We start from the raw sequence: 72,089 nt of genomic DNA on the forward strand, positions 1-72,089 counted from the left end.
TTTATCAAATCTTGTTCAGCATACAACTCCGCTACCCTACAAAATGGCGTTACGCTATTACAAAGGACTATTCTACTGTCCAGGGTTGCTGAAGTTAAGCCACCTATCTGCAAAATCCTCTGGAAGCCGAGTTCGGTTGTTCCGAGCAGATGAAGAATAAGCAGGTCGACGAGATGCTATCCTCGACCCAACGCCTCTTCCCCGAGCCCGAGAAGTCCTAACACCTCGGCGATGAAGAGTCTCTGCAATAAGCATCTGCTGATCTTGCTCGCTCATAGTCACAACTCCTCGGCGAATTTCAGTCCGTCCCCGTCTTGACGATTCCGGTTGCTCCTGAGCCCGTTCTCGTCTTGACGTTTCCGGCTGTTCCGGAGTTCGTTGTTGGCTGGGAGTAGGATTTTGAACAAGGGAACCAGAGGTTTGATCTGGAGTGCGAGCATCTGTTGGCGCGATATGCCGGAGGAATCTCTCAATTGAGGGACGCCGGGCAAGAACAATGTCGTACCGAGAAGCCCAGCGCCGCAATGATTTCACGACTTGTTGGCAAGCCGAGCTCTCCAGCGCATTGTTCCTCCGGAGTACATTATACTCCTCCCACAGTTCGTCAACTCGTTCCTGAACTTCTGATATGGTCATTCCCCCGCGCACACGGATGTAATCCTCATACGCAGTCCTCTCAGCAATGGCCGTATTCAGCTCGGCCTCCAGATCTTTCTTATCGGACTCTAAGTCCTTGATATCGGCCTCCAGCTTCACTAAACGAGCCAGAAGCTCGTCATTCTTCGTCTGATCGGCTATAGCTCTTCTCTCAGCTTCGTCCAAAGCCGAAGAGTACAGCCGTTTCCAGTGAAGTATCTCCATCTCCTTGGGTACAAAGCAGCTATATTAGTTCGGCAGCTATACCGAGCAGATAGTAAAATACAACAGGAATAAAGGCGAGTACGAAAAGCTATACGAAGACAAATGTAGAGAATTTTTCATTCACAAGGAAAATTTTTTACACTAAGGCTTCAAGGCCATTTTACAAGGAAGAAACTAGACTAAGAGAAGGGAGACGAAATCATACTCCGCCAGCTTCGTCTCCGGCTCCTCGGTCTGGTACAGCTTCCTTCTCCTGGGCTACCTCAGCCTCGGCCTCGCCTCCTGCCGGCCTCGCCTCCGCCTCCTGATCGGCCTCCTTCTCCGGATGCCCGGCCCGCTCGACTTCGGCCTCCAGCTCCAGCGGCTCGGCCTCACCCTCTCCGTTGTAAGTCGAAGCGGGTGAAACGGGTCCCACGGAGGCAAAGATAGCCTCCAGGTTCTCGTCCCGATCAGCTCGACAACTCCGGACTCGGTCTGCAGAAAGCAGGACCGAGGATGAAGCGAGCTCCTCAAGGAGCGGCAGATTCTGAAGCCGAGCTGCTATCTCTCGGCTGTACAGAGGCAGCACGACGTCGGCCCCCTGCTCGCCCTTATCGGCAATTAGCCTTACCAGGCTACCGACAAAGGCCGAGAACTGGCTGCTCAAAAAGAGTTTCTCCGTGTAAACACGGAGAGCCTCCCCTTGAGCAACCACAGCAGCAGCATCGCTCCGCTTCGCCTGCTCTCGCTGGATGACGAGCTGGTTTTTGGCAAACTGAGCTTCATCCTGGGCCGAAATCCTAGCAGCTCTGGCCTTCTCAAATTTAGCCTCAGCCTGTTCGGCCCGATGACAAGCAGCCGCCAACTTCCTCTGCATCTCGGCATAGTCATTGGACGCTTTGGAGAGTTCGACGGCGACGAGCTTGGAGAGCATATCGTTCCTCTGAAAATGAATAAAGAAAAAAGTCAACAAAGGGACCACAAAAAATACAGAAAAAAAAAAAAAGCAAGGCCAGAAAATCAAGAAGAGAATTCACCTCGGCGAAGTCCGTGGGCCATAAAAACGGCTCACAGATATGTTCCGAAGGAGGCGCCAAGACCACGTCTTTCTCTGGCGCTCTCGGGGGCTTCTGGGCCTTCCCCCTCCCCTTTGCCGAAGTTGACTCCGGCTTCTTCGGATCCGAAGAGGTTTTTTGCCTTTTCGGAGTCCTCTCGGCATCAGACGCCGAGCTGGCGGTTTTCGGCCTCTCCGGCTCCTTGGACTCCGAAGATTTTCGGGTAGCCTTGTTCAGCATGTACACTGCCAAAAAGCAAGAAAGCAAGGTTAGTTTTCTTCGTTAAAGCAGTAGAACATAAAGGTAAAGAGAAATCCTCACCCTCGGCCTCTTCGTCCGAAGACGAGATGTCGAACACGACGTCGCCCTTGACGAGCTCAGACTCCGTGTATTGTTTCCTAACTATGGGAATCTTGTTGAGCTCGTCATCGAGCTCGGCCAATGGTTCTAACCGAGGGTGAGGAATCACGGACTTCGGCCCTCTCCAGGGGAAGCCCGGAGCCGCTGTCCTATTATAAAAAAAGAAGCGGTTTTGCCATTTCGGCCACTTGGTTTTGCAGAATGCCCTAAAAGGCTGTAAGGGGATCAAGTAAAACCAAGATCCCTTCCTTTTAAATTGGAAAAAATTAAGGATTGCCCGCAGAGACAGATCCTTATCTAACCTACGGAGTTCGGCAGCAAAAGCCGACAAGTGCCTCCAAGAATTCGGAGTCACCTGACCTAAAGGGAGTTGAAAAAAATCAAGAAACTCTACAAAAGGTGGGGGAAGAGGGAAACGAAGCCCGCATTCTAAGCAGGCTTCGTAAACGGTGGCATAACCCTCCGGCGGATCGTTAGCCCTATGATCATCGTCGGGAACCACCGCCTTCCCCCCAGGAAAAGAGTATTTTTCGTAAAGGGATATCACAGTATCCTTACTCAAGATACTGTGAAAATACTCTACGGTCTTCTCCCCGGATTCTTTCCGGCTAGAAGACCCCTTACCCCCTTTTCTACCGCTACCAGACTCAGACGAAGAAGAAGCAGACATGGTTCTTACTCTTTGAAAGTTTGAAGAAATCCTGAGGAAATTTTTGAAAGCGGAAGGAAATTTTTCACGCAAAAGATAGAGAGTGCAGAAGAAGCCAATAGCAAAGGTGTTCAAATGATGAAGAAAGGCGGTATTTATCAGATTTGGAAAAGATTTCAAATCATCGCACCGTTTCATATCCCACCTTTTCAGGATTCGACGGCCAGATTTTACTGTCGCATTTAATGCCGCATTTAATGCAGTCACGCGCAGGGCACGTCCCCCGACTTCAGCCTCCCCCCGTATTCCAGAATGCCGAAGTGACTCGCTTCGCCGAAGTGATTCACTTCGCTTTTCGGGGGGGGGTAGTGATGGGGTGCGTACTAAACAAGCCCAACAGCAATGACGGCCCATCAGCCCAAAGCCCAAGGAAGAGTATGAGTTCGGCATTACCAAAGAGTTCGGCCTCAGCCTACAGCTCGGTAAAAGCCAACCTATCAAGCTCTGCTCTCAGGTCGGCATCAAGCTCTACTCTCAGATCGGCAACCAAAGCAGGAGTATGAGTTCGGCATTACCAAAGAGTTCGGCCTCAGCCTACAGCTCGGTAAAAGCCAACCAATCAAGCTCTGCTCTCAGGTCGGCATCAAGCTCTACTCTCAGATCGGCAACCAAAGCAGTTCGGTCTCAGTATTCGACCGAACAAGGAGTTAGTGGACCCATACAGGATGTCCAACACACCCACTACCACGTGGTGTCAACTCAGGCCACGATCGTAGGCCATGACCTACGCTACATCCACGATCTTAGGCCATGACCTACACGACATCCACGACTTAGGGTGGTGATGCAAGCCACGATCTTAGTCCAAGATATAAATGGAACTTAGATCTGATATGAGAAGGTTAAGCTCTCTAGAGATAAAACACCATATAGCAAATAGCAAGTTTGTATTTGTAAGCTGTAGAAAACAGATCAAGCAATACAATCTTGCCCTCCCTTTTTCCCGTGGACGTAGATTTACTTCAGTAAATCGAACCACGTAAATTCTTTGTGTCTGTATTTTCATTCTCTACCAGCATTTGCTAACATCAAAAATTCGCGGATCCATCAGCAACCACTATATCTTTTGCATATTCTGACTTCCAATTCGCAATTTGCTTATTATTACTTCCTCATTTTCCCTCTGCCATGCACTATCTCAAATTGCTCCAATAAATATTAGTGTAAAATTGATCATTAGTTTAATGTAAATTGATCACTGAAAGATATGCTGACAAATATTTAAAATAACAATATCATAGAGATTTGGCAATATATACTGAAATTTACCCGAAACATCTGTACGAGTGAGTAAGAAATATTTGTATTTCACAAAAACTACTATTCTTACATTTTGATTAATAGAAATTGCTATTTTACATTCCCACCTTTATTGTATTTTCGGTTTGGTCGAGAATTGTAGTGAACCTAGTACTGCGAAAATGGGATATTGCATATGGCATTGTGGTTATAAAAATGCATGTGTCTTCAAAGTGAAAAATAACAGCTCATTTTGGGCTTGCGTTTAGTTACTTTAATGAGATAAAGGCATCGAGCTTCACGCTTTCAAGTTTCACCCATCGTGTCTATAAAAGGCATTACTCCTTATATTTTAGTAGTAACTTTTTTCTCTCTAAAGCCATCCACGATAGGAATAGCTCAGCCATAGCCTAGCCACTGCCACATCATCAGCACTAAAAATCCTCCTGCCACATCATCAAAACAAGCAAATAGCCCATCAATAGCCCAGTCATAGCCTAGCCACATAATATCCACATCACTATTAACAAATATATACAAAATGAAATAATTAACATTCACACAATATACGAAATTTAATTTAAAAAGTACAATAATTTAAAAAAAGTACAATAATTAAAAAAAATTACAATAATTTTTAAAAAGTACAATAATTCACTCCACGTCGCCGTCGTCGTCTCCTCCGTCGCTGTCGCCACCATCGCCTCCGCCTCCGCCTCCGTCGCCGCCGCCACTACTCCCGGCGGCTTCCCTCCGTGCCGCCTCCAAATCCTCTTGCATGCTCAGGAGCAATGTTTGAAGCAAACTCTTCTCCACGGGGTCCACCGCCGCCCGCCATTCGGCCATCGTCTTGACCATCTGAGCGCGCGTTTGTTGACGCGCGAAGAATTTGAGATCCGCTGTGGATTGGCCAAGGGGGGATGCCGACTGGACCTCATGTGAAACCCCGGCGACCCCCCTCGCCTCCCGTTGAGCCCGCCTGTGCCCAACCGGGCGAGTACTGCGAGCAAACGAACGAGGGGTCGGGACCTCCTGGGCCGTCTCAGGGAGGTCGTGGGAACCACCGCTACTGCCGCTGAAATCACCGGAATAGTTCAACCGTTGCTTCTTCGGCCAGCCAGAGTCGACACCTACTCAGAACTTCTCGGAGTCGTTCAGCACAAGATAGCAGTTCCAGTAGGTGAAGTCCTTGTACACCCCCCTCCGCTATCCTCCTGCAGTCGTCCTCCGTTTGCCCACTGTTCATCATGCGGAGGGCGTTGGTGTACAAGCCCGAAAATCGAGAGACCGCAACCCTGATTCGGTCCCACCCCTTCCGGCAATCCTCCCCATTGCGTGGCCTCCCCTCCGGGCAAAACCTCTGGTAGGCTGCTGCTATCTTGCCCCACAAGTTGACGATCCTCTGGTTGTTCGAAACGAGAGGATCGTCGCAAACACTCACCCACGCCTTAGACAGCGCGACGTTCTCTGCGTCCGTCCACCTCCTCCGTACCGAGTTGTCGTCCTCACCCGGCTGCGAGGACTCGCCGACCCTTTTCCCCTTGCCTTTCTTCTTTGGGGCGCCCCGACCCCTCCTTGCGCCCCCCGTTTGAACTGGAGCATCCGGAACACCGGAAAGATCTAACCCAAGTCATCGAAGGAGAAAGTGTCAAACTGGGCCGGAGGCGCAGCCTCCGTTGGCGTCGATGTGTGCGACGAACCAGTCGAGAAATCAAAACTGGGCCGATAGACGTCCCCCGGCGTCCCCTGTGTCGCGGGCGTCCCCTGCGTCGCCAGTACGCCCCCGGGCATCATCTGCATCCCGGGTGCCCACCCCGGCATCTGGACACTGGGTGCCCACCCCGACATCGCCGGAAACGCCCCCGCCGGACTCCCCCCCGCTGGTATCCCGGGCATCATCTGCTGCCACGGGTACATGTTGTAGTATGGGGGAATTTGACTCCATCCACCTCCCACGGGGATCGGGGGAGTTTGAGATCCGCTACTCCCTAAGTAGGCTCGTCGTTGAGATCCATTTACCGTTGTTGATTTTGTACAGAAATTTAGATAGAGAGAGTACTCGTTAATACAAGTGGTGCGAATAAAAATGACAGGCAAGTCGCGTATATATAGTGTTTCGGAAACAAAAAAAAATTAAAAATTCACGCTAGGCGGTGCGCTAGGCGATCCGGACGCTGCAATAGCGCCTAGCGGATCGCCTAGCGCACCGCCTAGCGCCGCGGAACCGCCGAGCGTTAGGCGGTTTTTTTTCGCGAAATCCGCTAGGCGGCTGCAATAGATCGCCTAGCACACCGCCTAGAGCCGGCGCTCGGCTAGGCTGTGCGCTAGGCGCTATTGTGGATGCTCTAATGAAATAGTCTTATTCTCCACTAACATACTCCACTAATTTTTTCTTTTTACCTCTCTCTTACTTTATCAATTATGCATTATTGTAATGTCATCCCAAATATTTCTATTTTTATGGAACAATACATGCTTGCGGAATATGGCATCAAAGGTTAACGTACACCCAAAGTGCTCGCTTTCTTTGCTAAGGCATGGTGCTTGCTATTGAGAGGAAATCGCCGAGCACGCGCAATGCTTACGATATATTTTAGTGAGAAAAATTCGGTCAAAACTTATAGTAAGAGAAAACCACAAGCTTAATCTCATGCTTGCAGTGTTTTTGAGGGATATATTTTAGTGAGAAAAATTCGGTCAAAACTTATAGTAAGAGAAAACCACAAGCTTAATCTCATGCTTGCAGTGTTTTTGAGGGAAAATCTTGTTATATGTTTGCAAATAGGGGGAAATGGCAAACACTTCGCTTGGCTTGCAAGTTGCAAAATTATGAAATTTTCTACTCCCTCGTTTCTATAATAGTGGAGGCATTTTTTTCGGGCACGGCACGGAGATTAAGAAAAAAGTGTGCAGTGTATTCAATAAAAAAATAATAAATTATGAGAGAGTAAAACGTAGACAGAAGAAAGTAAGAAAGAGAGAGAAGTAGTAATGGAGAAAAAATATGTTGACTTTTACAAAAAAGGAAAATGAATCCACTACTATGAAACGTACCAAATAGTAAAATGACTCTACTATTATGGAACGGATGTAGTACTTTGCTATTCGTTGGCTCGCTCTTCAAATACATATAGCTCATTCGTTTTAAGACACCGTTGATTCCAATGGACTGATTAAAGTGCGAAAATTGAAATTAGAACATGTAGGGCTTAAAATTTGGACTGAAATTGTAGATACAAACACAGGGAGATATGTTCTGACTTTTTATTTCTAATAAAATCTAGGGTAAATTGCCGGTAAAGTCATGAACTTTCAAAATAGTTTGGTTTTTCCCGTGAACTTTAAATGTTGCATGAAAAGTCATGATTTTTATCGAATTGTGTAAATTTCTCATCTGACCCGACCCGATAGATTTCCGACACAAATACTTATCCTACGTGGCGTGTCGGAGGCGTGACTTGGCAAAACACCACTAATTCTGATTATTTCTTTTCCATCTTTGCAATTTCTGACCCTAGACTTTTCACAAAAATACAAGTAGAACAAATGAAAACATACAAATCGAATTCGGCATAAAAATCGACATAAATATACAAATCGAATTCCACAAATCAAATTCAACATAAAAGTAGCATTAATTCAACAATTTGAATTGAACCCTAAATTTGTCATTTGCCAAGTCACACCTCCGGCGCGTCACGTAAGATAAGTTTGTATCGAAAATCCACCGGGTCGGGTCAGATGAGAAATTTACACGATTTGGTAAAGTTCATGACTTTCCATGCAACATTGAAAGTTCACGTGAAAAACTAAACTATGTTGAAAGTTCATGACTTTATAGACAATAAACCATAAAATCTAACGTATTAAATTCAAATTAATCTGTAAAGTAAATGTAAGAGTTGGTTAAGAAGGAGTATTCTTTTAAATGAGAAGTACTACGGAGTACTATATAGATTATGTGAGGTGGGCCTGGTAGTCAAATCAGATAGTCCATTTTATGATTTGGGCTGAAACCAACTCTAAATGGAAATGTCTCCAATGCCAAACTTTCGATACCTTGATTTGACAACCATAGATTCGGTAACTATTGGGTCTTCACAACTTCACTTTGTTTCTTCTTTCATTTTTTTTCTGTGAGGAGAATTTGGTGAGGGTATATTATATTTGATCAATTATTGGCGAATTATTCGGTATACTAAGCTTGTTTGACACAATCATAAGTCATACAGTATTTTATTTATTCTATATTATTATAAAATTTATTAAAATTAAATATCACTCATCGTCTCAAAATATTTCTCGAGTTAGTGTGTGGTAAGCTCTCATGTGTAACAAATAGTAACATCTATTGTTAAAATACAAGTAATAACAATAATATTTGTAGAGTAGGAAATACAATCATATTATGTACTAGAAAGATTCACAAGTAATCAGACTTAATAATAATGATAAAATTAACATGTCACAAATTAAAAATAATATACTTTGATACCAAAACTCTGAACACGCCAAAATAACTAAATTATACTATGGAGTTGTGTGATGTGTTTCTTATACTAATAGAGGTGGCATTGGAATCAATTATTATGAATAACAAAAGATACTTCTACTTAAATTGTAATTTATATTTTAAAAGTAATTATTATTTTAAATTATTTATATTCAAAATATATAATAGTAATATAGATAAGAGTAATAAGAGTAATTTTTATTGTGTTGGACTCCACGAATACCAGTTCATGGATAAGAGTAATAAAACAACATCGAAGATATTGAATTTGATATCCTCTCACATAGATTGAATAGTATTAATAATTAAAATCAAAATGACCAATTTATTTGAACAAATCGATTAAAGTAGTTTTTGAGGGGAAAACAAACGGTTGTTGTAGTTGAAATTGAATTTCATACAGATCTAAAATGATACTACTAGTATCTTATATCCATTGAAGTGATAGAAACTAAAATATAGTTAGTCTTCTAGGGTCCCTCCCCATTACACTTTGCAAAATTATTCTACCACAAATTTGTCTGAGTGTCTCATGCACATCAATATATATTCACTTTCAATAATCATAACCTTCGAGACCATGAGACAAGTGTGGGTCGACTTTGCTAATGTTTCAAACTTTCAATTTTGACATATATATACACACACGCATTTGGCACGTCAATTTCCAGCTGCATAATTCAGTTTCTTTTTTTTTATGTGCTCGTCATATTGACGTGTGGTTAATTCTGGTCCTGACAAACTTAAATCTTTTGAGTTGTAAAGTAGTTCCATTTCATTATTAATTAAATAGGTTGTTATTCTAAAACATGCTCAACAAAATTGGGGGAAGGATAATGTATATATAGTATAGTATAGTGTTATATAAAGTGGAAATTCAACTATTCAATTCCACATAGAATATTAGGAATATAATTAAGCTATTAGTTTTGAGCAGAAAATGGCCAGATATTGGGTTTTGTAGGATGCCCCTAAATTTTAGTTTATCACCTACCACAAATGTGATTTATGGTGCTTAGAAATTCAACAAATGAATGATTGAGGAAGGGCAATCTTGTGTCAGATTTGAGTTCATAAATCACAATCCAAGCAAGCTCTGATTAAAGGGTTATGTCTACCACCTTACAACACTAATATATGGTGTCCCAAATGATAATGGTACGAGCTAGTGACACAACATATATACTAGTACTACTAGATAAGATAAATAATATCATGTGATGGACATCAAAATCAAATCCGAATCAAACCCTAGCATTTCAGATGTGAACCCTAGCATTTCAGATGTGAACTCAGACTACTAGAATAGAAGGTTTCTAAAATCATATGGTCTTAAAGATTTAGATGTAGTTAGTAATTAAATCACGAGTTAGCAATTGATCACATCCCATAATGAATATATGTTGTATTGAATATGTTATTTATCGTTTGATTGTTGTCTGATCTATGGTAAGATGTTGTTTAATTGGATTAGTTTAAGGTCATAGTTATTCTCGTTTGATCTTCTGACTATTTTTGCCAATAATAATCATAAAAATGAAAATTGACTCAAATTTAAAGTTTGAAGTTTGGTGTTCAAGTGAAACGACTGAATGCACGCCTCAAAGTTGATTAATAACAAGGATGTGATTTAAGCACCACCCTAATCAATTAAGTGCATTGCCTCTTCCTCTTTTGGGTTGGAGAAAAATTAAGTTTAATACTTGTTGAATTATTGATCTTTTAACATAATTGTCTCTAGCTATGCATAATTACAGTATTTTGTTGAACTATTGAGTATTAACCTTTTAATGGACGTATCACACATTAAACACATGCAGCATAACTATAATTGAATACCCAAACTATCACAGTCCTAAAACTCAAAATTTGCCTAATGAAGGATTAGGTTGCTCATTAGGCAATAAAAAAATAGACATTGTTTTGATGCTAGCTCATATCATATATTCTACGTTATCATTTGACAAACCACAAAATCTTCATGTGACCAGAAATTGAATTTCAGTACATTTTGTAGTTTTGTGATATTTGGGATATATTATTGTAATTATGGATAGTTCAATATATGTTTTCTTGTCAATACTTGATTATTTGATTCTAATTATGTATAGTTATAACATTTTCATAAAAAATCTATAGTTAGATTATTGATACTGTTATAAAAGAAAAGCTCAAGTCCAAAAAGACAAACAAACATAAACACCCACCTAAGAACCTCACAACACAAACAAAGACAAATTCAAAAAAGTCCAAAAGACCCCTTAACGAGCAAGCCAATGTTAAAACAACAAGGATAATTCTAAAGAAAGACTAAAAGTGTCATTTCATTCGTGTCTCTAATAACACTATATATTCTATCGGTGAAGTAACAAGCCTTTGTTACTGATATATTCTATCGGTGAAGTAACAAGCCTTTGTTATGTGAGAAATCGTAGAGCTCTCAATCGCTCATACTCCCTCTTTGCGATAGGTCGGCTATTATAATATTCCTCAATTATCAATAGAATTACCAATTTTTGTTTTTAGATTATAGTATAAGCTAAAGAAAATTGGGAGAAATATCAAATACTACTACTATATAGTGTAGCTCTCCATAACGTTTCCAAGTAACAAACATTATTTGATTGGAAGTAAGCAAGACCAAGGGACATATGTCGCACTCATACAAGAATGGCTTGTCTAAGATATTCCCTCAACCTCTCTCTCGCTCTCTCCTGTGAGATTAGATTCCCTCCTTTCCTCCTAACAACTTGATATTATATTGTCTGTTGGACCATGTATTATGTAGTGGATTTTCTTCCTCTTCCCTTTCAAACTTCATACTACTGCACAATCTTGGTAATGGAGTATTACTTTTAAACAATAGCTTGGTAATCTTAGTCATCTTATCTTTGAATTAGGCGATCTTGACAGGACTAGTTGGATGTTTGTTTGCATTTGTAATTTGCAGATTTCACTTCCACAGTCAAAATCAGATTTCTGCCTTTATTTTCAGACTTTTTGCTATTTTTTTTATGTATATGTAGGACCATTCTAATTGATGTCTGATGAATAAGCAAGCTAAGTGGAGGGCAGAATGGACCATGCCACTTTGTGCTACTATTATTTTTCTTTTTTGTATTGATAGCCTAGTTTTTCCAAATTAATTGTGTGTGTATTTACTTATACGTAATTAAGATTGAAAAGAAAATCCATATAAAGAGTTGAATACTTGATAATTAAGAAGGTATCGTAGTTAGAGTTTTCAATTTCAAAGCTTTAATTAAGAGAATTAAATGGAGCCAAATTAGGACACGACATAAACCTAGAAGCCAAATTGAGGTCGAGAAAATGATGATTTTGCCTTATTATAAAGTCCAAAAGAAATTTGGCATTTATGAATTAGGGTGACACCACCTTCTCAATCCTCACGCGTGCTTAACTTTGTTTACATAAATACACTGTCTAAATCTCTCTCTCATTTTTGTCTTTCCGGAAGAAACGATTTCTTTTGCTTTTATATTATTGTGTAAATAGTAAATACATATGCTCCACAGCGAATTTGTTTAAGAATGATTAGTTGACTGCTTAAAGCGTTTAGAGCATCAGCAGTGGAGCGCCCTAAGGGACGCCCTAAAGCTCGCCCTATGCACCACCACGTCAGCATTTTATCCTCCTATCATTCCACCTGCAGTAGGGCGCCTTATAAGCCGCCATAAAGGCCGCCCTATAGGTTTCACTATTATTTTGTTAATTAATTTAAATATTTTCAAATATGTCAACGCAAAATAATTAAAAAATACCACGATTAATTAAAAACGGCAAATCCTACATTGATTTAAAAAAAGTTTTACACGAGTTAGAAATGAAAAAAAGTTGACTACTCTACAAAAGTCCCAACTTGCGGCGCAGCTCATCGATCATCCCCTGGAGATATTCGGCTTTAGTCGGGTCCTGACATTGCATGAGGGCGTTGTGCGTGTCAAACAACGTCCCCCGGTTGGCGGTCGCTGCCAACTCCGCGTAGGCAAGTGCCGTCGGGGTCGGGGTCGGGATCGGGATCGGCGATGGGGGGCAGTCGCGGCTTGCGAGGAGGATATCACCTTCGCCTTCCCCTTGTTCTTCGCAGCCTTGACACCAGTGTGCCGGAACTCTCCTCCTCCTCGTACATCGTCCGATTGAGGTCCACCGGATATGCGCCGCTTTCGCTGCTTGTGTAAGCACCGGCTTCGGTGGTCCTTGTCCTCTTTGGCGCAGCCGATGGCAGAATCCCGCTCTGGAACTTCTGTTTGTCCTTCAAGAGCGCCCAGATGTTGAAATGTTTGATGTCGCCGTACATTGACTGGTACGACAACAACGCTCTATCGCGCACATCGCTCAAGCTCTCGCCGCTTCCCTGCTCCCTCGAGCACTTCTCGTACTCCACCGAGAACAGGTTGACTTGCTTATTCACCTGATCTCAGTGTTTGCGGAGCTGCTCCCTATGGCGCTTGTACGCGCTCGGCTGCTTCGCCTCATTGTAGCGCTTGGCGATGCGCTCCCAGTACGCAACCTGCTTTTGGTTGTTCGCGAATACCGAGTCCTCCGAAATATCCACCCAACACCTCGTCAAGACGAGAGTTTCATCCGGTTGGTAGTTCGTCCTCCCGGGGGCGTACTCTTCATTCGTTTGCGGAGGTGGCACCTTGTACGCCCGGTGCCGGTTCCGCTTCTTTCTGGCGGCGGCGTGGCGGGAAAGGGCGGCGGTGCGAGTTGGAGACGGCTCCATGTCAGACAGACCGTACGAATCCGTACTGAATTTTGGATCGTACTGCGTGTTGGAGTCGAACGACCGATATTCGTCAGGGTCTTTACCCGGCCAACGTGCACCACCCCCAAACATCGGACTATTCGGACTTGAGTATTCACCGGAATCCATTTTATAGTGTAATTTGAGTGTGGAAAAGTGAATGGAAAGATTACAAATGAAGGTGGGGTAGGGGGTATTTATTTAAATAATTTTTTCTAAATTAAAAATAAAAAATAAAAACGCGTTGCATCGTCCGCGCCATTGTCTGCGTAGCCCACATTGGGCGGACGATGGCGCGGACGATGCCCTATCGTCCGCGGACGATCTATAGGGTGCGGACGATGCATCGGGCATCGTCCGCGGAACCACAGTGGGCGGACGATGACGCGCCCGAGGCATCGGGGGGTATCGTCAGCCCGTTGCGGATGCTCTATCACATTTTGATTTTCATAATTTATAAAAAAAAATGGTATCTCTCTTTCTTGCCTTTTCGTTCGGTTGAAATATTTGCATGCGTATCTTTTCACTTCTAATCATTTTCTTTGTTCAAATGTTGGCTGCACTATTTCCAAGAGGAGCGTTTTAGTTATCACATTATTTTAGGACTTTTAATTACAATAATAGTATAAATTTTATGGAATTACAACATTTTTATTTATTAACAATAAAAATACTACTATCATAATTTAACTTCTCTAAAACCATATAAAAATTATAAATTCGGTTGATGTGCTATTTTCAACAATTTATGTATACTTTTATGGAATTTGGATTCTCCGTCAGTCTATTGTGCTCAAAGTCACAACAAGGTATGATGTTCCAAACCACATAATATATAATTCAAAAATAATAAAATTAATTTTTTTAATTAAATATTATGTGGTGTGGAATAACACTGTTGTGGCTTTGAACATAGCAGGGGATTCAAACCCACTCTTACGAGTTATATCAATTGTGATTATACTTTAATACTGATATATTTGTGACCAAATACAACAAATACTAAGATGAATTGGAACGATCCGGGAAGCAAAATGATATCTTTACCTTTTATTTAATCCTATATATGTTGCGAATAAAATATTTGTATGGTCAAATTTCTTTTTTGTTTAAACTCAGTAAAATGTATACACCTCTCCTTTGAGCATCTACAACTGTGCTCTTGCCAGCGGCACGGTTGTGGGCCCGGGCGATACTATTCATGCCTGCTCTCTGGCAAGAGCACAACACCATAACTGTGCTCTTCCGCAAGGACGAGCACAATTAATTTAAAATCCAATTAAACAATAACATTTCCATAATATTAAAATTCATTTAAAAACCACAATAAATATTACAAATGACAGATAAAATTAAACATTACATAATTAAAATCCTGAAAATTAAAAATTACATAATTAAAATCCTAAAAATTTAAAAAACCACTACTCGTTGCCGAATTTCGCCCACATGTGGTTGATTAGGTCTTCTTGTAGTTGATTGTGGATTCGAGTATCGCGCATTGTGTGTCTTGTCTCGATCCTCTGGCCAACCGTCGTATGCTCGCCTCGGCGTGGGGGAAATCCATTTGATGTTTTGAGTGAAGGTTGAATGTGTTGATAGTTTGTATAAGAATTATGAATGAGAGATGAATGAGAGATGGATTGATGTGATAAATGAGTGATGAATGTGTGTATTTATAGATGATTTTGGGAAAAAAATTTAAAAAATTAAAAAAATTAAGAAAAAATGGGAAAAAAAACGGCCATATTTTTGAGATTTGGAAAATATTTTTATTTTTATTTTTTAGCATTATTTATAATTAAATACCAATTTTTTAAAAAAATAAAAATAAAAAATGTTTAAACACAACTGCTATGCCGTTGACGAATGAGAGCGCGTCACGTGTGCGTCCGCTGGCACGGACGTGCTCGATACATCGAGCAGCGCCGTGCCAGCGGCGCGAGCGCAGCGGCGGCGGATGGCGTCCGTGCCAGCGGCGCGGACGGCGGTGGCGACGGACGCCACCGCTGCGCATGCTCTTTGTGAAAATATGGCAGCTTCAATGAAATATGAAGCCAATGTTATGATTGAAAATTAAGTCACGCTCACCTACATATATTCTAATTAAATCTTGATGATAATTAATAGGAGTACTACTAATTAACAAATTTTAACTAAAAATTATCAATTATATTTTAATTTAATTAGGTAGATAAGTGGATACACAAAAAAATTTTGTGCTTTAAAATATTGGGTATGAAAAGCTCAGTTTCGTGGACAGCATGATATGTATGTAAATGAAGAGTTTCAGTAGTGGTATAACGAGACTTCTGCAACTACCAAATATATTTACATATGTTTTCCAATTTATATGGAGTAGTAATTTAACAAACATACCATATATGGAGTAGTAATTTATATGGTCAACCGGGACTCTTAAGGAGTGAGGACCAAAATAGGAAATGCCTCACTTAGGTTGTGACGTATCAAAAAAGAAAACGTCACACTTTAGGCTGGGACGAAAGAAATAGTAATTTTTTAGAATATTTTTTTGAAATTCTTCCACGTCGGAACCTACTCAAGTAATGTGGAACGAAGATAATAATTTTAAAGAATAATATTTATTTTAAAAAAATTCCACAACCCCCATGTCCAGTTACCGCGTGAGCTCCCACCTCCTCTCGTAATGTTCAGGGTTGGATCGTACCTCTCAATTGGGGTATCCCTCCTTATGACAATTGTATCCCTTCTATTCACAGCTGAAGGACTAACTCTTGTACTTATTAAGTGTTTAGAGACTGATTAAATGATTTGCTACATTTATATGGATAAAGATTGAAAATTTAAACTCATGCTTAAGGGATGATGTGTTAAACCACTATGCTAACTATGTTGGTTCATTTTTCCTTATTTTCATTATCAATAGTCTAACACGTCCTCTGTCTTATTTTAAGTGGAACATATCTATTTCGATACGAAATTTTATGTAGTGTTGTTTTATCAGTTAAGTTGATAAGTGGTATTCTCGATAGAAAAGGGCAAAAGTAGGAAATTGTAAAATATGTGATGGATGATGCATATTAATTGGTAGTGAATGAGAGTTAGAAGAATTAGTAGAGCAATCAACATCCCCCGCGGCCGTGTTATTACTTTCGGTGCTGCCCACCCACATGTGACCTATATATACACTCTCTCTACCTCTCTAATTTTTCAAATAAATATGGTTTCATTACATGCCAACACGCATCTCCATATTCCGATTTCAACACCCAAATAAGCACACAATTATAAAAAGATAAAGCAAACTAGTGTACTACTAATTACGTTTGATTACTCCTCAAAACACTATAACCATTATCTCTAATCCCCCACTGGCATTTCGACAAACAGTTGGCGTGCATCTTCTCTTCTTTATGTGTTAAGATTAGAATGATGGGCATCATTTGGGGCTGGATTGCCGCCGCCCTCCTCCTCGCCTCCGCCGCCTCCGCCGATCCCAACGACGAGCGCTGCCTCACCCACCTCAGCCAGTCTCTGCAGGATCCCCTCAGAAATCTCCAGAACTGGACGAAATCCACCTTCGCCAACCCTTGCCAGGGATTCACCTCCTTCCTCGAGGGCGCCATCTGCAACAACGGCCGCATCTACAAGCTCTCTCTCTCTAACCTCTCTCTCAAGGGCTCCATTTCCCCCTTCCTCTCCAATTGCACCAATCTCCAAGCACTCGACCTCTCCTCCAATCAGCTCTCCGGCCCCATCCCGCCCGACCTCCAGTATCTAGTCAACCTTGCCGTCCTCAATCTCTCCGCCAATCACCTCTCCGGCGACATCCCGCAGCAATTAGCCCTCTGCGCCTACCTCAACGTCATCGATCTCCACGATAACCAGCTCTCGGGGCTAATTCCGCAGCAGCTAGGGCTTCTGGTAAGGCTCTCCGTCTTCGATGTCTCAAACAACAAGCTATCCGGTCCGATACCGTCGTCGCTCGGGAACCGGAGCGGCAACTTGCCCCGCTTCAATGCCAGCTCATACGCCGGGAATAAAGGCCTCTACGGCTACCCCTTGCCGCCGATGAAGAGCAGCGGGCTCTCCGTCCTCGCAATCGTCGGGATCGGGCTCGGCAGCGGGCTTCTCAGCTTGATCCTAAGCTTCACCGCCGTCTGCGTTTGGCTGAGAGTGACTGATAAGAAATCGGAAAACGATGAAGGCAAAATCAGCCAGCTTATGCCCGATTACTGAGATCGCCATTCATTGATTCCTCGGATTTGATTGAATTTTGCAGGTATGCTTCTTTTTTTTTTCTTTGGTTTCTTCTTTTTTTCCCCTTTTTAAATTGTTAATGGGGATTATTATTGTAATTGGGTAGGTTTAGGCATTGCATTGTTGCTTCTATTTTCTCTTCATCTTGTGATTCTTTTCCTATGTTTAATTAATCAAGCTTAGTAATTTTCTAGTACAAATATGTAAAGCAATGAATGAATTGTGGAGTTTTCAATGCCATCTCTCTCTCCCAGCCTGAAATGTTGGGTCCATAATTGAAGGTAAGAAGTAATCATATGGAAATATCTCCTTTCCAACTTGGGAGTTGGGACTCTCTACAAATTTCTTCTTCTTTCCTTTTCAATTTCATTCCATCCATAAGCTTTGTTAATTTTGTAAATATTCAATAAAATAACTATTCAGTCTAAATTTTCTTGTGGAGACATTCAGTCAACTCTTTTATGATTTCATCATGTTTATTGATTCTGAAGCTTATCTGTTCCCTTTCTTTTTCATTCCTTTTTCTATTGCATTGTAATGTAATGAGAGTACATGAATTTTGGGGCCCACTGTACATGTTAATTTTGTTTTTTTTAATGGTTTACATGACAAGGTTCAATTGAATTGGAAATGAAAATTGAAAATTGAAAAATTAATCAAAATGTTTAATTTAATTCGATATGGGTTGCTTTTGATGTCAATTTGCGTTAGGTTTAGCTTTTTATTTGTGGAATCACGATGTAGATTTGATGGGTCTAGTTTCGTGGCCCAAAAGCTTAAATTGATGTAATTTTTACTTTAAAAATAAAAATAAAAATCTATGCCTATGGGTGTACACGATTATAAATTTAGTTCATAGAATGATTTTTTGGATTTGTGGTGTTATTCTATTTTATGTTTGGTGCAAATTAAATAAATGTAGAACGTGTTCCTCACTATAAAAAATTAAAAGCTTCCGAATTTCTATAAAAAAGTTCGAATTTTTAAATTTTCTATAATTTAAACCCTATTGGAATTTGCGTTTGGATAAAAATATGTTTTGGATTCTCCAATCCAAACCACGTTATTTATTACTATGAGTTATAGTAGTACTCCGTATTTCTCGCATCGCAAATATTTTTTGTGTAGTTTGAGGTTAAAATCACTTTTATTGATGAATAAACAAAAAAAAATGAAAAAAAAATATAGATCACTTTTTTAGCTTGGGAGAAGGTGAGCAATGGAGTTTGATCAAACTGGACAAATTAGGAGTATTTATTTAATCACGAAAATTACTCTGTGAAAGTTTATACTACTCCTTCCGTCCCTTTGTAGTAGATGCGTTTCTTTTCGGTACGTGATTTAAGAAATTGTGTTAAAAGTGAGTAAAGTGAATGAAGAATAATGTAGGAAAGTAAAATGTAGAGATATTAAGAGAGAATAAAGTAAGAGAGAGTAAAATAAGAGAGAAGAAAAGTTGGTGCTTTTTACCAAAATAGGAAATGCCTCACAGCTATAGTGAGACAACCAAAAAAAGGAATACGACTCGGATACAGAGGAACAAGGGAGTACTATCTATAATAAAATATTGCATACTTGAATGTACGACTATTGCAAATTGTAGTTAGACAATGTTTTCTGATTTTCTCAGAATACACACATACTATAATAATAAAATCAAGTTATATGAAATTAAAATGTATGTATAATTTTTTTTAAAAAAATTATTGAACCTTTTGATTAACAGCGAAGAACATAGCTGTTGTTAAAGGAGCAAGAAGTTCGGTTTAGGCATGATTGAGGTTGGTGGGTTATAGTGGCTATTTTGGTTTGTCATGATTTTAATGATCTAAATTGCTTTGACTTCAATTATTTTGCCGTGGTTCATGAAACTTTATCACATGTCTCATAGGCATGCTCAACGTCATATGCTTAAGCATGCGTGTGGGTGTCCAAAATTAGGCCTGTCAAATCAGGATATCCGATCCCGGATTTCTCAAAAACTAATACCCGATCGAAAACTGAATTCGGGTATCCGGATACCCGATACCCTACTCGGGTATATTAAGTCCTGAAAAATTGGGTATCCAATCCCGGTTTTGGATTTTATTTTAGAAAATTAACTACAAATATGTAGTTCGTAACTTCGTATTCATACAAACTTGAAGTAGTTCGAGTTTAAGAGAAAATAACTACAAACTTTTAGGAATACAAAATTCATGTAACATCCGAATAAATTATTTAAAATTTTAAATAACATAATACATGCATATTTTTTTTTAGAAAATTAACTATAAACTTTTAGAAATACAAACTTGTAGTTCGAATTTGATACAAACTTAAAGTAGTTCGAATCTAAAAGAAAATAACTAAAATACTTTTAGAAATACAAAATGCAATAAGTTATTTAAATTTTTAAAGAACAGAATAGATACATAATTTATTATATTATTTTTTTTAATCGGGTAATTCGGGTATACCCGATAATTCAAAAATCTCAATACCTGATCCCAATTCGAAACCCGAAAAATTGGGTATCAGGTATCCAATTACCCGATTTTTCGAGATTGGATAACGGGGTATCCAATACCTGATATCCATTTTGACAGGCCTTGAGCACGTCGCTGTAAAAATGATGGACACCGATGACTTGAACTATGACAAAGTTCGTAGTGTGTCGTGTAAACGTTGGTTAATTTTGACTTTTTAAATTTAATATTAATTCTAAATTTATACTATAACTCACATTTGATTTTTTTTCTAATTTCTCTCCAATTTCTTTCTCTCTCAAACTATGTATTTTTCATTCAAATTATGTACTTTTTCTATTTAAATTATGCACTTATTTACCTTATTGCTTGTCTAACATGCTCAATAAATTAATATGGTTCCTTCATGACATAATTCGATTGAATCCAATCTGTCTGCTGATAAATTTTAAACTCATTGAGTTCAATGGATTCCAAACTTATTCCAATCATTTAAAAAATAAATCCAATTAATTATAATAAAATAAAAAAAATGAATTTACAGATTAAAATTAATTTCATCAGAATTCTTACCACTCCACAACACATTCAAAACAACTCTTATTTGGTTCTTGTCAATGTATGAAGTTTTCATGGACACATATATTGGTAGGGTACTATTAGAGGCTTGCTTATTCAAATCTCATTGGATCACTAAAAATCATGACAATACTCTATAAATAAGGAAAGAGAAACAGATCACAATACTCCAATCTTGTACTGCATGAAAATTTTGAAATTCCCTTTTTGGAATTTTTAATAAGTTCATTCTTTTTTATATGTACTATGATATTTTCTAGTCCATTATAGGTTTCGGAGGTTTGAAAGTTTATTACCCACACAATAATCAACTTTTGATTAGGGGCAATTAGCTAGAAGATTTAAAGTTGAATCCAACCAGTAAAGTGACACGAGTTGCAAGCATTTGTATATAAAAAGAAGATCAACCTATAATGTATTGGCAACCTGTCAAATTGCGTTGTAGAATAAATTCAATTTCGTGAATTAACTTGAAATTTTTTTGAAAATCATCCTATGAAAGCTTCATAAATCGGGGATTTTTTTATATATCCCCAATGAGTATTCCATGCTTCCAAAATGTAAAGCTTGTAGATGGAATCCAGAGTATTCACTATTTAGGGGTGTTATTGGACCTTTTAATCTTTTAAGCGTTACACCTGTGTGATAGTTGAATCATTTTATTTTATTTACTTGAAAATAAAATAGTAAAATATATTTTTTTAAAATAAGAAATAATATAATTATATAGATTCTAAAATACCATACCAAATACTAGAGAGAGATAGAGACAATATCGTATCCATACTCAGGTATCCTTAGGGTTGGAACGGTACGGTATACCGCGCCGAAATGACCATACCGCATACCGTACCGAAAAGTGCGGTATGGCCAAAATGCATACCTTTACCGTACCGTTTTTTTCGTTATACCGCATACCGGTATACCGAAAAGTCGGTATACCAAAATTCCGATACTGATACCTTACCGACATTTCGGTATACCGTACCGTGATTTCGGGGGTATACCGAAATCACGGTACGGTATACCGAATACCGAATTCCTCCCCAATTATGTATTATGTTTAATAAAATTATATAATAATATATTTTATAAAGATAATGACAATCATTTCTGAATTCGGGCTTTACATATTTACAATAGAATATATTGAAGGTGAACATTCAAATTTTTATTTATGAAAAAAACCATTTAATCCATATATTTTAAACATATATTTTTTCTTATAGAATGGAGTTCTATATTTTAGCTCAGTAGCTAGTGTTGAATGGTTAGATTTGTGTTCTTATTGTGGAATGATTTAATACATGAGATGAGAGTGATATTGACATTGATTAATTTCGTTCTTAAACACTATGGATAATCTGATTAAATGATACTTTTGTTTCATAATGATAGTTTTTGGTTTTTGGATGATAAAATGATACTTTTGCATCATAAAATGATAGTTTGAGGGGATAAAATGATAGTTTCAAATGATAAAATGATACTTTTGTTCCATAATGATATAGTTTTAGAATTTTGGATGATAAAATGATACTTTTGCATCATAAAATGATAGTTTGAGGGGACAAAATGATAGTTTCAAATGATAAAATGATACTTTTGCATGATAAATTGATTGTTTGAGTTATTTGGTTGGATAAAATGATACTTTTACATCATAAAATGATAGTTTGAGGGGACAAAATGATAGTTTCAAATGATAAAATGATATTTTTGTTTCATAATGATAGTTTTAGTTTTTTGGATGATAATATGATACTTTTGCATCATAAAATGATAGTTTGAGGGGATAAAATGATAGTTTCAAATGATAAAATGATACTTTTGTTTTATAATGATAGTTTTAGATTTTTGGATGATAAAATGATACTTTTGCATCATAAAATGATTCTTTGACGGGATAAAATGATAGTTTCAAATGATAAAATGATACTTTTGTTTAATAATGATAGTTTTAGATTTTTGGATGATAAAATGATACTTTTGCATCATAAAATGATACTTTAACCGGATAAAATGATAGTTTCAAATGATAAAATGATACTTTTGTTTAATAATGATAGTTTTAGATTTTTGGATAATAAAATGATACTTTTGCATCATAAAATGATACTTTGACGGGATAAAATGATAGTTTCAAATGATAAAATGATACTTTTGTTTAATAATGATAGTTTTAGATTTTTGGATGATAAAATGATACTTTTGCATCAAAAAATGTTACTTTGACGGGATAAAATGACAGTTTCAAATGATAAAATGATAATTTTGTTTAATAATGATAGTTTTAGATTTTTGGATGATAAAATGATACTTTTGCATCATAAAATGATACTTTGACGGGATAAAATGATAGTTTCAAATGATAAAATGATACTTTTGTTTAATAATGATAGTTTTAGATTTTTGGATGATAAAATGATACTTTTGCATCATAAAATGATACTTTGACGGGATACAATGATAGTTTCAAATGATAAAATGATACTTTTGTTTAATAATGATAGTTTTAGATTTTTGGATGATAAAATGATACTTTTGCATCATAAAATGATACTTTGACGGGATAAAATGATAGTTTCAAATGATAAAATGATACTTTTTTTAAAATAAGAAATAATATAATTATATAGATTCTAAAATACCATACCAAATACTAGAGAGAGATAGAGACAATATCGTATCCATACTCAGGTATCCTTAGGGTTGGAACGGTACGGTATACCGCGCCGAAATGACCATACCGCATACCGTACCGAAAAGTGCGGTATGGCCAAAATGCATACCTTTACCGTACCGTTTTTTTCGTTATACCGTATACCGGTATACCGAAAAGTCGGTATACCAAAATTCCGATACTGATACCTTACCGACATTTCGGTATACCGTACCGTGATTTCGGGGGTATACCGAAATCACGGTACGGTATACCGAATACCGAATTCCTCCCCAATTATGTATTATGTTTAATAAAATTATATAATAATATATTTTATAAAGATAATGACAATCATTTCTGAATTCGGGCTTTACATATTTACAATAGAATATATTGAAGGTGAACATTCAAATTTTTATTTATGAAAAAAAACCATTTAATCCATATATTTTAAACATATATTTTTTCTTATAGAATGGAGTTCTATATTTTAGCTCAGTAGCTAGTGTTGAATGGTTAGATTTGTGTTCTTATTGTGGAATGATTTAATACATGAGATGAGAGTGATATTGACATTGATTAATTTCGTTCTTAAACACTATGGATAATCTGATTAAATGATACTTTTGTTTCATAATGATAGTTTTTGGTTTTTGGATGATAAAATGATACTTTTGCATCATAAAATGATAGTTTGAGGGGATAAAATGATAGTTTCAAATGATAAAATGATACTTTTGTTCCATAATGATATAGTTTTAGAATTTTGGATGATAAAATGATACTTTTGCATCATAAAATGATAGTTTGAGGGGACAAAATGATAGTTTCAAATGATAAAATGATACTTTTGCATGATAAATTGATTGTTTGAGTTATTTGGTTGGATAAAATGATACTTTTACATCATAAAATGATAGTTTGAGGGGACAAAATGATAGTTTCAAATGATAAAATGATATTTTTGTTTTATAATGATAGTTTTAGTTCGTTGGATGATAAAATGTTACTTTTGCATCATAAAATGATAGTTTGAGAGGATAAAATGATAGTTTCAAATGATAAAATGATACTTTTGTTTCATAATGATAGTTAGATTTTTGGATGATAAAATGATACTTTTGCATCATAAAATGATAGTTTGAGGGGATAAAATGATAGTTTCAAATGATAAAATGATACTTTTGTTTCATAATGATAGTTTTAGAATTTTGGACGATAAAATAATACTTTTGCATCATAAAAATGATAGTTTGAGGGGAAAAAATGATAGTTTCAAATGATAAAATGATACTTTTGCATGATAAATTGATTGTTTGAGTTCTTTGGTTGGATAAAATGATAATTTTGCATCATAAAAAGATAGTTTGAGGGGACAAAATGATAGTTTCAAATGATAAAATGATATTTGTGTTTCATAATGATAGTTTTAGTTCTTTGGATGATAATATGATACTTTTGCATCATAAAATGATAGTTTGAGGGGATAAAATGATAGTTTCAAATGATAAAATGATACTTTTGTTTTATAATGATAGTTTTAGATTTTTGGATGATAATATGATACTTTTGCATCATAAAATGATAGTTTGAGGGGATAAAATGATAGTTTCAAATGATAAAATGATACTTTTGTTTTATAATGATAGTTTTAGATTTTTGGATGATAAAATGATACTTTTGCATCATAAAATGATAGTTTAACGGGATAAAATGATAGTTTCAAATGATAAAATGATATTTTTGTTTCATAATGATAGTTTTAGTTCTTTGGATGATAATATGATACTTTTGCATCATAAAATGATAGTTTGAGGGGATAAAATGATAGTTTCAAATGATAAAATGATACTTTTGTTTCATAATGATATAGTTTTAGAATTTTGGATGATAAAATAATACTTTTGCATCATAAAATGATAGTTTGAGGGGAAAAAATGATAGTTTCAAATGATAAAATGATACTTTTGCATGATAAATTGATTGTTTGAGTTCTTTGGTTGAATAAAATGATACTTTTGCATCATAAAATGATAGTTTGAGGGGACAAAATGATAGTTTCAAATGATAAAATGATATTTTTGTTTCATAATGATAGTTTTAGTTCTTTGGATGATAATATGATACTTTTGCATCATAAAATGATAGTTTGAGGGGATAAAATGATAGTTTCAATTGATAAAATGATACTTTTGTTTTATAATGATAGTTTTAGATTTTTGGATGATAAAATGATACTTTTGCATCATAAAATGATTCTTTGACGGGATAAAATGATAGTTTCAAATGATAAAATGATAATTTTGTTTAATAATGATAGTTTTAGATTTTTGGATGATAAAATGATACTTTTGCATCATAAAATGATACTTTAACCGGATAAAATGATAGTTTCAAATGATAAAATGATACTTTTGTTTAATAATGATAGTTTTAGATTTTTGGATAATAAAATGATACTTTTGCATCATAAAATGATACTTTGACGGGATAAAATGATAGTTTCAAATGATAAAATGATACTTTTGTTTAATAATGATAGTTTTAGATTTTTGGATGATAAAATGATACTTTTGCATCAAAAAATGTTACTTTGACGGGATAAAATGACAGTTTCAAATGATAAAATGATAATTTTGTTTAATAATGATAGTTTTAGATTTTTGGATGATAAAATGATACTTTTGCATCATAAAATGATACTTTGACGGGATAAAATGATAGTTTCAAATGATAAAATGATACTTTTGTTTAATAATGATAGTTTTAGATTTTTGGATGATAAAATGATACTTTTGCATCATAAAATGATACTTTGACGGGATACAATGATAGTTTCAAATGATAAAATGATACTTTTGTTTAATAATGATAGTTTTAGATTTTTGGATGATAAAATGATACTTTTGCATCATAAAATGATACTTTGACGGGATAAAATGATAGTTTCAAATGATAAAATGATACTTTTGTTTAATGATGATAGCTTTAGATTTTTGGATGATAAAATGATACTTTTGCATCATAAAATGATACTTTGACGAGATAAAATGATAGTTTCAAATGATAAAATGATACTTTTGTTTAATAATGATAGTTTTAGATTTTTGGATGATAAAATGATACTTTTGCATCATAAAATGATACTTTGACGGGATAAAATGATAGTTTCAAATGATAAAATGATACTTTTGTTTTACAATGATAGTTTTAGATTTTTGGATGATAAAATGATACTTTTGCATCATAAAATGATACTTTGACGGGATACATCATTTTAATGTTACAATGTTGCAGTTAACCAAAAATTCCTTGTCGGCTTGAATTTGAATTGTTTATTAATCAGAGATTTTCTATGGGAGACCGTTTTGACTAAAATAAATTGGAAATGGTATGTATAATACGATTTGGATCCGCAAATTTAATGTTACAAATATAATGAATAACAAATATTTTCAGAGAACTAAATTTAAATATATTGGTAAAATGCTCGTAATGGAATTTAATGATGTGATGTATTTTCATATTAAAAAATACCCTCAAATAAAAACAATTCGCTCGAAACAAATGAATTAATAACATAAATACAAATTTGTACAACTTACTGTATTAAACAAATCAGGTTATTAAGAAAAAAGATAAACAAAAAAGCAAAGGAAAAATAATACTTGTCCAATAATGAAATAAATTCTGTTAACGATCTGAGCAATTAATGTTAGATGATAAATATCGAGTCATTAAAAAATCACTTTTTGTAGACAAACTAAAGTCGCTATTTGTCCGGAGCGCTTACAACATTTTAATGTAAAAAACAGTTGGAACGTCCAAATGAAATGATACTCCATATTTATTCTTTTTAATAAAAATGAAATTTTAATTTTTAAGTATTTTATTTATTTTTCTTTATTCTACCTCATTAGTTCCTTAAAAGTAAAGATTTTATGGACTATGCGAGTTTTAATGTAAATTTAGTTAAGTATGAAAAAAAGAATAATAAATGAAGAAGTGTTTATGAATAGTGAGACTCAACTTAAACTTATAAGAAGTGTAATGTGTGGTGATTTTTTTTAAATTGATCAATTTTGTGAGACAGTCTAAAATAATAAAATGAAACTATTTTTGAAAGATGGATGGAGTACATTATACCTCATCTCATATTTTATTAAAATATAAGGCCATAAACTATTATTTTTCATTGAATTGGATGGAGTATATTATATCTCTTACTTTATCAATTCTTTTATTTTATTTTATTAATTGTGAATTAAAACTTGTGTCATTTCAAATGTTTCTATTTTTTTATAAAAAGAGGTAGTATCAAAATAAAATGCACCACATCATGTGAACGTACGAAATACAGTAATATAGTGACGTGTTAAACGTCTAAATACGCCGTATTAGTGGTTAGTAGGTCAACAACTACACAAACTAATTAATGAAAAATAGCTTATGGCCTTAATTTTGAATTGAATTACATATATGATCTTCAATTCTTCATAATACTGCCGAATGTTAAATTAATTTTGCAAATATTGTAAACTTATTCAAAATTTCATCAATAAAATAATTACTACTATTCGATAATCTATATAGCGCGCGTATGACTAAAGAATGAGTAATCACCCACGTCAGCAGATTAACTCTTAATCCTAATTTCTCGATTAAAGAAAAATCCAAATAAAAATGAAAAACCCAGGTATATATCTGCGATATATACCGTATTTGCGGTATACCGCGGTATATGCAAACTGCATACCTTTACCGTACCTAAAACTGTCGGTACGGTATGATACCGTACCGAAAAGTACGGTATACCAAAAATTCGGTATTTTCGGTATTTTTTCGGTACGGTAAGTGCGGTATTTCGGTATTTCGGTATATTTTCCCAGCCCTAGGTATCCTTGTTTTATGAAAGTTTTAACTTTGAAAAGAGAATACTTTTATCATTTAATAATAATATGATGAATGTGCATACGTATAGAATAGAAATATAAAAGTTTAGTAAGTTTGACAATGTACATACCCATATTGTTAATCAATACTACCATATTCAAATTAAACTATTTATATTTTTTTAAAGATATATGACACTTTCAATATCAATAGATCAGCATAATTTATAGAATAGAAATATAAAAGTTTAGTAAGTTTGACAATGTACATACCCATATTGTTAATCAATACTACCATATTCAAATTAAACTATTTATATTTTTTTAAAGATATATGACACTTTCAATATCAATAGATCAGCATAATTTATAGCTTAGAGCCTTAGAGGAATATATATAGAGAAAGAGAGTTTATCCAATGTAATTACACTAATACTTATAAAACCGATGTAAATGAAACATGCTAGAATTTAATTTAGTTATATATGAAAAAATAAATACTACTAATATTTATCACTATACTATGTATTCGTAGATTTTTTAATGTACTACCGACTTATCAGTATATGGAAATTTTTGAAAAATAAGTTATGGGCTATTATATTAAAAATAATTATTGTTGGGCCTTAAATTAATAAGGAAAAGCCCTACAAAATTATCAATCCTAATTTGTATACCTTCTCCTTCACACCTTTCCCTCGAAAACTCCCAGCATCAATGGCGAAGAGAAAGCGCCAACCACAAAGCGACAGGAAAGAGCAAGAAAAAGCAGAAGATAAACCGGAAAATGAGAAGATAGAGCAAGAAGATAAAGCGGTTGTTATAGTAGAAGAAGAACAGGATGACGATGAGCGGAGCTTCGAAGATTTGGGCCTCGAAGCCCGCCTAGTTCGCGCCTTATCGAAGAAATCAATCGAGAAGCCCACTCCAATCCAGCGCTTTGCTATCCCTCGCATCCTCGTATGTATTCTTCACAATTCATCTAAATTTGCGATTAGCTAATTTTTGTAGCTTAGTTTGTGTTTTCTGCAATTTAGGCAGGTGAAGATGTGGTGGCTCGAGCAAAAACCGGCTCCGGTAAAACATTAGCTTATCTGATCCCGGTGCTTCAGAAGCTGTTTGCTGATTCGCCGTCGAAATCGAATCTTGCTCCCGCCGTGTTTATTCTTGTTCCAACTGGAGAGTTGTGCCAACAAGTATGCTTCTTTCAATCTAGTTTCAGTAATGTAGATTTTCCCCTATTTTTGGTGGTTAATAATTTGCTTGTGAATTGTCAAGGTTTATTCGGAAGTGACGTCACTGATTGAGCTATGCAGAGTGCAACTAAAAGTTGTTCAGCTAAGGAGCACGATGTCTGCTTCTGACTTGGTTGGTGAATTTAGTTTTTCACAATAATCAGTTTGGGATTTGAGTTTTTAATGTGAATTTGCAAAGAATGAAACATCTTTATTCCTTTTTATCGTAGAAAACGTCGTTGGCTGGGCTTCCTGATATTGTTGTATCTACTCCTGCTTGTGTACATACATGCTTGAAAAATGGTAGCCTTCAAGCTGAAGCTCTTCAAGAATCACTTTCAGTTCTTGTCCTTGATGAGGTAGGCTGACCCCTTTTGTCCTGTTCACAACTTCTGTTAATAATTTGAACTTAAAGTTGAATTTGATTGATGTGTGGACAGTAGAACACAAATATAAAGAATTTATTATGTAGAACTAGAACCAATACTTAAAAGGACGTTCAGAAAGTTTTGTAGACAAAACTTAAAAGGAAAAGAGAAGGGACTTTAAGAACGGCATAGACCTGCTCGTCTACTCATGTATATGTATGTGTATATATCTCTTTTATCAGCTGTTGATACTATCTGCATAAATAGTACTCCATATCTGTCGCATTGGATTTGGATATAATATTTGCAGTGAAATACCAGGTAAGTTATTGTATAGCCGCTGGCTTTTTATAAGTAATTGATATTCCAGATCTGTCATCACTTAACTGTGTTTTTAGAAGAAGAATAACTAGCGGCCTGCCACAATAAAAAAATGTATGAACTTATCAGCCAAGATCACCAATGTATGATTATATTTAGAGTGTCTTTGCTGAACTTTAGCAAGTTTATTTATAAGTGTGTAGTTTCTATGGATGCTCATCATATTCACATAATATCGATATGATTGTGCTATGTGATTTATTCTGAATATTATCTCCCAGGCAGATCTTCTGTTGTCATATGGATGTGAGGACGATATAAAAGCACTTACAGATTATTTTCCAAAGAGCTGCCAGTGCCGTCCCACAAGAATATGCACTCTTTGTTTTTTAGTCCGTCCCACAAGAATATGCACCCTCTAATTTGGAAAGTGTTTTCTCTGGACCCATTCTCCACTAACAATACTTTACTTACTTTTTCTCTCTACATCTCTCTTACTTTACCAATTTTACATTAAAGCCCGTGCCGTCCCCAAAGTGCATATTCTTTGGGGAGTGGGGACGGAGGGAGTATATAAACTGCTGCACTGATTAGGTGATAGTTGGGTTTGTACCTTACTATTTAACTGAAGTTAGTTGGCTCCATGGAATACTGTGGCTAGAATCTGTTATATGTGTCATTTGTCATTGTGAGTGTGACCTACTTGTGTTTGTTATCCCTGCAAACATACAAAATTCCACACCTGAACATATACAATATTGTGTGACTTGTGTGCATGCTTTGACTTGATGTATATACCGGAAACTGTAAACCATTAAGTTGGCGTGTTATTTTCTGAAAACAATTCTTGTTTTCCAGATCAGTGGAAGTCGGCTGCTATTTCTTTTTGAATTTATGACATGTTATGAGCTGGGTACTGGGAATATTTTTATAAACTTAATGAGATACATGCTGCTTATTTTCAGATGACTTTGATCAACACATGAAATGCATTCTTTCATATGTATTTTGTCACTCTTACTTTGTAATCATGCATATTTGCTTTGATGTTGTACTCATTTTGTGAACTGAGAAAAATTTCTAGCTCTAAAGCCTCCTTTAATCTGCATGCTACACAGTGCTGGTGTTGAAATGCTGAAAAAGCTTATTCTACATAATCCACACATTCTAACACTACAGGAGGTGGGAGACGTAAAGGATGATATCATCCCCAAAAAGTTCAGCAATCTTATGTAAGTTATCCTTAAATTTTTCTACATGGTTGTTAAAGTAAACTTTCTATTCTAGGCATGCTACTTTTGTATATTATGTGCACTGAATTACTATTTGTTCCATTCATTTTTTATGACGTCTGTGTAAACTAATGACCCCTTTGAGTCCCACCTGTGTCGGTGGATTTTTATTTTAATATGTTGCCTAACGATGAGCCTTTTGTTGTTGATCTTATTACTTGTGTAGATTTCATGTAGTGCCTGTGACAAGCTTATCCATATCCTTGCTCTCTTGATACATGAGCTCATTCAAAAGAAAGTGCTGATTTTTGTCAATTCCATTGACTCGAGTTTTAGATTGAAGCTTTTCTTTGAACAGGTAATGGTTCACCAATCACCACTTAACCATATGGAGTGATGTTATATTGATGCCCAATGTGAATGAAATTGAGAAACCTCTTTAAGTTTTTCTTAAGTGGACTGACCATAAGATCATATTACCAATTTACCACCTGTCCAACAACTGCTTGGCAAAACATTGAGAAAGAGTCGATATGTTTCTAAAAGTATCTCCTTAAAACATTAGCCTTACCAAAAGTGCATTCTGTTGAAGTAGATTAAAATTTTCTGCCTGTTGTGAATCTTGTTATTCACAATCAGAATAATTGAAGAGAAACATTCCTATCACTTACAAGTTACGGGGAAGCAACTCATTGAGAGATTATTGAATAATGAATATAGAAATACTTGCAGATAAACATGTAAATAACTGCCTACTCTTGTAAGTAATTTGGAATTCTCCTACATAAATATGCATGTATACATATCACTATAAATAAAGAATAACTATTGTGTTTAGACCTGTTATGTTTAGAATTAGTTGCTGGAAATAAACATCATTGCCAAGTGAATGCGACTTCTGTTACATAACTTATTTTGTTGTTTTCCCAATGCTATGTTCCAATATCGTAGTATCATAGTTGAACTTGAAGCTTAATTCTACATTATTGCTGTAAATAAACATCATTGCCAAGTGAATGCGACTTCTGTTACATAACTTATTTTGTTGTTTGCCCAATGCTATGTTCCAATATCGTAGTATCATAGTTGAACTTGAAGCTTAATTCTTCATAATATTATGTTATTGCGGATCAAAAGACTGAGTACAGTTTTAATCTTGCAGTTTGGAATAAAATCTGCAGTTTTAAATGCTGAGCTGCCACAGAATTCTCGTCTACATATTCTTGAGGTACTAGTCGAAATATTCTATTTGCTAGTTCCGATTGAATGTTAGGTTTTTTTTGGGTAGAACATTGTCTTGTACAGATCATTAGTCAAACTGAGAGAACTTATGTTTTGGCACTAATTTTAAACCCTATTATTTATTTTTATCTCAGGAGTTCAATGCTGGTCTGTTTGATTACCTTATCGCAACCGACGACAGGCAAGCAGCAGAAGAGCTGAATGATAAGGAAACTCATGCTTCGAAAAAGCAATCTAAAAAGCACTCCAAGAAGTTGGATGCAGAATTTGGTGTAGTAAGAGGAATAGACTTTAAAAATGTGTACACGGTGAGCTGAAGACTGGTCAACTTGTACTTAGCTTAGTATTTTCTGGTTGTTTATGACTTTATGTATGCTATTCTGGATGGGCTTATGGAGACAGCCTCCTTCTAATCATTTGGAATATTTGTGTTTTCGAATTGTTTCATCAACAAAATTTGTGCACTACTTTGCTTGTTTATTTGATAATTATTTCAGACAAATTGATGCCGCATACTCGTTCTATCTTACTTTTTTTAGGTGGTGAACTATGACATGCCTCTAACTGCACCTGGATATGTGCATCGGGTTGGACGTACTGGAAGAGCATATAATACTGGTGCATCTGTTTCTTTAGTAAGATTATTCATGAGATCTCCATTGCACCTTCAGAAAGACTTATTACTTGCTATTTGTTTCACCTAATTAAACATTTTTTAGTAGCAGCATTTATTGAATATGTTGGATTTTCTCATGCCCTTTTTTATTATGGAATCTGATTCACTAATCTGAACTCTGATCTATCTTTGAATAGGTATCTCCTGAGGGGATGGAAATTTTTGGAGAGATCAAATCTATTTTGGGCGAAAATGACGCAGAGGACTCAAAATATATTGCTCTATTCCAAGGGCTTACTAAAAATGCTGTGGAGTCCTTGCGCTACAGAACCGAGGTAGATCGAATTCATTATTCATTTCAGTAAAATCTCATTTTACGAGTGGAATATTCCTTGAATAATATTCATGTAGTTCAAATTGTGTTTCTTCTTCTGTTTTCTTAATTATCTTTTCTTTTTCTCCATAAAGCTTTGTGGTGTAAATTAGGCCATTGTATAGAATGTCTGAGGCTACGCTTCTCCACATCCATAATCTATTTGAACAATTTTCTTTTAAATGCTGCAAAAGTTCGAGTCACATTCTTTGGAAGACGTGATTTATTTATCTGCAATCCAAATACTACTTTAGAAACACCTAAATAGATATTCGTCTATGATCATCTTCGTTTCCAAGGAAGGGCGATTGGTGGAAAAAATTATTGATGAAGCTTGGAAAATCTATACATGGCAACAGTTATAAGTTAACTTACAGTACATCCTAAAATTTTCTATTAAAGTCATTAATTCACAGTTTTTTTCAACAATCATGAACTGTTGCCCTTCTAGAGCTTCCAATCCCCCGGCGGAGGATAAGGCATGGTTTAAATATCATCCCTGCATTAAACATGCATGGTTTTGATTTTATATATAATGACTGATGATTGATGCTTAATGCATAACCTTAACTTTGATATTTCAGGATGTTTCGAGGAGCATAACAAAACTTGCAGTGAGAGAATCACGGGCACAGGATCTAAGAAATGAAATTCTGAATTCTGAGAAGTGAGTTAGTTATCTTATGACAAGAACTCTTATGGGAATAGCAAATACTTTCTTCCTTATCACACCTTTTTTTGGTTCTTGGGCTTCTATTTGAGACTTGACTTAGAGTTACATTATCACTTCGGTTACGAACCCACACCTTTTAACTGCAATTACATGTCAGTATTGATATTATCTAGTTTTCTCATAGAATGCGTCTTGTCTTATTTCTGCAAATGTGTAGGTTGAAGGTTCATTTTCAAGATAACCCAAGGACTTAGGTTAATTAAATCTTACTGGGTTAAAAAAACGATCAACTTTTTTGTTTAAATCTGTTATAACTGTTGGTTTTCTTAGTGCAGATCTGTTGAAACATGACAAACTTCTGAGCAAAAAGGAACCTGCTGTGCCCCTTCGTGATGTGCCAGAGTACTTACTGGATGCTACAACAAAAGAAGCTATCAAGATTGTGAAGCTTGCTAGAGCTGCCATGGGAAATACTGGTTCTACTAATCGCAGAGGTTTCAAAGGAAAATTCAAAAAAAGCAGAGATCCCCTGAAAACATTCTCTGCTGAGGTAAGTTACTTTCGAGCTCTTGTGTGACTGTCGTCGGCTTTATTCTCTTCTTTGCTAATTGCCTGATAAAGAACACTGGCCCAAAGCTAGTGAAGCATCCACATCATTGCAATCTAAACAAAGTCTTGGTTTCAGGCACCAAAGCGTGGCTGTAGAGGCAGAATGAAGAGGAAAGGTAAAAACCAGGATGAGTAACACTAACACCAGAAAAACATTATCGAATTATATTGAGGTACGAATCTCCATATACATCAGCTGTGAAAGTCTTGGTTAGGGACACTTCATCTCTATCCGCATTGCCTTAATATAAACAATAACAAGAATCCTTTGTATGAACTTTTCAGGATAGGAGGTGAGACTTGAAGCTTCATTACCAGGACAGAACAGCAGTGTGGAACATTCCAAAATAGGGACATTGTTAGTGACATTACACACTCGGTTCTGAAAATAGTGTGGTAGATATTAACAGTTCTGTTCTGTCGTGTCGGAGTAGATCGTTATAGGGCACTGGAAATTTTGGTAGATTGTAGATTGTAGATTGTAGATTGTAGATTTCATACAAGCGAGTAATTTATATATTCAAGAATTGTAATGTCTATTGGCTAATTAATTACTACTTGATGAAATTTTTTATCATCCCTTTATTGGGTTTTAAGTGGCACATGCCTTTTTGAAATTGAGTGATCATACTAATATAATGTTGGCAAGAACCAGTTTCAGTTTCAGTTTCAGTTTCAGTTTCATGATGCTGCTTCTGGTAATTGAAATGGTCAAGCACTCTGGGTGTCGAGGTCTGATTTTTTTTCATCAAATTAAGATTTATATTAATATATAATTAAAAAAATCTATTAAGATTTAATACACATTTTAAAGCAAATTAAACTTTATGCCACTTTATATCGAAAATTGAAATTTTTTATTGATTTTATTTTACATAACCATTTCCACAAAATTTATAAAAATCAAAGCTCGATTTGCTCGTTTTTTCTTTAATTTCAAATAAATTAATAAAATAACAAATCAAGCTTTGATTTTTATAAATTTTGTGAAATTAAAAATTTTAATAATATTTTTTTATGTATTAGAATCAAATTAAATATATAAATCAAAACGGACAACATTAAACGAGTGTCAAACGAGAGTGATGCTCAACAAGGAGCTCGCATAAGATATACCCCCTCCGTCCCGGAATATGAGTCCTATTTAGTTATGGCACAAATTTTAAGAAATGTAAAGAAAAATGAGTTGAATAAGTTAGTGGAATATGAGTACCACTTATATATAATTAGTTTTATAACAAAATGTGAGTGAAAAAAGTTGGTGAAATATGAAGTCTACTTATAATTCAGGGTAAAAGTCGAATATGACTCTTATTATGGGACAGACAGATATGACAAAACATGACTCTTATTGTGGGACGGAGGGAGTATAACATATCATTCATCTCTATATATTTACACAATCTGCTATATTTAAAGTAAAATAAATAATTAAATCAAATTTTATTATGTGTTAAAACCAAACTAAATTATCTAGATGCCACTCCTTTCTCCAACCTTCTTAGAGCATCTCCAACCATTTACACTAAACTCAAACTCATTTTAGTGTAAATGTCACATCTAATATGATTTTACTCCAACCATTTACACTGAACTCAAACTTAAAAGATATTCTCTATATTATGCCTTTTTTACTCACAAAATTTGAAAAAAAAATTTGGTTTAAGTTTAGTGGAAACCTAAATATAGGTATTTTTCACCCAAAAACTAATAATGAGATTGGTTTTGGAGTACTGTTGAAGCTAATTATCTATCCTATTTTTTATTTTAGTGTACCATTGAAGATGATCTAAGACAAACATTCTAATGTAATTGACCGACACCTTGTTCATTAACTCTCATTGCTCAAGTGCAATCTCCAAGAGAAGAGAGACTAATACGAGCATTAGTTAGATTAAGGATTTACATATTTTTTCAATATTTTTGTTTTGTTATTCATTAAATTAGGTTATTACTATTATAAATAGTAGCTATTGTTATTTTTTGAAATCAATTAATGAAATAGATAACAAGTATTTGTCTTTTATCGTCTTTTTTTTTCTGCATACAAAGCCTAATAATTTAGGATGATCAATGATGCTTGATTTCCTTATGACTTTCTCCTATCATCCTATTTGATAATGAGTTAATCCCTTATCGTGCATTCATCGTAATTTCTTCCTCCGAATCACCGTGAACATGTCATACACCTATACCGGATGTCATCTTCGGCAGACGGATTACTTGATAAGGGATTAAACCCTTATCGAGACAATCAAATAAATATGCAAGGAAAAAGGAAACTTTTTTAAAACATAATCGCATTACTAGCAAGTAGGAGTAATGTTTAATGACTTGTTATTGATGCATATGAGCAAATTATTCTTATATGTCATAATCTGATAAAGAAATGCAAACTTAAAAGTGAATTTTAATAAATAAAGTTGTATATGTTTAATTAGACAATAAAGTTTAGTCTTTTAATTTAAACCAAAAAACCATTTTCCAGTGTTCATTGTCATCACCGTCTTCACTCTTCACTATTTTCCGGCTGTCTTGAAAATCTGCCGCAATTGATTGATCAAACATAGAGAGGTAGACATGCTGAGAAGCAATCTTCACCGGCGTTCCCCTAATTCCATCCTAAACCCTTCACCAATACTATCTCAATTTCCTCCCTTTTCCCGATATTTATCGAATTCAAATCAAGACCATGATGAAACGTACAGGGACCCTGACGCCCCTCCCCGCCTCTTCGTTGTACAGCCAAGGATCCGCCCTCAAACCCATTTGAAGGCCAAGCTTGAGGAGGCCTTGAGTCTTGCTAATTCTCTCGAGCAACAGCGTGACGAGTTTAGTGCCATGGAGTCTCCGGACAATGAAATGCCGCCGCATCTTGTTGTCCAAAACCCCGCCGCCAAGTCCCCTCGCGCCGGTTATTCTTCCACCTTTATTTATCAGTATGCTTTTCAATTTTTGAATTGGGTTTGGGAAGTAACTGTGCCTTGTGTTGGATATTGGCTTAACCTTTAAGAATGGCTTCTCATCTCTGCAGCAATTCATTTAGTCATAGTTGCAAAAAATGGGTCTTTATTTGTGTTGGTGTGTATATGTTGTCATGCCTTGAAATTTGTTAAAAAAAATTCAAAACTTTGTGTTAAATGTTGAATCATGTTGATATGAAATTATGTGGAGGATTATAATCAATGCCGAACTAATTTCTAGTGTTGAACCGTCGAACCCTTCATTTTTAGCTCATTTTAGAACATTGGTAGATAATACGGAATCCATTTTTAGTTTGTTTTAGTTCATTTTATACGGAGTTCATTTTTAGATCGTTTTAGTTCATTCATTCTAGAATGAACCAAACCGATCTTAAAATGAATTCTGTGTTATGTTATAAAGAACTCCGTGTTGGTTTGACGGTTCTGCACTAGGAATCAGTTCTGCATATATCACAACCCGTTATATGTATATGTTAAATTTGGAGAAATGGCAGAAAGGTGGTGTCTAAATTGATGGTTAATCAAGTGATAATTAAAATAGTTTGATAATTAGTATGAATCAAGAATGCTTCTTGGGCTGTTGGTTGCCTTACACTTTATAGAATTCAAAGTCAGGTTTTTTTACTTATAAATAACTGAAACTTAATGCCGAAACTGTGCAACGTGGCAGATACATATTTTGGACATGGGACTGTGGAAACAGTTAAGTGCCACATAACTAATTTGGAAGACAAGGTTTGACCTTTCATTTTGAAGTAATTATTCTTTTTGTCTGAGATTATGAATAGAACTGATTGAAAGAAAGTGAATGAATTTTGCTGTGGTTGTTATCTTACTGATAGGAAGAGGTGGATGCTGTTTTTGTCAATGCTACTCTTAGGGGTATCCAGCAGCGGAATCTGGAGGCAAGTTTTCTGTGTTAATCATATGGTCTTGTCTTGGCAGCTTTTCAAAGTAATTTTTCAGAAAGTTTTCGTGGACTTTTGTCACCATTATGCGGCTATCATACACATTCTTACAGAGGGCCTGGGGCAAGCCTGTTCTAGATCGTGTTGGCCTCATTATACAAATTTTTAATGCTCATGCTCAGACCAAGGAAGCTAAACTACAGGTAATCTTGAATTTCTATGCAATTTTCCTGTTCTTGCCCTGCAATTGATATTCAAAATTTAGCCTTAACAAGTTTATCACTTTACAGGCTGAATTAGCAGCTCTGATGTGTAAAAGAAGCAGACTTGTCCGAGTTCGTGGGCACGATGGGCGTAATACATTTGGGGGATTTGGGGGATCTGGAGAAATAGAAGTTGTTAGTGCTAGAGGGTAAGTTTGGTGTTGCTGCAATCAGGAACTTCTTATCTGCTTATGTATTTCTTATTACCTATCTTTTGAAACTCTCTTCTCCTTCCCCCTGGAGAGATGTCATGTGCAGAGACCAATATCTGTTGCATTTGTATACAAAAACATTCTCTTCTGAATTTAACTTATAGCGATTCCAGTATTAGGGTTGTCATATGTGTATAATTGATTTTGCAGGAGAGCAAGCGGAGGGCGCGGTTTTATCAGTGGTGCTGGAGAGACTGAAATTCAGCTTCAAAGGCAAAGGTATGCTTTAATATTTATCACAACAATTATTGCTTCTGGTGTCTATTTTGTATTCGTTGCACTTGGAGAATGATTTCTTGTAGTAAGTATATTAAAGTTCAAATTTGCCCTGTCTTATTTCTCTGAAATTTATGTTTTGGATGGATATGTTAGTCCAAAGATCTCTGATGAATAATATGGCTTTAAAACATGTTTCCATCAATGTAATCTAAAATTGTTATATTTGTGATTGTGAAACAAGAATCGAAATCTGCAGATTGAGAAATAGATCGCAAGAATGGAAGAAATTTTATTGATCTTGAGAGAGAAATTTGGAAGATGAAAAAGAGCTGTATCGAATTGAATTCTGTTCAGCTTCTACAAACAAGCTATTTTACATTCTATCTCAAACTAAAAATGTTGACTCAATCTAATGGCTGAGATTATAAGATCTCAAGTTCAACTTGATTGCATCCTACGGCTACTGAGACTCAAGATCAAATTGGCTTTGATCTTAACTTCTTCATTCTTGATTTGAGCTATGCTGCAGCTGATCCATCAAATATTACAAAAATACTAGTATGAAATAACACTGTGCAAGAGTGAATCGTAGTGACTGTAAGACTTCCTTATTTGGCATGAAAGCATGTATTGGCAAAACATAGGAACAAATGCATTTTAAAACACTTCACTTCTGGTTTTGTTTATATTTCTGCTTTTATTTGCTTTCAGAATCTTGGAAAGGAAGCAGAAGTTGTTAGCTGAAATTGCTGATGTTAGAAGAACTCGAGCCATGCAGCGTGCTGCACGGAAAAGGAATGAAAAGTTACCAGGACAAGAAATCCCTACTGTTGCTGTAGTTGGCTATACAAATGCTGTAGGTGATGCATATCGATTTCTTTATTCAGTTTGCAATCTGCATTTGGTTCTAGACTAATGTGATACCAATTTGTCCCCATAAACTTCTTCCAGGGAAAGTCTACATTAGTTAGCAGACTCTCAAACACCTATCTTTACTCCGATGATCGGTAAGACATAGGAATTTACAAAGATACTACTTGTGAAGTTCTTTCTCCCGTTTCTTAAGCAACCTACTTTATGAGTCTCTTAATTACCAGAACTTCATTTTATCTTTTTGGTTTGCTATACATGTGAGAAACATCATACGATGCAACATCTGGACTTATCTAGCGCTAGCCACTGACACGAAGTTTTTCTCTGTCAGATTGTTTGCAACAGTTGATCCTAAGTTAAGAAGTGTTAAGCTTCCATCAGGGTAATAATGTTGTTTAATTACTGTTTTGATAGTATCAATTATATCTTAGTATCTGTCATTAGGTATTGATTTTATTTGTATATTAGGAGAAAAGTTCTGCTCAGCGACACAGTCGGCTTCATCTCGGATTTGCCTGTTCAGGTAGTGAAATTCTTCTAGATTATCTTTCCATATCGACGCCTACTCTCTGTGGTCGCTGATGTTTTATTCTGCAGTTAGTGGAAGCATTTCATGCTACATTGGAAGAGGTTATCGAAGCTGACCTCCTAGTGGTATGCGTTTCATCGAAAAACATCATTCCCCTTCCTGTTAGGCGAATTGGCTCTTTTGGAATGTCTTAAAATTTTGTAAGGTTTGCAGCATGTACTGGACTCAAGCGCTCCAAATCTTGACGAAAACCGGGAGTCTGTAATGGAAGTTCTTAGGAGAATCAGTGTGCCTGAAGAGAAGCTCCAAAACATGATTGAAGTTTGGAATAAGGTAAATAGCTTGAAAAGCTTCCAACTTTCACGTTCTTGATCGCATATCCTTACGTTCCCCAGAGTTAACATGGAGTCCGAATTTCCCTCCAGGTCGACCTTCTAGAGGAGAAATCTGAGATATGCGATCTTGAAGAAGAAGAAGAAGAAGAAGAAGAAGAAGAAGATATCGATGCCACATGTGATCAACATGATGACAACCAAGTTATCAATTGTAACGACTCGGGTGATCTTGAAGAGGAAATTAATCACGATCATTCTGATGACGAGCAAGAATCCAGGCTTAGCTTCGATGAATGCTCCAATACTGTCAACGGACACTTTACAGGGGAAGACGTGACGGCTATAGCTGCTGACAATGGTTCTAAATTTCAATCAAAATCATCGGGGCTTCTTGTCGAAACATCTGCTGTAACCGGGGTTGGCCTACAACAACTGCTTGAGCTCATCGACAGCAAGCTGAAACCATGTCGAGCGGTAGAAAGGATTAGCTTCTTCCATAGTAAGTGGAGACCACCGCGTCGGGAAGATAGCGATATAGCAGTCTGAGCGATAGGTTTGCCTACTTTGGTTAGGTTTTGGTGCACAATTTGACATATACAACATTTGGTAAAGTATCTCCAAGGAGGGGATGTTTGGTTCATGAGATTGAATCTCATTACGTCATCCTATATGAATAGTCATGTGATAATTAGTCATAGCCTCTCACAACCTAATCCTAGAACATATTTTGCTACTATTTTATATAGAAAACATGACATCACTTTATTGTACTCATATGAATGTTATCTTATGATTATTTGCTCATCAGTATCATTTTAATTAACCAGAAAACATTTTAATTTGGCTTATCACTCTTCCTTTTTCAATTATGTACATGTCACTCAAGATATGATTCATACTATTTGTTACTCCTCTTTGACATTAGGTCCCATTCGCTCCAAACATATGATCTTAAGGGCATCCGCATTAAATAAATGGATCCAAACTATGAGAATTGGGGGTGCGGTGTTGTGCAGTCCCAACACATTGGCGGAGGGGAGACGGAGGCGAGGCGCGGTCCGAGACTAGGGGCGAAAGATGCTAAAATTTTTATTTATTTATTTCTTAATTTTACCTTTTATAAATTACAACATCAAACAACACCAAATAATCACAATTCACCTACATTTCTAAAATTCTCTTTAAAATTCGATAGATCCCCACAAAGAAATGATACTTCTGATGGTGAAGATGCTAATATGCAATTGATATTGGCAGTCGACTATGGTGAAGGGCTGCTACTCCAAGGCCTCAACGGCCTAGGATGTACGTGCCCCCAGAATATTCGTCCAATATTCTTTTTGTGATAAGCTCCGATGGGGTGCAACTATGTTCAGGTGTTGGTTTTGCATGCGCAAATTGTTGTTCATGCACATTGCTAACACAATGGTAAAGTGTGATGAATATTTTAAGTAGGTCCTCCAAACAGAATTGGACGTGATGGAGTCTCGATGTTGTAGAAGTGCACAATAACAAATGAGCAACTAGCATATTGACGGTTTTGCAAACCTATTTGGCTACTACCTCCATGTCACTGAGTCAACATGTCAGGAGTGTGTGAAGAAATTTTGTCGCAGAGTCATCAAGGCTTTCCGACCATGCATGACTCAATTTTTGATGAATATGCAGGAAAAGGTTCGACATCTTAGATTGCATGCACTGGGAGTGAATGAATTAAATAATAATTAAAATAGATGAAATAAGAAAGAAGTTATGCAGTGATTTGAGTTGGGGTACACAATGAAGTAAGAGTTGGAGGTGTTATGACATGATTTAGGCTTTGATTAAAATGGTAACATGAGAGCTGAAAAAGTGAATGACGGTATAATTTAGATTACGAAATAAGGGTGAGTTATGGATAAGCTAGCCCAAATTCAGTGGGCCAAACTTTGACTGTTCCATGAAAATGAGCCCATCACAAATACCCAAATCATAATAATGATTATGACAAATTACGTTTTTTTACTAATATCTGAACAATTGGAATTTCAAAGGAAATATTTTGTACTAGGCCCAATCGGTATGACTTATACACCCTAGATATCCGTTCAATCATCACAAATTTATCCAATTATTCAAATTCCGGTCATTAAATACGTGGCTAAACCGAAATAAGGGTAAAAAAGATATAATATTGAAAATTGATTTTTGTAATCGCGCATTAATATTTTCAGAAGAAATTACAAGTTGTAAAAAATAAAAAAGTTAGGGTGAAAAATGAGGAAATTGGACATGAGAGGGGTCTGGTTTGGTTAAGAAATCGTCTTTAGGAGGCACGTCAACATAATAGCGAAAGCAATGAGATTTTGCCGGCTGCTAATTAATTAGTTCTAACATTACTAATTTAATATCACCTAATTAGCAGATTGGGAAACACCTTTCCTTTTTCCTTTTTCGCAACTTTTAATCCCCACTTTAATTTCCACATTTTGGCAGAAGCTTCGTTAAGCCTCTAAATTCCCAGCAGCATCACTGATTTTGCCCAAATTGAATTAGATTAATGTAAAGTAGTCGTGTTTTGTTTAAGGATCTTGATGCTGATCACACTTTAATGCGAAAAGATTGCATCGACACCTTGTTTTGACTATAAACTCAGTCTTAACCAATAAATGAAGAGAAACTCAATTATATTATGAAGCCTCAAACTAGCTTTACAAGTAATCTCAGCCACCAAGCACCGGAATTTTCGTTCTTTTAAAACAAAATTACGTACTTAATTGTGTTGATCAATCTTCGGGCGTATAAGAAATTAATAAATCAAGTACTATTGATTTTTAGGTTATTTATAGAATAATGAGGTTAATTTTTTTTTTGAAGTATTAGAATCAAAATAAATGTTGAACTCTATTGAACGTACGATAGATGGTCAAAAGCCACGGTAAAATGACATCATTAAATCAAACTACAATATCAAACATTTTTCCGATTTCCTAAAGAAACTTTAATTAGTTATAACATTTTATGTTATAATATATTATGATGATTATTATTTAATTAGTTAAATTTGAGAATTTGGAATTTAAATTACGCGGAAACTTTATTCCCATGACTATATCATTTCTTTTTCTTTGTTATTTCTATTTGATTTAAGATTAATAACAAGATGTTATAATAAAATTTTCTGACGGTTGTTAAATTATATAAGTCGAGTTTAATTACTATTTTGATTTCAAGAAATTTTGTTAAGGAAGTTGTGAGATGTGTTCTTGAACCCGTTAGTGTAAAACATGTAGCTCTGTGTCTGGATATAATGGCATATGATCAGAACTACTAGTTTGGATATATCTATACACTCTTAATCATTTATCAAACTCTAATGTCCCATTTCTTCTATACAAAATTGTTCCCATTCAGACACTAAATCGTGCTATTTCTTAAGACAACATGACCCCAATTACCTCACCTATATTGGGTTTTGTGGTCTATGTTAATTTTGAATGCATTAATTCGTACAAAATTTCAACACATAATAATTAACGCGTCTCGTACAAAATTTCATTGAAAACTCTCACTATCAAGCAAAGCTGGAATAGTCCCATCCAATAAGCCCACAAGCTTTACACTGTATGGGATGCACCAAATATCCAAAATTATATAATTTCTTTTACAAATTCTATCTTGCATCCTTTCACGTTGGTTTTATCTACGATATATACAAGTAGACATGTCAATCGGGTCAATTCACTCGGGTTATCGGACTATTCGGATTTAGGGAGTATAATTTATAGGAGTTATCAATTTCCAAATATTGTCGGGTCAATTTGCTGGTTTTAGATTGAATTGACATACATATATACAAGAGTGATTGCTACATCTGACAACTAATTTATACGTGTATCGACTAAGAATTTGGTATTTTGAAGAAACATGCAGGCCTAGACCTTTCTAAAATGGGGACCTCAAATTTTGAATAAAACAAAATGTCAGAATGAGATTAATTTGCAATGTCAAATGAATTGGTACTCAAGAAATTAAACCGAGCATAATTATGAAAGGTTATAATAATATATGTGAGAATCTATGTTGATGAATGTATTTCTTATGATGAATATTGGAATATGAGTACGTACGCATATATAATTGATGTGTAAGATTGAATAACAAAAGACTTGGTTAATTGCCAATAGAATGAAATTGACAGCCATAGATATACTATTAGAACATTACAAAGAATATTGAATATCCTCTTATATATTCACTCTAGATAATTCAACGTCACACTTTTTATTTTATTTTTTGTCAGAAAAGATGTCACATTTTTTTTAAGTTTTCTTATAAAAATATATTTTATCTTACCACTTAATATAGAAGTAGTATAAAAAAACAACATTTTCTAAAATTTTGTGCCATCACACAAGTACCATATCTATTATGAGACGGGGGAATACATAATTATGAATTTCTTACACTTCTTTGTAAGTAAATGTACACATGAAAATTATTCAGCAATAATATTCATATTTTAACATAAATAATACTGAAGTTTCAACGTCACCTGGCTTATACTAACCATTGGTATTATGTTGTTGATTGAAGACGGACAATTTTGAATTATACATTATTAAATCCATCAATAAACTCCATTTTTTCTTTATTTAGAACCGGAGGGAACTAATAATTTTCACATATAGTACTATAATCCTTCCCTACTAATCCTTAGGTTTGACTTAATAGCATCAATTAATGCTCAGGTTTGTTGAGTAAGACAAGAATTAAATAGACCACGCACTAGGAGTTGATTAAGGAGTCGATTTTTCATACGACTTTGTAGTAAAGTCAATAGCTAGTTAACTAATTTATCATAATTCTCACATAAAATGTAGTAGCAAATTTAGCATGAGAAATGCTGATTCAAGTTTACATGCATATTTACGTTGCTTATGTCGTATGTTATGATCAAGTTGGTAACCGTTGCTTTCATTGACTTTTCAACTTGGCTTTTTGCGCAGACCATAAAGCAACTTCATTTTCAATTTGTAATATTGTTTCAATACCATTATCGTTAAAAACTCAATATATATTAATATACACTTCTTCCATCTTACAATACAAATAGATATACACATCTTTTTTATATATATATTTAATACTCTTTCTTTCTAGAAGAGTAAATGAGGATAATGTGCCTAGAGAATGTGGGTGTCAGTTTTACCTTATAAGAATATTTGTTAGTTGAGGGAACATCATTTTTAGTCCACGAACTTTGCCAAAGTATCATTTTAGGTCCGTGAACTTTAAAAATATCATTTTAGGTCCGTGAACTTTGAGTTAGTATAATTTGAGGTACTTTTTACCATTTCTAAGTTTTTTTGGACGAAAATACCCCAATACCTTAAAGTGTATATATTTTTAATAAATTTATCATATACTCATAATTTTTTATAAATATCTTTACAATATATTTTTGACAAATTTTCTAAATATAATTTGACCTTAAATATTATCACTTAATTTTGTGACATGCAAGTAAAATTGCTTCTTCAAATTTTTATATTAAAATTTTTAAATTGAATAAAGAACTTTTCTTTAATAATAAAAAATTAAATAAAGATCTTTTCTTGCATGTCACAAAATTAAATGATAATATTGAAGGTCAAATTATATTTAGAAAATTTGTCAAAATATATTGTAAAGATATTTATAAAAAGATCTTTATTCAATTTTTTATTATTAAAGAAAGTTCTTTATTCAATTTAAAAAAAATTAATATAAAAATTGAAGAAGCAATTTTACTTGCATGTCACAAAATGAAGTGATAATATTTAAGGTCAAATTATATTTAGAAAATTTGTCAAAAATATATTGTAGAGATATTTATAAAAAAATATGAATATATGATAAATTTATTAAAAATATATACACTTTAAGGTATTGAGGGTATTTTCGTCCAAAAAAACTTGGAAATAGTAAAAAGTACCTCAAATGATACTAACTCAAAGTTCACGGACCTAAAATGATATTTTCAAAGTTCACGGACCTAAAATGATACTTTGACAAAGTTCGTGGACCAAAAATGATGTTCCCTCTTGTTAGTTAGTTAGAAATAGAAAGCTTATGAAGTATAACATTTTTGGTTTCCATAATTCTTTCTACACATATTGTATGATATGCATAAACAAAGTTATATGTCACTAAACTCAAGCGATGTGATTCAGTGGAAATGACACACTCAATTCATAAGCAACTAAATATCTGATCGATTATTAGCTTTAAGTATGAAGTAATCTTAAATTCTTGGGTTTGTTGCCATACTGATTAGTGTATGTATATATTAGCAAGGAGTTTAGTTACTGCCAATAAAAATTCTACCATAACAGAAAAAAAAGTTACATATATAAAAAAATGTAATGTAATATAAAATGAATATTTATATTAATAGATAAATGGGATTTGAAAATGGGGCCCCTTTAGTTGGAAATGAGGGTGCAAATGGGACATATGGTGTGGGGGTAGAAGTGAGGTTGAGGAATGGAGTGAATGTGGGAGTCATGTTAGATGTCAGCATAAGCAAATCCTTCTCTAAAGTCTAATGGTCCATTCATCCACTGTAAGAGGGGGGGTAGTAATCGTCTGTGGTGGGGGCTTTCACATGTCCTATTCACCCTCTTCTCACTACATGCCACGTGGCCCCCCTCTCAGGTTAAACTATGATACTTTCCTACCTAACTATGTTGCAACAACTAATAACGAAAAACTATGCCTAATTTTGTATTCGCCGTCGCAATATTGTACTTCTAATTATATAGTGTTTATATATATATATATGTGGGGCAATAATTTATATTGAACATAATACTATGTTTTATAATATTGGTATGAGATTTTGGCAGGCTATGAATTAGGAATTGTGTTGGGGTGAATATGAATTATGAAGTATGATTTACTAGCTTCAAATTTGAAAAGATATTGGTTGCTTGACTTATGAACTTGCATGTGCTCTTGTTTTCCCTATACATGTGAAAGGAATTGAAGTCCCATATGCCTAATTAAATTTAAATGTAAGTGGAAATCGTGATTGGGCCACACCAACAAAGTCAATTGGTTTTCGTATTAAAAACTCATCAATCATGGTCTTTTATTGAGTGAATACTATTTTCTAGATATTTCAGATTTTTTTCCATTTGTTTTATAACGTTTCAATATTATGGAACCTTAAACTGAGATGTGTATGTGTGTGGTCTATTTAGTTTTCATGAGTTTGGTGAAAATTATTCAACTCAAAGAAGTTACCATATTATAAATCACGCGATTGCACAAATAGGTACTGATAAACATTCGAGGGATAATTTTGAAACATAAAATATTAAACCGATCCCTTGAAGCGACTATAGTAGTTTTGGTAAATAATATATATCCCTTGATTTAATTACACAACAATAATACATGTGGATCAAATTGAACCCAAAAAAAATGCCAGGCAGTGCTAAAATGTAGGCAATGTAAAACGAGATAACCCAATAAATAAGTAGAAATGTCAAAATGATTGATTTTGACAGAATTGATATTTAGAAACATGAATTTCTTAGATTGAAAAATTAGATTTTTATAAAATATGATTTTCCAAATTCTCACTACATTAGTATGACTGAGATGTTATATCTTGTCTGTGGATTAACTTCAATTAGTTAACAAGGATTTGAAAGGATGAATCAAGTGTTTACCATTTGGGAGGCCGACTCTGCTCATTGGTTGGGTAGGATTAAACATAATGAGCAAGAGATAATTAATAACTAATCCAACTCATTACCAAATTTCATGCACGTAGCTCATGACTATAAAAAATAATTAATCTTTTTCTATCTATTTTTTTCTTAGACAAAAAGATAGAAGTCCCTAGATTTCATCCCTATATTTGATCTCTTGATCTCTCTATGAATTTACAAAGAAAAGTTTCACGGCTTGAATTATCTCGTTAAATTAAAAAGATAACTGTATATTATATGGAGTATGTTTTATATTAATTTCATAAATTCACGATTTTTACCTACGCAATTTACGTATCATTTATCTAAGCATATGAAACGCAACATTTGAATCATTTATATATATATATAGAGTCGTGATCATATGATAACCCCTAAATATCGTAATAACCCTATAACCAAATCTGGACCACACATATTTCTAATCATGCGGTTGAGATTCAAACTTAGATTTCTTCATAAAAAAAAGCGCGGGGTAAAACTGTCATTTCCCTCATTTAATTTTTGAATTTCGCCAAATATCACGTAAAATGATAAAATGATAGGTTTATTGCATAGAATGATAGTTTTGAGATTCAAACTTAGATTTACTTCATAAAAAAAAGCGCGAGAGTAAAACTGTCATTTCCCTCATTTAATTTCTGAATTTCGCCAAATATCACGTAAAATGATAAAATGATAAAATGATATGTTTATTGTATAGAATGATAGTTTTGCCGGATAGAATGATACTCTGAGTTGATAAAATGATACTTTTGACTGACTGATAAAATGATAGGTTTATTGCATAGAATGATAGTTTTGCCGGATAGAATGATACTCTGAGTTGATAAAATTATACTTTTGACTGACTGATAAAATGATAAAATGATATATGTTAGGTTTATTGCATAGAATGATAGTTTTTCCGGATAGAATGATACTCTGAGTTGATAAAATGATACTTTTGACTGACTGATAAAATGATAAAATGATATATGTTAGGTTTATTGCATAGAATGATAGTTTTGCCGGATAGAATGATACTCTGAGTTGATAAAATTATACTTTTGATTGACTGATAAAATGATAAAATGAGCAAAATTCAGAAATTAAATGAGCGAAATTTGGATACGTAAATTTTATCATGAGCGAAATGACATATTTACCTCTGCGCTTTTTTTTATGAAGTAAATCTAAGTTTGAATCTAGACCACGTGATTTTAAAAATGTGTGGTCCAGATTTAGTTATAGGGTTATTACGGAAATTGGAGTTATCATTATAATGCACCCCTATATATATATATATATATATATATATATATATATATATATATATATATATATATATATATATATATATATATATATATATATATATATTGGTATAATAATCAGGGCAAAGAGATTTAATCAAATTCTTGTATGTTCCGCAACATAAGATTTAGAAGTAAAATTCACGAATTTTAACATTTTTCTCAATTTTTTAATAGCATGTAAAATAATTGTGGACTTCAATTTGGGCTTGCTATTTAAATCAGCAGAGCTGGTTTTAATTGATAGCCCGTTTATGTTAATTGGTGACCCAATCCAGATTTGGCCCAATACTTAAATGGACGCTCCGATGGCTGCCACGTATGCCACCTCACGCGGATCATGACGATGAGCCGTTGGATCTAAGGTGTGTTTGTTTGCAGAGTTATACACTCCATGCGCCTCCTTGACTCCTTAGTCTGTTCACTTGCCTCTCTCTCTACATGCTTTCTCTCCGGCTTCTCTCTAGAACTTTCTCTCTCTCTCTCTATGAAATGGCTTCCGATCTTTCTTCTCCGGTGACTCCTTCTCTATTTTAGTGAGAATCGAGTGTGCATCTCTCAACTCCTGTGTTGATTCGGAGATCTCTTTGGTTTCGAACTGTTGAGTTCGATTATGGCTGTTTGGTGGAAGATCCTCGGTTGATTTCTTAGATCCGTGTGATTTGTGTGTTCTTGAAGCCTTGTGGCTGTGGTGTGAGTCATTTGATGTGTGAGGTGGCTACTGTGTTGTAGTAATCGGAAACCCTAGGTTTTGTGGTTCGATTGTTTCACTGTGCTCCCTTGTGATTTGTTGGAGAAGATTGAGGAGGTTCTTGGCCCTGTGTAGTCGTGTGTGTGACCTGAGCCATATCCTAAATCTTTTGTCCTATTTTGTTCTTGTCTTTCATTTGCGGTTTAGATCCGAAAGGATATTGTATATTGTGTTACTAACTTGTGTGTGAAGTGTGCAGGAGATTCACAGTGTATAGCTCGAGATATTTGATTGGTTCCAGATCCTATATAGGCTAGGGTTTACTTTAATCTTGTACTATTTGCATACGATTCTAGTTGTAACAAATATCTTGTAATTGGCTTGTTCTTTACTGAGATTAGTCATCTCGGTGTTGATCCAATAACAAAAAGAGGTCCTGGTAATTAGTGAACCCGAGTGATCTGATCCCTACAGTGGTATCAGAGCCACAGGGGAATCACTTGGGCACGCCGGGTCGCAAATTAAAAAGGAGGTGGGCTCGTAGAGTAAAGCTCGACCTCCGGTATAGTCCTGAGGTAAGACGGGTATTCCTTACCGAAGGATATCTGCTCTGGTAAATTGGCTGATTCCCTTAACCTCTTACAGCTTTCTAGTCTAGGATTGGGCAGTTGTTGCTGGTAGATGCCACGGCAGTGGCTTAGATTTTTATGTGCTCTTGTCTTCTTTATGCTTCTTGATGCTCTTACAGTTTTCTTTGCTTCCGTTGTCACTCTCTTTGTGATTAAGTTTAATTCAAAGTGTGTATTCCAGAGCTTAGTCTCTGTGTCTTGAGTGAATTGTCTATCCACCCTGTGCCTTAACCGCCTTGAGTGACCCTATGCGCCCCCATACATTGGGTGATTGCGAACTGGGAAATCCTCATGCCGGGGTACACATGACAGATAGGGAGGAACTCCGTTTGACTTGATTCTTGTGTCTGGAGTCACTTTGAATTGTATCCTGTGTGTGTGTATGCGCGTGCCTTGCTGTAATCTTGTGCATCTGTGATTTCTTGCATGATAAATTCATGCATAATTTTTTTTAAGTGGACTCACTGATTGTTGTATGTTTAAGTCTACTTTCTGTGCTAGTAGGGTTGCTTGCTGTGCCTTCTGGGTTGCTGGTTCTTTTGTGTGTGTAAAACTCTTTCTCAAAATGTCTCAGCCAGTTGGTATTGTACCCTTCAATGGGAAAAAATTATTTTGTAATCTGGAAACAGAAAATAAAATGTATTTTGATTCAACAAAAAGTTTTTAAGTCAGTTGAGGGAACTATTCCTGGTACTGAATCTGAAGATAAGGTCTCAGAAATAAATGAATTAGCCAAATCTACTATTATACTCAATCTTTCTGAATATGTGATCAGAAAGCTTGGAGCCATTGAGTCTGCCTCTGAATTATGGGCAAAGCTAGATACTCTGTTTACTGAAACCTCAATGTCTTCAAGAATGTATTTATTGGAAAAACTTTTCAAATGTAAACTTGATCTTTCAAAGGACATTGAGGATAAAATTGATACCTTTCAAAAACTTGTTCAAGATATTAAAAGATCTGGTGATAAAACAATTGATGAGTATACTAGCATTGCTCTAATGAATGTTATCCCTTATTCTTATAATGATGTTAAAGCTGCTATAAAGTATGGCAGGGATAGTGCCCCTCTTGATTTGATCATTAGTTCTTTAAAATCTAAGGAAATTGAGATTAAAAAAATCAGGCTTTTAAATCTGCTCAGTAAAGGGCTTTATATGTTAGGGGCAGATCTAAAAGAAGGGCAATCACTCTAATGACTATGGTAAAAAGAAGGGCAAGAGTAGGTCCAGGTCTAAAAGCAGGAATCCTAAGGCTAATAGAAAATGTTTTAACTGTGGTGAGGTTGGTCACTATAAAAGGGAGTGCCCCATCCCTAAAAAGCAGAAAAAAGGTAATAATCAACTGGATTCTATTGCTAACCTGGCTAAGTATAATGATTCTGAAGGTGTTTGCTTCATGACTCATGATATTCTGTCTGTAAACTCCTCTCTGGATTGTTCTTTTTCCATGAATGATTGGCTGATTGATTCAGGATGCACCTATCACATATCTCCTTTCAAATCTGTGTTTTCTGAGTTCAAACCTGTTGAAAATACTTTTGTGTCTATGGCAAATGATAAAAAAATGTCAGATTCTTGGCATTGGAACTGTGTGTTTGAAATTCAGCAATGACTATGTGCTTAACTTGAAAGATGTGAGATGTGTGCCTGATCTATGCTATAACCTGCTTTCTTGTACCTGCTTAGAGCTAGATGGGCTTGAGGGTAAGTGGGGGCAGGGGATTATGAAAATCTGTAAAGGTGCTATGTGCTTGTTTAAAGCTGAAAAAAGATGTAACCTTTATGTTTGTTCTGCTCAGTCTTTGGCCTGTGTGAATAATGTCTCAGATGTGGTCAGGGTTGATAAAACCATGTTGTGGCATAATAGACTTGGTCATATGAGTGAGAAGGGTCTAAATATTTTGAAGAAAAATGAGCTGTTGTCTAAAAATGATTTTCAAAATAGCCTCCCCTTCTGTGACACTTGTGTTTTAGGCAAACAACATAGAGTGTCTTTCCCAACACCTGTGACTGAAAATATTAGTCACAGTGTTATTGAATACCTACACATGGATGTGTGGGGTCCAGCCTCTGTTTCTACTCATTCAGGGTCTGTGTATTTTCTGTCTATAATTGATGATTTTTCCAGGAAAGTTTGGTGTTTTATGAAAAATAAGTCTGAGGTCTTTGAAAAATATTAACATGGAAAAATTTTGTTGAAAATCTAACTGGAAAAACCATTAAGGTGATTAGGACAGATAATGGTCTTGAGTTCTGTAATTCCCAAATGAATTCTATGTGTTCTCAGTTTGGAATTAAAAGACATAAGACCACCCCTTATACCCCTAAACAAAATGAAGTTGCTGAAAGGATGAACAGAACCCTTCTAGAAAAAGTTAGGTGCATATTGTCTAAAAGTGGTTTGTCTAAAAAATTTTGGGGTGAAGCCTTACTGACCTCAGCCTACCTTGTCAATAGGTCTCCTTCTGTTCCCCTAAAGGGAAAGTGCCCAGAGTCTATTTTCACTAGTAGAAAAATCTCCTTGTCTCATTTGAAAGTTTTTGGCTGTAGTGCCTTTGTCCATACCAAAACTGATAAGCTGGACCCCAGATCCAAGAAAAAGGGTGTTTCTTGGATATCCTGAGGGTGTAAAGGGTTATAGGATTTGGAATAAGAGTGAGCCTGGTTTCAGGGTGACTATAAGTAGAGATGTTATCTTCAGTGAGGATGAATTTCCCTGTCTTAAACCTGCCCCTGATTCCACTCCAACAAGTGTTGACAGTGAGCCTCTTAGTGAGGTGGAGTTCACTGACACTCTCACTTATGTGGATGTATCTGAGGATACTCCAAGTGAGGTGGAGCACTTCTGGAATTCCAACCCTATCACCCCTGAGCCTGAACCTGAACCTGAGACTGAACCCTTACCTGTTGACAACCAAAATGTGACTCATCATGATGACCAAGTTGTTGAGACTCAACCTGTTGTTAACCCTGGTCCAGATTTGAGAAATTATCTCCTGTCTAGAGATAGAGTCAGGAGGCACATTAATGAACCTAATAGATATGTTGGTGATGAGCCTCAGACATATAAACAGGCTGTTAAATCTAAGTTTTGGAGTCAATAGCAAAAAGCCATGGAAGATGAAATGTTATCTTTAAAATTAATTGTACTTGGATGCTTGTTCCTCTGCCTGCAGGTGCTTCTGTTGTTGATTGCAGGTGGTTATATAAAATAAAAAATGAGGTAGATGGCCTGAGGTACAAGGCCAGAGTTGTGGCCAAAGGGTTTACTCAACAAGAGGGGGTAGATTATACCGAGATATTTGCTCCTGTTGTGAAATTTACTACTTTTATACTTATGCTTGCTTTGTGTGCTCATTTTGATTGTGAATTGAAACAAATGGATGTGAAAACTGCTTTCTTGCATGGTGATTTAGACAAACCTATCTATATGAAACAGCCTGAGGGGTTTGTAGATCCCAAGTATCCTAATCATGTGTGTTTGCTAAAAAAGTCCTTGTATGGTTTAAAGCAATCCCCTATAAAGTGGAATATCAAGTTTAATTCTTGTATGCAAAAACTTGGTTTTGTGAGAAGTACCTTTGATGCTTGCCTATATGTGAAAAATCTTGATAAGGTTCCTGTCTTTCTGTTGCTATATGTTGATTATATGCTGATTATGGGACCTTGCCTTAAATCCATCAAGTATGGGCAATCTGCTTTATGTGATAATTTTGACATGAAGGACCTTGGTGATGCTCAAAAGATTTTGGGTATTAATATCCATAGAAACAGAAAGGATTCTGTCCTTGTGCTTCACCAAGAACCATATGTGCTTAAGATTTTGCAAAAGTACATGTCTGCTGCTAAAACTGCTTCTGTGCCTTTAGCTGCTCATTTTCTGTTGAGTAAAGATTTGTGTCCAAAGTCTGAATCTTTAATCAATGCTATGAAAAAGGTCCCTTATGCTAATGCTATAGGTTCTGTTATGTACTTAATGGTTAGTACTAGGCCTGACATTGCTTATGTTGTTTCTTGCTTGAGTAGATATATGTCTAATCATGGACCTGTGCAATGGGAGGCCTTGAAATAGCTCCTGAGATATCTGAAACATACTTCTAAGTATGGTATGTATTTTTTAAAGTGTGATGATGATATAAATCTATGTGGTTTTGTGGATTCAAACTATGCTAATGATAGGGACAAGAGAAAGTCCACTACATCTTATGTGTTTACAGTGTGTGGATCTTGTATAAGCTGGAAATCCCAATTGCAACATATAGTAGCCCTCTCCACTATTGAATAAGAATATATAGCCATCACAGAGGCTATGAATGAAGTAATTTGGGTAAAGGGAGTTCTTTCTGAACTAAAATTCTTGAAAACTGTTCCTGTTGTTTATTCTGATAGTCAGTCTGCAATACAATTATGCAAAAATCTTGTATTTCATGATAGAACTAAACATATAGATGTCAGATTTCATTTCATTAGAGATGTGGTTGAAAAACAAGAAATTTTGTTGCATAAGGTGCATACTGATGAGAACCCTGCTGATATGTGAACTAAATGCTTACCTGTTGATAAACTGCTGTGTTGTATTAAGAGGTTGCATTTTGACTGTGGCTAGTACATGTGCATGTGCATGTCCCGGGGGGGAGACCTTGCTGATTCTTTTGGCCTTGGCCTATTGAATCACAGGGTAATCTAAGTCCTACTTGACTAATTGGCTTGCCATTTGGTGTCTTGTTAGGCAACCTGGTTACTCTCTTGACTAATGAGCTTAGACTTTTTGGTGTCTTGAGATAACCTTGTAGGCTGTGATGAAGCAACACGTGGACCAAAGTTCTCCTCTGTTTACCAAATGTAGTCCAAGGTGGAGTATGTGAAATAATTGTGGACTTCAATTTGGGCTTGCTATTTAAATCAGCTGGGCTGGTTTTAATTGATGGCCCATTTATGTTTATTGGTGACCCAATCCGGATTTGGTCCAATACTTAAATGGACGCTCAGATGGCTGCCACGTATGCCACCTCACGCGGATCATGACGATGAGCCGTTGGATCTAAGGTGTGTTTGTTTGCAGAGTTATACACTCCATGCGCCTCCTTGACTCCTTAGTCTGTTCACTTGCCTCTCTCTCTACATGCTTTCTCTCCGGCTTCTCTCTAGAACTTTCTCTCTCTCTCTCTATGAAATGGCTTCCGATCTTTCTTCTCCGGTGACTCCTTCTCTGTTTTAGTGAGAATCGAGTGTGCATCTCTCAATTCATGTGTTGATTCAGAGATCTCTTTGGTTTCGAACTGTTGAGTTCGATTCTGGCTGTTTGGTGGAAGATCCTCGGTTGGTTTCTTAGATTCGTGTGATTTGTGTGTTCTTGAAGCCTTGTGGCTGTGGTGTGAGTCATTTGATGTGTGGGGTGGCTACTATGTTGTAGTAATCGGAAACCCTAGGTTTTGGGGTTTAATTGTTTCACTGTGCTCCCTTGTGATTTGTTGGAAAATATTGAGGAGGTTCTTGGCCCTGTGCAGTCGTGTGTGCGACCTGAGCCATATCCTAAATCTTCTGTCCTATTTTGTTCTTGTCTTTCATTTGCGGTTTAGATCCGAAAGGATATTGTATATTGTGTTACTAACTTGTGTATGAAGGGTGCAGGAGATTCACAGTGTATAGCTCGAGATATTTGATCGGTTCCAGATCCTAAATAGGCTAGGGTTTACTTTAATCTTGTACTCTTTGCATACGATTCTAGTTGTAACAAATATCTTGTAATTGGCTTGTTCTTTACTGAGATTAGCCATCTCGGTGTTGATCCAATAACAAAAAGAGGTCCCGGTAATTAGTAAACCCGAGTGATCTGATCCCTACATAGCCAAACATTTCAATTTTCATTTTGAGTATATTACTATTGATTTAGCTCACACGTCTTTCGAATTGATGATATTGTTTGCTACGTGTTGAGGAAAATGATAAAAGTTGGGCGATCTCATTCTGGCATAAATTTTCTGAATGTCACATTCATAATTATATACAATTTCACTCTTAGAACATGTAGGAAAATTAAAAATAATGTTAAAATTCATAGCTCTTATATCCGATTTTAAAGTTGCATGATGTACCAAAATATTTATCAAATTAATGTCTTTTGACAATTTACCCTATATTCACGAATCACGATTATACTTTTTATCCTCAAAGATCCTTTGTCATTAACGATTTATTATGGTATTTCATGACATATACCGAGTATTTTGCGATTTATATCTCATAAAAAACAAAGGTCGAACCTTTATTGTCCCATTTTCCCAAACTAGAAAAAGGGTTGTTACATCTGATCGTATCATAAATGTTGTTAACCGCTATAGTAATGTTCAAAATTGCTATATCGCTCACACATAGGCACATAGCATACCAAATTAATTGCTACAAGGACATGCCAACCCCAGTTCCAAAAAAAAGCCACACATATGAATTCTATTCCCCAGTCCACAAAAAATAATTTAATTTTATCATTTTGAATGTCCACGAAAATAATCTCATTTCAAATAAAAACTTTCTCATATATTTTATCCATTTTTTCTCTTTCTCTCATACTTTACCCATTTTTCTCATTCTCTCTTACCTTATTAATTTATCATTAAAACTTGTGCCGTTAACAAATGAAACTATTTTTCATAAAAGCGGGAGTATGATTTAAGTTCAAATTAATTCCTACAAATAACATATAACTAGTGTTTCGGTGATACATTGCGGAAAATGCATAATTAGTGTAATTCATTAATAAAAATTCAAGACGAATATTTCAAATTAAATAAAATATGAAAATAAACAATATATATTGCCCTGAATAGAAATCATCGCATCAAAGAAAACCAACAAGTTCCGCTAAGTTCAGTTGCAAAATTGAATCAAATTAGAGATTCTATTTAATTGCGCTCTCATTCTTGAACATTTACATTATACAAAGTTGAATATTACATATATGGAGTATGTAAAACCTAAATCATTCGTCGCGGGGACCAAAATATGCCCATACGTGTTGAATTAAAAAATAATAATTTAATTTGAGATACTGCTTCAAAAATTAAATTTCAAAGAATTAAGATCTATAAATCAAAGGCATATGATTAAATCAGAGGGCAGGTTCAATATCCAATTTTCCATCACTACTGACAAAAAAAACAACACGGATTTAAACAACATCACTTTAGTAACTATGAAAATCACAGGTAGGTGGCGATTCTCAAGACATTAATATTGACGCAATATATACCGTTAATTTTTCTACATTCAACAGTGATATAAATGTCAAGTTTTTTATTTTATTATTTTTAATTATAATTTTGGTGGTTTCATACAATATTTGTGTTCTCCTAAGTAAATACCACAGTATACCTGCGACGCAAATTTAAGAGAAATATGGTTATAATAAATGTCCTGTTAGTTTTTATTGTTCTGAATAGGGATAAGTGCACCCCGCAATTCATGGGCGGATTCAAATAGCCTGTTAAATTTAATGGTTAGGATTAAAAAAATTTAGTTCAATAAAATTGCAATTCGATTAGTCCGCAACCCAAGTAGGGCTTACCAGGAACCCACTGGCTTGGACTTATGTGCAACTATTGTCTATTGTTCTACCAGCTTGACAACTAATTTGGCGTTTCATTAATGACTTTTATAACATAAATAACTAAAATATATATAGGTTGGATTTTCTTTAATGTAATAAAAGATAAATGAAATAGTTATTTGTTATTTAATCATGTTTGAGTTACATTTATAAGTATGACTAATTTTCATCATTATACATTCGAATGAGCACATGTTAATTTTCTCGGTAGCAATTCGATTAGCTCGTTGGACTATAGCCTGAAACCTGAACCTTTAGGGTTAGAATTGCGTATTTATAGCCCGTTAAAATTTACAACCCGATCAGCATACCTGATTTACCCACAACCCGAATAGTGTCCACCGAAACTCGCTCGACTGACCTAATTGATATCCCTAGTTCTTAATAAAAAAACACATTCATCCAACACCGAATCATTAATTCAAATTATAGTCAAACAAATAAATTCAAATATAGCATAAAGGAGGTTCCCGGATCATCTATCAAAGATTATGGTTCCCCTCAAATTAAGCAAAACCAATGTTGCATATTTGCTTTTTTGCATACTTATCTTTTTTTTTCCTTCAATGATGAGCACATTTTTTCCAACTAGTAGTACTCAAGTAGGTGAAATTGTTGAAGACAATGTCAATTTAGGTGTTTATTTTAAATATTAAAATACAATTGTAAAATATTTCAAACATATGAAAGTGTATATATAATCCATTTATTATGCTGTGTTGAAAAGATGTACTAATGTGCATTTTTATATTTGATAAATAAGATGGAAGTATTACCTAACCGGAAAGGGAATATAAAACATTGCTTTTGTGGGCATGTTGATCTGTCTCTAACTTTATTGACTATTTTATGGATTCTCATTTGGGATCAACAACAATTAGGCAATAGGCCTCCAAATCAGCGGCCATCAGGTGACTTAGCATTACTAACTTATTTTATTTTTTTATTCTTACAAAATGACATTTACTAATTCATTCATGTTTTTGGTAACTTTTCTTTTAACCCAAAATGGGCTTTAAATGCTTTAACTCGCCTCTATATGCTGATTGCGACATTTCAAATGAAATCGAGTGGCTCTATACTATGGGCGGAACTCATTGTTTTGTTGTTAATTTTATGCAATTATCCTATTTTGACACTTCTACTAAATAGGTGCTTTCCATTTTCTCCTATATTTTTTACATTCCATATTAGTTATAATGTTATCTCGTTGTCATAGATTTTATTCCAAATGTAGGTAAAAATCCATATAATTTAAACGTTTCCAATGGTAAGGAAAGAGGCAAAAATAAATATTTAGAGCAAGTAGGGTGATGAAACAAAATTAATTGCATCCACAGTTTTTAGAGAGAGAGGGAGTGGGAAACATGAAAGTAAGAGATGGGCCCAATTAGCCGGGTGAGATACGGACCAAGCCACGGTTGCGGGTCTAGTTTTTACATGGCCTTTCTTCTCTTTTGCTATTATGTCTTCACTTCTAGGATTTTCTCTGTCGACAACATTATTTTTTTAATTATATATCCTTTTTTTCTACTTCTCTTTCAAATGTTTCGTTTTCAATACCCTTTTTGTCTTATTTTATATCACCCTTTTCACTTTCCCACAAATTTTATAAATAACACATGAGAGATAATACATTAGCCAAATGTGTATTTTTGTACAGTAGTCTTATCACAACAAAATCACACAATCATAATTTCTAGATTTTATATACATATTTAAATTGAAGTAATTGTTCATTAAAATAGAGTATTATCGATCAGTTAAGAAGACTGTAAATTTAAGTCATATAGTATGTAAATTCAATTGAATATATTATTGTAGTAGAATAATAATAATAATAATAGAAATAATTGATCTTATTCATAATCTAATAATCGAGTCAAAACATACTGGACCACCTGATGTGCCAAAGCTCCTATATATATAGATATGCAATACACCAACTCTCCATCGACAAACCTTCTCTCAACTCTCCATACTAACAACTCTCCCTCTCTCTCACAAGCATACCTCATTCCTCTCAAAGCACCTTCAAACACTCGATCATTGGTGATTGAAACACATAAATCGATCCATCTAGAAAAAAATGACGCTATCGAAGAAGGCTACTTGCAACTCTCACGGCCAAGATTCTTCCTATTTCCTCGGATGGGAGGAGTATGAGAAGAATCCCTACGACCAACTCCACAACCCCAACGGCATCATTCAGATGGGCCTCGCCGAGAATCAGCTCTCCTTCGACCTCCTCGAATCTTGGCTGGCCGCCAACCCTGACGCCGCCAGCTTCAAAAGAGACGGCCAGTCCATCTTCCGTGAACTCGCCCTCTTCCAAGACTACCACGGCCTCCCCGCTTTCAAAAATGTAAGCATGCACCACCGCTCGCCCGCTCTATGTTGGCTCTGACCTTTTTTTTTTTCAATAAAAAAAATTTAATATCCTCTTTCACTTACGTTCAATCTACGTGTTGTGTAATTATACAGGCAATGGTGAAATTCATGTCGGAAATCCGGGGCAACAAGGTGAAGTTCAACCCGAACAAGCTAGTGCTGACCGCAGGCGCCACCTCAGCCAATGAGACTCTCATTTTTTGCCTGGCCAACCCGGGGGAGGCGGTCCTTCTCCCGACCCCTTACTACCCCGGGTTCGACCGGGACCTCAAGTGGCGAACCGGGGTCGAGATCGTCCCGATCCACTGCACTAGCTCGAACGGGTTCAGAATAACTGGGCCAGCCCTGGAGGAAGCCTACCAAACCGCCCAGAAGCGGAATCTCAAAGTGAAAGGCGTGCTAGTCACCAACCCGTCCAACCCGCTCGGCATAACCCTGACCCGAACCGAGTTAGACCTTTTGGTGGACTTCATCGACCAAAAGGGCATCCACCTCATCTCCGACGAGATCTACTCCGGCACCGTTTTCGACTCCCCCAGCTTCGTCAGCATCATGGAGGTTTTAATAAACCGGAACTACATCAACACCGACGTGTGGGACAGGGTCCACATTGTCTACAGCTTGTCCAAGGACTTAGGCCTGCCCGGTTTCCGGGTCGGGGCGATATACTCCAACGACGAAATGGTGGTCGCCGCCGCCACAAAAATGTCCAGCTTCGGCCTCGTCTCCTCCCAGACGCAGTACCTCCTCTCCGCCATGCTCTCCGACGACAAGTTCGCCCCGAACTACGTCGTCGAGAATCAGAAGCGCCTCAAGAACCGGCACGCGATGCTGGTTCGGGGCCTCAAGAGCATCGGGATCTCCTGCCTCAAGAGCAACGCCGGCCTATTCTGCTGGGTCGACATGCGCCACTTACTCACAGCCAACACCTTCGAAGCGGAGATCGATCTCTGGAAGAAGATCGTCTACGAAGTCGGGCTGAACATCTCGCCCGGTTCATCATGCCATTGTGACGAACCGGGCTGGTTCCGCGTCTGCTTCGCGAACATGTCAGAAGACACGCTGAACCGGGCGGTCCAGCGCATGAAGGCGTTTGTGGAAACCGCCCGGGCCGGTTTTTCGCAGAACCAGACCAGGAGCGGTTCGAGGAGGAAGTCATTCACCAAATGGGTTTTTCGGCTATCGTTCCAGGACCGTGACCGGGAGCGATAGAGCGCCTGTCTCAATTATTTTTCGACTTCAAATTTTTTTTTTTACTCAATATGTTTATTATAATATTGAGTTTCTGGTATTCTTTTTTGGTTCGGGTAGAATGCACTCTGTCCATGTGGACGTGAAGTGAAATGTACGTGGTTCATTATTTTGTTAAACTTTGAATTAAATTTAAATCGCTCTCATTTTTCAACTCGAATGTCTTTACGTTTTTGTTTAATATTGAATCTTTTTCACCTTTATCAGATTTAAATAATGGACAAGTGTCCTAAAAGTTATTTAAAATGTGGGTTAGTTTCAAACTAAGAAGAGGTCAGCGGAGATATTAAAGGGATAATGACGGCTACGGCGTTAAACGTCGGCATATTTTTTCAGATTGACATTAATTAACCGACAATTAAAACTATACTTAATTGCGTTGTTAAGAACCCTCTTAACCTTACGTCGAAACCCCTGTCTCACGATTGTACAACGACCGTGCCGGCGTCCTAATTCTAGGATCGGCGGCGATCAAACGATAGGCTGGCGCGGAATTCCTCCGTCGGCAGCAAGTAGGTTTGATGTAGTATTGCACAAGTAAAGTGGGCAAGTTATTTCTTCATTCATAAGTTTCGAAAAATATGAAGATGCCCTATTTATAATATTCTAGACCCTAGGGTTGGTTCGACCTAATCCTATACATCGGGAAAGAACCAACAAAGAAAACCCGACGGAGCTTATAAAACGCTCGACCCAATAAGAAATTAAATAACAAAAGAGAAATACTTAAACAAAATATAATAAAAACGTAAAATAATAAAACACTATTCTATTCTCCTCCAAGTCGTCCGCCGAGCTGCTGCCGAGCTGCTGCCGCTACTTGCCGAGCTGCTGCCGAGCTGCTGCCGCTACTTGGTGACGAAGTCGTGGTAGCGCTCCGGCTGCCTGATCTCCTTCCTCGGCCTCAACTTCCTCACTGTGTCAACGTTCACGGCTTGCCTCTCCGGCACTCCGACGTCGACCTCTCCTTCCCTTGTTTCGTCCTCACTCCCCGGCACAGCCGAGGATGTTGTTGTCGTATCCCCCGCCCTCTGTGGGTCAGTGGCGCTCGTAACAACTCCCCCGGTCTTAGAGACTTCCTTGTCCTCAAGGGAGAGGGTAGGAAACCGCTGACGTATCTCCGCCAATGGCTCCCACGAGGGCGAATCGGACCCGTCGGACCACCGCACTAAGACATGCTCCATTGCCGCTCCTTTGTGCCATAATATCTTCGAGTCTAGAATGGCCACGGGCTGGACTACGGGTCTATTCCCCACGAACAACTCCGGCAGAGTGGTGACCGGATCGTCCTTTACGAAGGCGCGCAAAAGGCTGACGTGGAATACATCATGAACCCGACTCCCCTCTGGCAACCGCAATTTATATGCCACTGGACCGATCCTCTGAACTATTTCGAAAGGGCCATAGAAACGCCTAGCTAGCTTTGCCGAAATGGGCCTCGCTACAGAATGTTGCCTATACGGCTGTAATTTCAGCCACACAAAATCCCCAACATCGAATTCCACATGACGGCGATGCCGGTTCGCCGTCGCCGTCATCCGTTGCTGCGCCCTGGACAGATTATCGCGTAGTTGGACGAGCAGTTCCCCCCTCTCCTTGATGAGTTCCGCAACGCTAGGGGGCGTTTTGGCTGATGGGACCGAGGCTACCAACAACGGAGGCTCCCGACCATACAGCGCTCTAAAGGGGGAAGTGCCTAAGCCCGCATGGTGGAAGCAATTTAATGCCAATTCGGCCCACGGCAAAAAATTCAACCAAGTCGATGGCTTGTCTGCTGTGAAGGCTCGTAAGTACTGCTCTAGCCCCTTGTTGCGTATCTCAGTTTGGCCGTCGGATTGCGGATGATATGCCGTCGTGAAGTTCAGTTTGGTCCCACTTAAACGAAGTATTTCCTCCCATACCGCGTTGAGGAACACAGAGTCCCTGTCCGACACCAAAGTCTTAGGAAACCCGTGATGACGGACCACTGTATTAACGAAAAGGTGGGCCACCCGCAAGGCGTCGAAACGAGTCGGCAGCGCCGCGAAGTGGGCATACTTCGAGAGTCTATCGATCACCACCATAATAGTGGTGTACCCGCGGGACTGAGGTAGGCCCGTGATAAAGTCCATAGATACGTCGTCCCGGACCTGCGTCGGTACCGGCAAGGGCTGCAGAAGGCCCGCCGGTTTCTGCGTCGAATACTTGGTGGCTTGGCATATTGCACACGCGTCAACGAAGGTCCGTACGTCCTTCCTCATCTTAGGCCAATAAAACCCTGTTGCTAACAAGCGAAACGTTCGCTCGTGGCCCGGATGGCCCGCCATTGGAGTATTATGATGTTCCTCCAACAATAATCTCTTCACGTTGGACAACTGACTCACCATTATCCGCCTATTGAAGTAAACTAGGCCGTCCGCCAGGCTAAACTGAGGGGGTGCGTCCCCTGATCGTATACGGGCCGCGAGCTCCACCAGGTCCGACCGCGACTCTGTCTCCCGGCGCAAGGTGTCCAGCAGGCTCGGGATCGGGTGCGCCACAGCCGTAAGACAGGTGGCGTCGGCCCCTTGTGCTGCCTGGTCGATCTCTGGAGCGGGCTCCGTCTCCCCCGGCAAGGCCGTGTCCTCCCTTCTCGACAGAGCATCCGCAGCCCGATTCAATGCTCCCTTCTTATACTCAATGCGGAAGGTGAAACCCATCAACTTCCGGACATAAAGCTGCTGGTCTGGGGTTTGAACAACCTGCTGCAGCAACTCCTTCAAACTCTTTTGGTCGCTACGGATGACAAATTCCCCGCCCAACAGGTACTGACGCCATTTCTGGACTGCCTCAACGATGGCGTATAGCTCCTTGTGGTAAGTTGAGGCGACCCTACGGCGCGGACCGAGCTTGCGACTAAAGTAGGCAATGGGATGGCCCTCCTGAATCAATACCGCTCCTATCCCGGTGTCCGAAGCATCCGTTTCCACGTAGAATGTTTTGTTGAAATCTGGTAGGCGCAGCACTGGGGTCGACGACATAGCTAATTTCAATGCCTCAAACGCGGTGGTCGCGGCCGGGGTCCAGACAAACGACTCCTTTTTTAGTAGGTCCGTTAACGGGCCCGCGATGACTGCGTAGTGGGCGACAAATCGTCTGTAATAGCCTGTCAGGCCCAAAAACCCGCGAAGTTGCTTAACATTTCGCGGTACGGGCCACGCCGTCATTGCTTCTATTTTGCGGGGATCTGCCTTCAACGTGCCATCTGCAATTAAGTGGCCCAAATACTCAACACTGGTGCAGCAAAATGAACATTTGGAAAGCTTTACATAAAATTGGTTGGCGCCCAGGAGCGATAGTACCTCTGATAAATGCTCGCAGTGTGCCTCCAACGTCGGGCTGTACACCAAGATGTCATCGAAAAAAACGATGACGTGCCGGCGCAGGAGGGGCTGGAAAATAGTGTTCATCGCTGCTTGAAAGGTGGATGGGGCGTTGGTCAGGCCAAAAGGCATCACCAAAAATTCGAAATGCCCGTCATGTGTGCGGAAAGCCGTCTTAAAAATATCTGATTCGTGCATCCTGATCTGATGGTACCCGGAGCGCAAGTCGAGTTTTGTGAAAAACTTCGCCCTACCCAATTCATCGAACAGCTCATCCGCCGTGGGGATGGGGAAGTGATCCGGCACCGTTGCTAAATTCAAGGCACGATAGTCGATGCAGAAACGAAAAGTCCCGTCCTTTTTTCGAATCAGTAGGACCGGGGATGAGAAAGGACTTTGACTTCGTTGAATTATGCCCTGCGACAACATCTCCTTAACCTGTCGTTCAATCTCGGTTTTCTGAAAGTATGGGTAGCGGTATGGCCTGACATTGACCGGTTTCGAGCCCGGGAGTAAATGAATCCTGTGATCGAACGCCCGCGGTGGGGGGATTCCGCATGGCACATCAAACACCCCTTTGTGAGCCCCGAGGATCCGTTGGCATGCCTCCGGCAGGTCTGCCGGGAAGTCCAGCTCAGCGGCTGCGCCAGGCGCTGCCTCTTCGTCCGCTGGCAGTGCGACGATCTCATAAAACTCGTGAGATGTCGAGGACGACGCCAGTAAGGAGAGCGAGTGCAGCGAAATGGCCTGAGGGCCCGGCCGCCTTCCCTGTATCGTCACCGGATGGCCATCCCTCCGAAACTCCAACGTTTTCCCCACGAAATCTGCCGAGATCCGGCCTAAAGACTCCAGCCAGTCCATGCCGAGTATCACATCCCATCCGTGCACATCGAGGATGTGCAAATCTGGCAAAAACTCTGTTCCTTGTATCGAAAGTTTAGTCCGCCTCGAAATGTGGGAGCATATGATCGATGCCCCATTCCCGACGTACACCCGGAAGGGTCGAATGCGGTATAACTGCAACCGTAATGTCTCCGCGAACCGGGAATGGAGGAAATTGTGTGTACTGCCTGTATCAATCAAAATTCGCACCTTGGTGACCACTATTTCCCCTACCACCTGAAAAGGTACCGAGCGATTTCCTCCCGTAAGCGAGTGGAGGTGAGAAATATCCTCCGTAATCAACTCCTCGTCGGGAGATAGAACATCCGGGGTCTGGCCCGATTCCTCCCACTCGGGATCCCCCACATAACATAACAACCTCGTTGTACACACGTGGCCCGGCGTGTATTTCTCGGGGCAATGCCAGCAAAGGCCCTTCCGCGAGCGTTCCGATTTCTCGGCATTGGACACTCGAATCGGCGTTACGCGAGGGCGTTCCAGCTCTGGGGCTGGCTGGTTCGGCTTCGCTCCGTGGGCAGGGCCGCTCGGCGGCGGAGCAGGAAAGTTCTGCTGGCGGCTGTCCTTCGGGGGCCACTGTCGCTTTTGCGACGACGTCGAAGCTTGCTGGTACCGATGGTCTTGGTTGGCCGCTAGCCGTAAGGCCAATGCCATAGCTTCGGCCAATGTCTGCGGCTGTTGCAGCTCCACCTTCTCCTGAATAGGCATTTTAAGGCCTTCGATGAATACCGAGATTAATATGTAGTCCGGTACACCTTCAACCCGATTTAGATACTTCTCGAACGTGTCATGATACTCCGCCACAGACCCCGTCTGAACCAATTTGGCTAGAGGACCGATATAATTTCTGAAGCTCTGCGGATCAAATCTGTGTCGCACATCCTCCAGAAACTCAGGCCACGTGACGTATTGGTTGTTATTTCGGTAATTAAATATCCATTCTGCGGCCGGGGGATCAAAGAGCATTACCGCATAGTGTAAACGGTCTTCCTCCGGCATCATAATATGATCAAAGTAGTACTCCACCCGTGAAATCCAGTTCGTCGCGTCTGACCCGTCGAAGTGGGGGGCACGCATTTTGACCCCGTGATGCGCGTCCGACCCATATGAGTATTGGGCCCTATCCCTTACGGTTGGCGGGTCCCAGCACGATGCGAGGCGGCGGTGATCACGCCCTCCCCGCTGCCTTGCCGCTGGCGGGTCCCAACTCGAAAGGCGGCGCGGCTGATACGGCACCATTCTGGTATCGTACCCACCATCCGGCTGCCAGTGACCCCTTCTCCAAGGCTCGTCGCGGCCCCCAAAGCCACCGCGGCGGCCGCCTCTCGCGCATCTCATGTCGCGGCGCCCTAGGAAACGTTGGCGAGGGTTCGCGGCCCGTTGTACCCCGTCGAAGTCCCTATATTCCGCATACTCGCGATCCTCCGAATCCCAACCATCATCCGCGGGATCCACATCCCGGTTGTGTGGCAACTCCAAGTTATCCACCCGTACCTCCAACTGATCAAAACGGGCCATAATCCGATCAAAACCCTTGGTGATCGGGTCGACCCCACTCGTCTCCGGCCATGGGCGCCCCGAGACCGACGGTTCACCCCTGGTCGGCTGCTGGGATTGCCCCCCTACATCGCGGTGGTTCCCTAGCGGAGGGCGACGTGCCGATCCGAGAACCAATTCTTGCGCGTTCCCCCCAGTCAACACCGGCGGAGATCGCTGTAATTCCTCTACCGTATTCATAAGTTCAACAATGAAAGCACCAGTTTGTTAAGAACCCTCTTAACCTTACGTCGAAACCCCTGTCTCACGATTGTACAACGACCGTGCCGGCGTCCTAATTCTAGGATCGGCGGCGATCAAACGATAGGCTGGCGCGGAATTCCTCCGTCGGCAGCAAGTAGGTTTGATGTAGTATTGCACAAGTAAAGTGGGCAAGTTATTTCTTCATTCATAAGTTTCGAAAAATATGAAGATGCCCTATTTATAATATTCTAGACCCTAGGGTTGGTTCGACCTAATCCTATACATCGGGAAAGAACCAACAAAGAAAACCCGACGGAGCTTATAAAACGCTCGACCCAATAAGAAATTAAATAACAAAAGAGAAATACTTAAACAAAATATAATAAAAACGTAAAATAATAAAACACTATTCTATTCTCCTCCAAGTCGTCCGCCGAGCTGCTGCCGAGCTGCTGCCGCTACTTGCCGAGCTGCTGCCGAGCTGCTGCCGCTACTTGGTGACGAAGTCGTGGTAGCGCTCCGGCTGCCTGATCTCCTTCCTCGGCCTCAACTTCCTCACTGTGTCAACGTTCACGGCTTGCCTCTCCGGCACTCCGACGTCGACCTCTCCTTCCCTTGTTTCGTCCTCACTCCCCGGCACAGCCGAGGATGTTGTTGTCGTATCCCCCGCCCTCTGTGGGTCAGTGGCGCTCGTAACAAGCGTTCTCGTGTATTAATTGTAGTGATAATTATTACATGTGTGAAATATTTTGACTTGGACGGCTGCAAGAGTAAAAACTTCAAAAAGTCTCAATCTTTCAGTAATTTTTGGCAAATAACATGTAATTTTAGTGTAGCTGCCATCCAATAGAAAGGCTTAATTTATTTAATATCCTCAATAATTAGTTAAAAAAAAGTGAAAATTTCACGAGTGTGGTTCAAGGAGAAAATCATGTAAAAATGATGTAGAAAATTCAGGTTTTGGAGCCTCAAGTTTAGCCGGTGTTGGGTATCGGTGGTGCACACCCGAACTCTACATTAGTATGATATTGTCCGCTTTGGGCAAAAGCCCTCACGGTTTTGCTCTTGGGGTACTCCCCAAAAGGCCTCATACTAATGGAGTTGGGGTAGCTCATTTATATGCTTGCAACTCTTGTCTATTCTCCGATGTGGGATATGATTTGCTTCACCACAATCCTCCCCTCAAACCAAGACCACCAGACCACCAAGACCACCAGACCAAGACCACATGTCTGTGCCCCCATGTTACAGGTCACCAGGTCACCACAAGTCTTGGTCGAGCTCACGGAGAGACATCGGAGAACTTGCAAGCGCAACCCACCGAACCCCGAGCCACACAGGCCCAGCCCCTGAACCAGAGCTCTGATACCACTGTTGGGTCCCGGTGGTGCACACCCGAACTCCACATTAGTATGATATTGTCCGCTTTGGGCAAAGCCCTCACGGTTTTACTCTTGGGGTACTCCCCAAAAGGCCTCATACTAATGGAGTTGGGGTAGCACATTTATATGCTTGCAACTCTTGTCCATTCTCCGATGTGGGATATGGTTTGCTTCACCACAATCCTCCCCTCAAACCAAGACCACCAGACCAAGACCACATGTCTGTACCCCATGTTACAGGTCACCAGGTCACCACAAGTCTTGGTCGAGCTCACGCAGAGACATCAGAGAACTTGCAAGCGCAACCCACCGAACCCCGAGCCACACAGGCCCAGCCCCTGAACCAGAGCTCTGATACCACTGTTGGGTCCCGGTGGTGCACACCCGAACTCCACATTAGTATGATATTGTCCGCTTTGGGCAAAGCCCTCACGGTTTTGCTCTTGGGGTACTCCCCAAAAGGCCTCATACTAATGGAGTTGGGGTAGCCCATTTATATGCTTGCAACTCTTGTTCATTCTCCGATGTGGGATATGATTTGCTTCACCACAGCCGGAATAAAGGTTCATGCATGAGAGGTTAAGCAATAAGCTTGTAGTATTACTAATTATGAAGAGATTTTTATGTGAACTTAATTAATAAATTAAAACATTATTTAATTCCGTAGTTGAAATGAAAACCTTGCAATAAAAACTAACAAAACCGCTGTTTAATTATACAGTAATAAAAGGGAGATGATCATTGATTCATTTCTTGCATAACACTCACTTTAATCATATTGTCAGATTATTATCTAGCTTTTAATGCATATACGTTAGTGTATTTCTAGCCTCATCTTTTTTTGAAATTTATTATTTTCTCATTAAATTATCTAAAGAAACTTAAATATTAGACAAAAAAAATAAAAAAACAAAGCGAAATGAAAATAATAAAATAAGTTTACACAATACATATAGTATAACGGTTTTTCTTCATCTAACTTGTTTTATTTTGGTAGAGAAAACTAACAGTAAGTGCGGCAGGGGGCACGGGTTGAGTTGGCTGCAAGTAATGTTTTTTTTATTGCGAAATAATTAATTCAACGCCGACTTGATTAATTCTGCAATAATATTTAATTATAATTAACGCGGTTTCCCCCACTAATTCAAATCTTCTTTTTTTATTAGGCAACATAATCTTCAAAAAGTTCACTATTTTCTCACTTATTGAAGCACAAAGATTCTTTATTTACTAATACAAGTACTACTTAATTCAGTCTGTTTTCAACTAATTAATTAGTCTTTCGTTTTTTTTTCTTTGGGAGATAATGACAGTATGACACTTAATTTAGTTAATTTAATTAACTTAGTTGATTAACAAAGCATCCAACCCCCCCCCCACTCCAAACGAGTTTCCGAAAAAATAGTACACCATCAAAATTAGTCAAATTATATTTCCGCTCTGGTACATCGATCAAAATTAGTAAATTTATATATTTTTTAAAAATTTAACCACATATTATTCTGCTAATATGTGGGTTTTGCTATCTATTAATATTAATTACTTCAACTAATTTTCCTTCTCCCTCATATATTAACAAAGTACTTCCTTCATCCCTGAATAAGGGTCATGTTTTGTCATTTCCGTCCGTTCCAAAATAAGAGTCTTATTTCACTTTTAACATAAATGGTAAATAGACCTCACATTCCATCAACTTATTCCACTCACATTTTATTATAAAACTAATACTCCATCCGTCCATGATTAAATGTCACATATCTAACCGGCATGAGTTTTAAGAAATTATTTGACTTTATA

General features: G+C 37.3%; 3 protein-coding genes and 1 pseudogene across 3 annotated transcripts; all 4 read left to right on the top strand.

The window, feature by feature from the left end:
- The first annotated feature begins 16,655 nt into the window (after positions 1-16,655).
- LOC121775054 (receptor-like protein 44) lies at positions 16,656-18,155 on the top strand. The gene has a single exon (XM_042172010.1). It carries the CDS (start codon positions 16,896-16,898, stop codon positions 17,703-17,705), a length of 810 nt encoding a protein of 269 aa, XP_042027944.1. The 5' UTR covers positions 16,656-16,895; the 3' UTR covers positions 17,706-18,155.
- A 10,840-nt stretch (positions 18,156-28,995) lies between these two features.
- Positions 28,996-35,576, top strand: LOC121775286 (annotated as a pseudogene).
- A 1,893-nt stretch (positions 35,577-37,469) lies between these two features.
- On the top strand, positions 37,470-42,145 carry LOC121774996 (GTP-binding protein At3g49725, chloroplastic-like). The gene is made up of 13 exons (XM_042171926.1): positions 37,470-37,913; positions 38,654-38,718; positions 38,826-38,888; positions 39,005-39,094; positions 39,182-39,303; positions 39,517-39,585; positions 40,297-40,441; positions 40,537-40,592; positions 40,790-40,840; positions 40,927-40,981; positions 41,056-41,112; positions 41,201-41,320; positions 41,413-42,145. The coding sequence occupies exons 1-13, from the start codon at positions 37,580-37,582 to the stop codon at positions 41,866-41,868; spliced, it is 1,683 nt and encodes a 560-aa protein (XP_042027860.1). The 5' UTR covers positions 37,470-37,579; the 3' UTR covers positions 41,869-42,145.
- A 19,182-nt stretch (positions 42,146-61,327) lies between these two features.
- Positions 61,328-62,890, top strand: LOC121774046 (1-aminocyclopropane-1-carboxylate synthase 3-like). The gene is made up of 2 exons (XM_042170962.1): positions 61,328-61,652; positions 61,772-62,890. Exons 1-2 carry the CDS (start codon positions 61,377-61,379, stop codon positions 62,888-62,890), a joined length of 1,395 nt encoding a protein of 464 aa, XP_042026896.1. The 5' UTR covers positions 61,328-61,376.
- The last annotated feature ends 9,199 nt before the right edge of the window (positions 62,891-72,089 follow it).

The sequence above is a fragment of the Salvia splendens genome, chromosome 17 (assembly GCF_004379255.2).
Source record: "Salvia splendens isolate huo1 chromosome 17, SspV2, whole genome shotgun sequence".
NCBI classification, from domain to species: Eukaryota; Viridiplantae; Streptophyta; class Magnoliopsida; order Lamiales; family Lamiaceae; genus Salvia; species Salvia splendens.

Bases quoted from the DNA above. Each gene is read 5' to 3' on its own strand.
- LOC121775054 (XM_042172010.1), top strand. From the start codon at position 16,896: ATGATGGGCATCATTTGGGGCTGGATTGCCGCCGCCCTCCTCCTCGCC.
- LOC121774996 (XM_042171926.1), top strand. From the start codon at position 37,580: ATGCTGAGAAGCAATCTTCACCGGCGTTCCCCTAATTCCATCCTAAAC. The intron at 39,304-39,516 runs GTAAGTTTGGTG...TTGATTTTGCAG, and splicing joins GAAGTTGTTAGTGCTAGAGG to GAGAGCAAGCGGAGGGCGCG. The intron at 41,321-41,412 runs GTAAATAGCTTG...ATTTCCCTCCAG, and splicing joins TGATTGAAGTTTGGAATAAG to GTCGACCTTCTAGAGGAGAA.
- LOC121774046 (XM_042170962.1), top strand. From the start codon at position 61,377: ATGACGCTATCGAAGAAGGCTACTTGCAACTCTCACGGCCAAGATTCT. The intron at 61,653-61,771 runs GTAAGCATGCAC...GTAATTATACAG, and splicing joins GCCTCCCCGCTTTCAAAAAT to GCAATGGTGAAATTCATGTC.